This window comes from Akebia trifoliata, unplaced genomic scaffold, assembly GCF_017979445.1.
Source record: "Akebia trifoliata isolate Shusen 1 unplaced genomic scaffold, ASM1797944v1 Contig00246, whole genome shotgun sequence".
NCBI lineage: Eukaryota > Viridiplantae > Streptophyta > Magnoliopsida > Ranunculales > Lardizabalaceae > Akebia > Akebia trifoliata.
The window spans coordinates 301-72,389 of NW_028236896.1; the positions used below are offsets into that span (position 1 = coordinate 301).

General features: G+C 33.5%; 4 protein-coding genes and 1 pseudogene across 7 annotated transcripts in view; 2 read left to right on the forward strand and 3 right to left on the reverse strand.

The window, feature by feature from the left end:
- Positions 1–1,012: 1,012 nt before the first annotated feature.
- LOC147381804 (putative LRR receptor-like serine/threonine-protein kinase At1g53440) lies at positions 1,013–14,418 on the reverse strand (the record flags this gene model as incomplete). The annotated part of the gene is made up of 21 exons (XM_086429948.1): positions 1,013–1,550; positions 1,978–2,128; positions 3,244–3,481; positions 3,619–3,829; positions 3,993–4,114; positions 5,806–5,943; positions 6,016–6,211; positions 10,023–10,372; positions 10,444–10,493; positions 10,582–10,620; positions 10,713–10,772; positions 10,891–10,956; positions 11,223–11,294; positions 11,854–11,928; positions 12,016–12,087; positions 12,212–12,283; positions 12,428–12,499; positions 12,589–12,660; positions 14,031–14,102; positions 14,187–14,258; positions 14,375–14,418. Coding segments are annotated over 21 exons (2,673 nt in total), but the record flags the coding sequence as incomplete, so codon positions are not given.
- A 645-nt stretch (positions 14,419–15,063) lies between these two features.
- Positions 15,064–15,582, forward strand: LOC147381805 (uncharacterized). The gene has a single exon (XM_086429953.1). It carries the CDS (start codon positions 15,064–15,066, stop codon positions 15,580–15,582), a length of 519 nt encoding a protein of 172 aa, XP_086286079.1.
- A 2,881-nt stretch (positions 15,583–18,463) lies between these two features.
- LOC147381806 (putative LRR receptor-like serine/threonine-protein kinase At1g53440) lies at positions 18,464–20,019 on the reverse strand. The gene is made up of 7 exons (XM_086429954.1): positions 19,879–20,019; positions 19,698–19,763; positions 19,559–19,618; positions 19,431–19,469; positions 19,298–19,347; positions 18,799–19,154; positions 18,464–18,601 (listed from the first exon to the last, which is right to left on the reverse strand). Coding segments are annotated over exons 1-7 (711 nt in total). The 5' UTR covers positions 19,881–20,019.
- Positions 20,020–25,220: 5,201 nt separating this feature from the next.
- Positions 25,221–46,416, reverse strand: LOC147381807 (putative LRR receptor-like serine/threonine-protein kinase At1g53440). Of its 3 annotated transcripts, none has more exons than XM_086429949.1 (24): positions 46,095–46,416; positions 40,662–40,836; positions 39,516–39,587; positions 38,692–38,760; positions 38,512–38,583; positions 38,355–38,426; positions 36,553–36,624; positions 36,392–36,463; positions 36,176–36,247; positions 35,980–36,051; positions 35,819–35,893; positions 35,035–35,106; positions 34,703–34,768; positions 34,547–34,606; positions 34,391–34,429; positions 34,257–34,306; positions 33,829–34,178; positions 30,231–30,426; positions 30,022–30,159; positions 28,199–28,320; positions 27,824–28,034; positions 27,452–27,707; positions 26,186–26,336; positions 25,221–25,758 (listed from the first exon to the last, which is right to left on the reverse strand). In XM_086429949.1, exons 1-24 carry the CDS (start codon positions 46,219–46,221, stop codon positions 25,330–25,332), a joined length of 3,090 nt encoding a protein of 1,029 aa, XP_086286075.1. In that variant the 5' UTR covers positions 46,222–46,416; the 3' UTR covers positions 25,221–25,329. The 3 variants fall into 3 exon arrangements, with proteins under 3 accessions (XP_086286075.1, XP_086286076.1, XP_086286077.1); XM_086429950.1 differs by having other exon boundaries at positions 27,452–27,689; positions 46,095–46,412; XM_086429951.1 differs by lacking the exon at positions 40,662–40,836 and having other exon boundaries at positions 46,095–46,233.
- Positions 46,417–61,161: 14,745 nt separating this feature from the next.
- The window catches only part of LOC147381808 (putative LRR receptor-like serine/threonine-protein kinase At1g07650), a 23,545-nt pseudogene continuing 12,617 nt past the window's right edge, over positions 61,162–72,089 (forward strand). Inside the window, exons 1-11 of the transcript XR_015174357.1 lie at positions 61,162–61,378; positions 61,629–61,803; positions 65,650–65,721; positions 65,813–65,881; positions 65,983–66,054; positions 66,140–66,208; positions 66,335–66,406; positions 66,963–67,034; positions 67,134–67,205; positions 67,308–67,373; positions 67,459–67,530. The product of XR_015174357.1 is annotated as a putative LRR receptor-like serine/threonine-protein kinase At1g07650 (transcript). The remainder of the gene's footprint in view (positions 61,379–61,628; positions 61,804–65,649; positions 65,722–65,812; positions 65,882–65,982; positions 66,055–66,139; positions 66,209–66,334; positions 66,407–66,962; positions 67,035–67,133; positions 67,206–67,307; positions 67,374–67,458; positions 67,531–72,089) is intronic.

Genomic DNA, 72,089 nt, shown 5'->3' on the forward strand with positions numbered 1-72,089 from the left:
CAAATTTCTTAGTGAGGATGATCTCCTCACCATAGAGATCATCCTTACAAAAAATCAGCTGAATCCAAAACTTTTAAGCCAGATAGGACAAACGTGTTGGCTCCCTAACGTTGGTTGCCGAACGCCACCCTATACATATACATATATATATATATATATATATATATATATACTGACATTTCAGGAAGATACTCAGATCAAGATAGAAGACAGCATCAAAAGCTACAAACCAGAGCTGGTACACATTTTTGTATTGTAGTCGGATTTTATTACATTTTTTGTAATCAATTTTTCTAAGGACGAACTTTGCAGTTATTACCTATACAAAGAAAAAATATATTTTTTAAACTTAAAAATCCAACAAAACAACGGCCATAGTCATTCGTTTATGGCTTCTACATCAACAGCGCTTCTAATATATCGTTGCTAAACACAATTAACAACAATTGTTTCTTCCGATCAGTTGTTGATTCCAACACTTTCCTATGGATTGCATCTATCGCAAATAAAAAACTACCTAATCTAGAACAACTGCTCCTACGATGATCGGGGCAGTCATTTTTTGCGCATTTTGACATAGTGGCTGCCTGCATTGGGAAAAATAATTGTTACTTTTTCTGAATGATTTCAGTTTGCTAAAATTTGTTCCGTCTGATTTTCCAACATGGAAAATCTTATGAAAGACACTAATATTGTTTTTCATTTGTGTTTGATATTTTCCAAGCAATGAGCAAGAGGGTTTTAGCTGCTATTATCCGACATTTGGACTATAAAAATGTTGCACATGATCTCCAAATTAAAGAGCTGAAGTAGGGACAATCTAAATGATATCAGATTTAAATGTGACCAAGCCACACACTTGATTTATTAAGAGGAACACTCACTACAGGCAAGAGGACTTGCAGAGGAAATATTTTTCTCATCAAAATGTATTTCATTCTTTCATTCCCAGATAATGAATATAATAAGTCTAGTCAAGATTCATAAATACAAAACACAAACCAAAACATCATCTTTCAATGTCTTATTTTACTCAAAGATCTAGGAAATGTTTTTCCCTGCAAAGCCAAAGACCATACCGCTCGCGCGTGCAGGGCCCACTAGTATTTTTATAATGCCAATCAAATTAAATTAACTTCATAGAAATCAGGGAGAAGCTTGTTTGTTGAGGAATGTTCCTTTGTTTCTTCTATACTATAGAAAGTCACCGAAGAAGAATCGATCCAGGTACCATCTGTTGACATACTCTGCATCCAACTGTCATGCGAAAAGCTCGAGATTTGTGTTTGGCTATCCTGTGAAATGTTCTCAAAAGCCTTAAACATTATGTCATCGGTCATTGAGCCGTGTTTGGCAAGTGGTGCTTGGATTGGAGCTTGGCCGTCGAGCATACTCACAACGGCAGACATGGTTGGCCTAAGAGTAGGAGATAGGTTGGTGCATAAGAGTCCCACGTTCAACATTCTCAATGCCTCTTCTTTGGAATACATTGCCCCGAGGCTCGGGTCAACAAGTTCTAGGAGATTTCCCTGTTCTTGTAAGACGTAGGCCTGTGCTTACACATAAACAAGAAAGAAACTTTTAATATCGCATCATTCATCCTTATAGTTCCAAAATCCATATCTCATTCCCATACAGTATGAGGTGTAGTTTTGAGTACACCATCCCGACAAGCTATTAGCGTGTACTTACACCAAGACCTAACCATGCATGGAACTTAAAAATCTCAATTCTGAAATTGGAAATGATCCCAAAAAAAACTTTAATAAGTGGAGAGAAGTGTGCAATTGAAAATCCAAGGGATAAGGTTCCAAAAGATCCACTAAAAATACAAGGGAACTTACTCTATCAAAAGTTGCAACTCTCCTAAATAAGCAAATAATTAGTGAATTGTGTAAAGGTCTGATCAAAGGGAATGTGCAGAAAATGATTTCATCATGTTTTGTATAATATTAACTGCAAAAGGGCTTAGATTACCCAATCAAGAAGATAAACAATTTTCTCTATTGGCCTGAAATTAGTATTGCTCTTTCCACTGACAATCTCTAACGCAACGACACCAAAGCTGTAAACGTCTGCTTTGTCTGTCAAGTAACCCCTCATTGCGTACTCCGGAGCCATATATCCTCTACGAAGATCACAAATCATATTCAACACCAGGAAACATTATTATCATTCTATGCACATTAATGAAGTGAATCATCACCATAAACATTGAGAACATGTAAATATTTCATGGGATGCGTATACAAAATGCCACCTAGAAAATTAAGACCATACAAGAGAGAAGATTTTCTAAATAAATGGGAAATAATTTCGCGTACTCAAACGAACCTTTCTAATCATAAAAAGAGAAGTAACTGTATCATAAAAAGATTACTTTATTAACTTAAACACACATGATAATGTTGTCGTGTCCTGGTTCATGATGAAAAATGCTCCAACCCAATGTCTTGATATCATCAATCAGGTTGATTTTTTGCCGTGTAACTCTACCTAAGTGTGGGCAGAAAATTCAATGAGGTCTCTGGCCCTCAAGAGTGTGCCACATGGCATGTTTACCCTACCTCAGTCCAACATAACTTAGACTCTTCATCATTTGCAGTTATGATATCTTACTGTCTGTTAGTTAAACTTTATGTGACAGAGGTCAGCACATTACATAAGAACTTGCCACAAGGTATACCATGTTTTACTCTATTTCAGATGCATAGTGGCGCACTTTTTCAAACAAACCTAAATTTATTCAAACATTTTGTTCATATTATTATCTTTTTTTTAATGTGTAAGCTGGACTTGAACCCACGACCTCAAAGTTGTTTTGCAATGTATGTCAAAGTAAAACCAACTGAGCTATGGGTCTAAGCCCTTGTTCTTATTATTATCTTTATAATGTTTATATGACTCTAGGTTAACCTAAAAAATGTGTTTACAGATCACTTATAGCAAGTACCACCACATCTTAATGAATAATGAGGTCTTTTCATTCTCTCAAAATGAAAATATAAACAATCTGATTCGTATTTCTTCACTTCTTTTTATTTGATATAGGTACACAGATATATCAATAATCTAATTAATTAAACTTTTTACTACTAAGTTAATTATCTATCAGAATGCTTCAGAGTCCATGCATTCTGTGAATTAGAGGATAGCAAGATAGCTTTTGTCTTGATTTAATAACTAATAGTAGCTACGATGTTTAAGTAACTTAGGATTGCGGAAAACAGAAAACTGACTCACATAGTTCCAGCTACTCGGGTGCTGATACGAGAGTTCTCCTCTTCAACGAGTTTAGCCAAGCCAAAATCAGATATCTTAGCATTGAGATCTCTATCAAGAAGCACATTTGTCGCCTTTATGTCTCTGTGAACATTTTTCAGCCTCGATTCTTCATGAAGATATGCTAAACCCCTTGCAATCCCCATGCAAATCTTAAGCCTTGTTGGCCAGTCCAAGTTCAGTTTTTCCTCTTCACGACCTAAATGTGACCCCAATTCTGATCATTTTTATGATAAAAGTTCTTGGTTTGAACAAATGCATATTAATATTGACAGTTTCAGATAATTTATTCTCAAAAGCTAAATATGCTATAAAAAATGGCAGTTAGGTGTTTACCAAATAGTGCGCGTGCAAGACTGTTATTTTCCATATACTCATAAATGAGCAATAACTGGTTTCCTTCAATACAACATCCAAATAGTTTGACGAGATTCGGGTGTTGTAAAGCAGATATCATGCCTATCTCATTCACAAATTCACGGTTCCCTTGCTTTGACTTGGAAGAGAGCTGCTTTACTGCAATTATTGAACCATCTGATAATACACCCTAAGATGGTGAATGGAGAATTTGGAATCAAACTTCCATGTGTATAAGAAAATGAAACTCATAAAGCAGATTGAGCTATGAGCTTAATTCACAAATGGGATATGGCTTAGGTGTTGAGAATCGAGAAAAAAAAACATGAAAAAGAATACAAATCTATAGTTACCTTATAAACCGTTCCAAATCCTCCTTCACCTATCTTATTTGCATTGTCAAAGTTCCCCGTTGCAGCTTTAATCTGTCTTAAAGTGAAGTAACCAGTATGAAGTTCTAGGCCGGGTCTAAGTTCTGCCAAAACAGGGAAATAAGTACGAAATAATTTTAAACTGAAATCATAATAAAGCCATAAACACATTCCCATCCATGTTTCCAATCGTCTCTATACAAGTTATCTCAAATGGCATTACAAAAACAGACGTGAGGAGGTAGAACATGCATGACGCATAGAAAAATTCTTATGCATCACGTAAAAGGATGCCACATGGTGAAATTGGTTATTAACCTAGACTTTCCAGGTTAGGGCCTCTAGTAACCTAATCTGTGCCATTGATTTATGTAGATTGTCTGTTCAAGAGAATAATTTTTGAATGTGCACTGGATCCAAACCATTGAGGCAAAAAAAAAAAAAAAAAAACCTTCCAATCATGGATTCATAATGTCTAACTTAGACATTTCCAAGGACACAAATGGTCACAACCTGTTGAGTTGATCTAATTGGCATTCCTTAGGTTTACTAATTAAGGTGCATGTGGGCAGGAACACGTGAGTGCATGACAGTGTGTGTGTCAGAAGACCCATTCTCCCTCCTTTCCATGTAAGGGTTTTGTTAACATGTTGATCAAAACGATGAGAAAACAAAATGAAATTTGGGGGTTAGGGAATTTGGTTTAAGATTGAGTAATCCCAAAAGTTAAAATGATTTTTTTGTTTTTTTACAATTATTGTAAGGTAGAGAAAAGGGTTAAAGGTTATAGTTTGTAGTGTAAGGAAATGATTAAATGTTAAGGTTTATAGGATAATGATTAAAGGTTAAGAGAATGGAGAAAGGGTTGAAGTTTGTAGGTTTCAAGAATCAAGAATTCAAGATTTCTTGAAAAAAAATCATGAAAACAAAGTTTATGAGTTAGGTTCTTTAAGGGATTATAGGGTTCTTAATCTCTCCCAAATAAACAAAAGAAGATAGAGGATAGGAAGAAGATTAAAGAAAAAAAAAACGATTTTTAATTGGAATCACGCCAATGATTTCCATGGCATCAACCATGTTGAATGCACCAACATCCAAACAATAAAAAAAATAGAAACATTTTTTATTCCATTTATTAATTATTAATCTCACCCTAATATAATCCATAAATAAAGAAAATCAATCAAAAGTCCTAACAAAACTAGGATATCAAATAAAATAACATAAATTTCTCTCTCCTAATTTTTTAACCCTAATAAACTTAAATAAAAGACAAATTAAATTTACCAAACCACCCCTAAACACTATACTAAGACCATGTGCAAATAAAACATAAAAATGAAAATAAATACCTAAAACAAAAAACTAAATAAAAAAATAAAATTTACTCATCAAGCTTTGATGTTCCCATCACATGTGCCCTAAGGGCACACGTTAAGGTGTATTAAAAACATCTTGAAAATGTATTTTCCTCCAAAAAATGCCCTCGAAAAATAAATTTGTTACCAAAAATACCCTGAAATGCTGATACTCCCACTTGGTTACTCATCTCTATTGAATTAAAATATTATTAAACAATTTATGGGTAGTAATTATGGGTAGCACGGCTGGATTGCATGTCCCACGAATACCTATGATTGCTACCCACAGTACCAAAAAGTCTCATTTATGGGTATGGGTAGAGGGTGTTGCGTTGAAGTTGCTCTTAGAGCATATGTTAATACAACCCTCTATGTAAAGACCCCTCTATACATGAGAATTACTAAAAGCACAAGTTTTCTCTCATTTATCTTACCTTTGTCCTCGTTATCTTTTCCTCCCAAGTAACCTTTTTTCCAAAGTATTACCAAAACCAATACAACAACCACACAAGAAGCAGCTACAATGCCAACAATAATTCCAACAGATAGCCCCCCGCTGTGAGGATCGAAGTCTACAAAAAGAAAAAAATATCAAATATCACTACGAGGTAATTGATAGAAAACCAAATTTCTGGGTAACTTACTTGGGGTCACAGTAATAGCTGATATTAGAGGTCCATATACACTTCTATATGGAATGGCAGTTGTCCCTTTCCCGGACCAGTATAAGTGGATCTCCAGTGTGCTATCAGTAACATTAGCAATATAGGTCTCAACTATGCTCTTACCAACCCCACCAGCTTTCTCTGCAATATTATAATCCTTCCAAATTCTTTTGCCCTATGTAGGAAAAATCAGATCATTAAAATAAAAAGAAAAAATCAATTTACTGTTGTATAGGGTACCAAAAAAAATGAAATATTAATCATCACCGTTATGAACTTACTTATCCCAAAATGAAATATTGGTGTAAAAACTCATATAATTATTATTTATTTTATTTTTTGGTTGAATGATATAGGGTGTATGTGATCAATGAGCCCATGGGTTCATGCTAATAGGCATAGTCCTATCTAGATATGAGGGTAGAATTAATCTATTGAATTAAGTGTCTTAAAAATAATTAATGTAGAAATTGATGAGCCTTTATGATGGGTAAGAGGGGTAAATTATGTCACGATTCAATTAGAGGAGTGATTAATAAAAATGTGTTTCAATCATTTTGGCAAGATGATTGTTGACACCAAAGCTCAATATCATTATTTTATTCTAATTTTCCTCCCATTTTTTAAAATTTAAATTAGTGTTAAGTGTCTCTTTATTAATGGTGGAGAAATCTATCAATCGGTGTTGATATACATTTTTTCCATGGAAAGCGGATCCTCTATAGCTTAAGCTCCATGTAGCACCGTTTAGACGATTTAAAAAACACCACATCAACAATACAATAACATCCCACTCTTAAAAAATTAGGAGTTTGATAGTTATTTATATTTGAAGACGTGAATTTGGAGCAAATAGCTTCTTTTTTTTACTATTTTTTTCAAATCAAATCTAAACCATGATCAGATTAGGGCTGTGATATTATTTTTAAATACCATGTCTCTTTCTGATCCATGGAGAGAGTGCTACATGGAGCCACAAGAATATTGTACTATAGAGGACCTACTTCCCTTGCCATGTGGCGCCTTATATTTTCTTTTGATCAGGAAAAAAAAATGGCACCATTGGTAATAGAATTATTTCAAAAAGATTAGTGTTAGAATCAATGTATTTTCTATATATTTTAGGGAGTGGGCTCAAGAGGGATTGGTACGTACCTACCATTGGAGGAGCTCCAACTTTTGTCTTTAGTGGTCTTTATCTTACCCTTTTGCCCATCTCTTTTTTCTTCTCTCATCTTTTAATCTCTTAATCTCATCTCCTCATCTCCTTATCTCACTCTCAAATTCCTTTTTTCTTTTGTGATTTATTTTATATTATATGTAGTGAATTAACTTTACTCTTAGAATATTGTAGAACATATTGAAGGTGTAATCGATTAAAGAAGAAGATTCTAGATTATTTAAGATTTTTTATCAAATCAAACATAATTCTATAAATAATTTTTTTAGTATATACAAATAAAAGACAAATTAATAAATATTAGGTATTTGTTTTCTTGATCTATGAGATGATATTAGTTATGATTCACATGATCGTAATTACATGATAACTATGAGATGAATGTACAACATGAAATTATTTTGAGCATGATGGTAAAAATGTTATGAAATGAGCAAGTTTGGCGTAGGCCCTTTGGTGTAAGACCTAAAAATCCTCGAGGAAGGTCCCCGAGTGAAATGAAGAGTCCAATCGAGTTATTGTGAAATCAATGATGATGGTCATGATTGAGCTGGTATGAAATTCAATCACCATTACATGTTTTTTGATATATGAAAACATTCATGTAAACGCCTATGTTTTTGCTCATGTGTCTTTAATTTGTATGTGCAAAAATATGAATTGTTTTTCCTACGAGCTTTGGCTCACCGATATTATCAGATTTCATATCAAATATGACGATAATCCTGACAACTTAGATGATTTGGAGTGAAGATTGATGAGTATTTAATGTTTTATTCTATTTATTATCTTATGTCATTAGGGTTTTATTTGTGTTGTTATGGTCGAAGTTGTTATCAAATGATGAATTTTAAGTAATAAATACATGTTTAGTTGTTTATTTTGATATATTATAGTAAATAATGAGATCTACAAATTATTAGGATCGTCTTCAAAGAGTGAGACGACGACTCGACGATTTACATCCTTGTAACAAAATCATAAGTAGCAACTAGGGGTGCACATTGGATTAAGTAAATCCGAGAACCGAACCAATATGAAGCCTTTTGGATTGAATTGATTCGGATTGAGCATGGTTTGGTTCGGGTGCGGATTATATATAAAAAAATCCGATTGATTTAGTTTGGTTCTGGATTAGATGTATAATAGAACCGAACCAATCCGAGAACCGGACTAATCCGAAGTATCTATTATAATATATATATGTTTATTTATTTAAAAATAAAACTCTTTCTTAATTTCGTTATTCTATTATCTATTTCTCTCTTCTTCAACTTCATCTCCTCTATTTTTTTTCTAACAAAAACTCATAAAAAAAATGTACACAAATCTTTCTCTCAACTCTCAAATGGATCAATCCATTTATAAAAAAACTTTTTCAAAAAGTTTGATTCCTTATTTTTTTACGAGAACCTTTATGCCGTATTTGTTAGATAAAATATATTAGATGAACATATACTTGGATTCGTTAATCTACCATTTATGGATTAGTTTCTTCACTAATCCATCCAAAATACCAATTTTAAAATTGTAATTTAAAAAAAAAATCTCATTGAGCTTCCTCTAATTTTCAATTTGTACAGATTTTAGTTAAAATTTAATCATAAAATCATTTTCATATTAAAAATAGGCATTATTTATGATCTGATTCAATAGGTTCCTCTTTTGAAAGAAAAAAATACTAGTTTTTCTATTTTGAAAGTATGAGAACTAAGAACCGATCCAAACAAATCCGAAATAAGGTTGGTTTGCATTGATTCGGGTCTATAGGATAATTGGATTGGTTCGATTTCAAATTTGTAGAACCGATCATGTTTGGTTATGTTCCAATTTTGCAAAAATCAAAACCAATCCGAACCATGTGTACCCCTAGTACCAATAGTAGCAAATAAATCATAAATAATTATATAAATATAAAGAAATTACGAAATTTTGTGAAAAATTCCCTAACAACTATTATATATTACAATAGAATTTCAAAGTTAGAAAAAATCATTTAGTTGACCGAACTTAGACTTATCTAGACATTTTTACACATGATTGTAGAATTTCGTACATAAATTTTTGCCTTCAAATCCCCAGTTCTCAAATTAATTATATACCAAGTATGATGTATTATATTTTCTGGAAAAAGTTTTAGAAGTTATTTATTATCATGAAAAAATGAGACCTTATGCTATTTTCATAAATTTTTAATAATTTTTTTAAAAAAGAAAATAGGAAAGAACAATTGTTTTCTGTTTTCATAAGTATACACCAATATTATTCCGAAATTTTGAAGGTTTTCTGTTTCAATTCAATTTTTCACTAAAACAGAGAAGTTTTAGACAAATTTTATTTCATAAATGTTTCTGATTTCATTATCCGATTTTGAATTAGTTTAGGGGTTGCTGATTCCCATCTTAGGGAAATAATTGATTTTCATCTCAATACATTAAAGTGATATATTTTTAAGTTGATTTTTTCATAATAACCAAGAACGTAGAATTAAAATTTAATCTAACTAAATAGAAATTGTAGATTAAGTAAAGGTCGACTTGTCTCCAAACTGCGACACTTCTATGTTTACCAAAGTCAAAGGGTGAAGACTCTGGGTTTTCTTCCAAGTTAATTATTCAAACTTTGAGGGTGAGGATCATGGATCGGGTCACGAGTCAAGATTTTGGGACGAGACAAGTAGTCTATCTAGAAGTTAAAATCAAAATTAGTAATGAATGGTGACTGTTGCTATTCTGAATGAGATTTGATAATTAGGGATGAATTTGGTCATGAAAGGAATATTAATGAAACCATCCAACTCACTCACTTGGATTGATATATCGAAGAAACGCCTTGCAGATGTTTGATCATCTGTAATAATTATTTCTGCAAAGTGGAGCTTTACTGTATAACTGCCTTTTCGTAAGCAGAGGCCGAAATACCTGAGTGAGTTAGGTGCGAGGCGAGCTGTTGAGTACAATTCTCCACCTGAAATGTTCGTAGTTGCTCTAGCTATGTAGTCCGTTTTTGAATGTAACACGAAAGCTCCTGTACTACTACAAGCCCATTTGTCGGTAGAAATGAATGATGTTGCACTCATCTTATCTACATTCTGCTCATAATCCTTCCCTTCAAAGAACAACCTCGGCCCTCCGCAATTAACGAACAAGTTATGGTCTGCCCACGTAATGGAAATCAGATGAAAAAAAAAAAAAAAAAAAATCTGAATTATAAGTTACTAAACTTACACTTGGGTTTCCCAGGGCAGGGAAGATCCTTCTTCAAGCACCAATCAATTCTATAAAAGATAATTTTTTACTTCATTATTTTATTGATGTAGCTCTAATAATTAAGGAAATATATATCACAAGGTCTGAGGAACTTACGACTTATCTTCCAAAGATGAATAAATGGAGATTCTGTTCCTGTTAGCAGGCAATTAGAAAAAAATGGGATGGAGCTAGGTTGGTTCATAGAAGAAATTAAACTAAACACATGGAATTAGAAAGCAACTTACAAGTTATTTTCACGGCTACTGGATTTAGAGGAGCCAGTAAAATTGTTGTAAGATATGTCACTGTAAGACATATTAGGATAGTATTATATATCGTAATGTGTTTCAGAAAGTTAAGCCATGCTGCAACTGCAGCTGTGTCGTAGCGTAGTTGAAGTGAAAGCAAAATTAAAATACATACAAGTTGTATCCGGTGCTTGATATCCAAGTCGGTACTTTTCCAGTCAATGAGTTGTTGTTGAGATACCTATGTTCATCATTACGATAATTATCATTTTTCGTTAATGATTCAAAAACTCCATTAGAGACACCAAATACCAAAATCTTAAGCATCTTCACAGAGATCTAGATAGAGAGTTTAATATAAGAATCATGATTTTTCGTGTATCCTGAGACGTACAGATCTATTGTTCACGAACTTGTCATGTCAAGAGAGTCAATTGAGTATGCCACGTGGGATAGTCAGATTATCATGACTCTTTATATAAATATTTTACTCTAGTGATCACTTACATGAATCGTAGAGATTTCGACTGCTCAAGGGATTCAGGAATATTACCACTCAATCTGTTGTAACTCAGGTCTCTACAGGGAAGAACATAAGAATAAAATTTAGTCAAGATTTCCATAATCTAATTAACTGAGAGCTAAAAATACATTCTGGGTACTTTGACCTTCTAAACTAACTAGACTATTAAACATTCATAAAAGGCTAATGATTTTTGGACTCGGTTCTTTTCACTTGGATTGTACTCGGCTAACGTGGCAATGGCACAGAACCATAGATCATTTTCCTTGTGGATCCTGAAGAAAATGATCTATGGTTCTGTGCCCTTGACACAAAGCTAATAATCATCATTAAATTAGAATTTTTTGCAACCACTATGAAATGCTCACAGAAACTTTATTGCACTTTTTTAGGTGGCTTTGGGATCATCAATAATTGGAATGAATTAAATTCGGTTCATTTGATTTGTAGGTTCATGCTCTCCTATTCTTATTCTGGATTTAATCAATTAAATTTAGTGAAAGTGAATGTATATTTAAGAATTTGTTCCACTTAGAATTCAATCAGCTCCTATTCAAAGAAATTTAAAGACCCAAAGTGTCTCCAAAAAAAAAATAGTCATCCAAAGCAACTTACAGTCTAGCTAGGTTTGGCATTACTTCACCAATGTATGATGGGATTGAACCATTAATCGAGCAATTTCTTAGAATCCTGTGGCACACGGAAAAAACTAAGTACTTCATGACCAATGAAGCCACAGAATGGTCTGCTGAGGACTATATTCACAATGTAACTCACAATTCTTCCATTTGTGTCTGAGCTTGCAAACCAGGGAATGTCATACTTGATATATTCAAGTCGCTCACCTTCCTGAAGAAAAATGCATCAAATCATATAAGTTAGAACATATTTCTGAATTCCTGTCCAGTTGTTACCAAATTAAGAGCACAAGAATAAATATATCAGTTATAAAAGTATGGAAGAATGGCCTGACAGTGTCCTTAAGTTTATCAAGAGGGAGATGTTAGCAGGAATAGGCCCCTCCATTGATGTGCCTTGCATATCTCTGCAATAGGTTGAATTGAAACCACAACCATATATATAAGATGCATGTCTTCAGCATATCAGTAATAGTCTCAAGAATACGTTTAAACTCAATAAAATTGCAAATATGGCATATAATGAAGAGTCGAGTCAGTACAGTACTCACAGCCTCTCCATTTGTGTCCAGTTTCCAATGAAACTGGGTATTCTTCCAGAGATACTAGTCCCATCTATCCTACTGAAAAATGGCAAATAGTAACTGAATTCAGGAATTTGCAATTTCAAATTACAGAAATCTAATTAAGTTATTAAGTGGCTTCAACTTACAAAGTTGTTAAGTTCTTCAGATCACCAAATGTTTCTGGCAACGTCCCATAGAAGTTGTTCCCAGAAGCAAGGCTGCACGAGTAAGAAAGCAATCTACATTGAACTTTTTCCAAACAATAATAGCTATAACAATGTTCCTATGACTAACGAAAATATGTGTTGAATTTGTTAGAAGAAACTAGAAAAATGGGTGTAAAATAAACTGACACTCCTGCTGAGGGTAGGGGTAAGCTTGACTTGGATGGTGAAGTGTCTAGTTGGGACACATGCAATAAGTTTGGTTAGTCCTGAGATGCTCCTCGCCTTAACCACATGGATTTGGTCAACAGGAAATTACAGTAATTGAAAGGCTCACCAGGAAGATATATATGGATGAAAGACAATGGAACGATCATATCTCAGCATATACTGATGCAGATTGCGCAGGATATCCAATTGATCGTAGATCCACAACAAGGTACCATACTTTTTTGGGTGATAACTTAATTACTTGAAAAAGTAAGAAACAAAATGTTGTTACTCATTTGAGTGCTGAAGAAGAATACCGAGCAATGCCATCCAATACCAGTGAAATTATTTGGCTTCGGGCTCTTATGCAAGATCTGAGTTTTAGCTCTTCTCAACCCAAGAAATTGTTTTGTGATAATCAAGCTGCAATTCATATTGCGTCAAACCCTATGTTCCATGAACGGACCAAGCACATTGACGTATACTCACTTTGTTTGAGATATTGTTCAAGCAATCAAGCCAATACTATTTGTACCCCGTGTGCTCGCAGTTATCAGCAATTAGCATTCATTTTCACTTAAAGTCTTCCCTTAGTGAAATTTTGGGAGATCTTATCTAAGTTGGGGTCCATTGATATCTACGCACCAACTTGAGGGGGAGTGTTAGCGTGAAGAGAGTTGTTAGGATGATGGACTCTTAAACGAGGGTGCCTAGTTGACCACACATAGAAATTACCCTTTTTTGAGTCTCTTGTTTTTAGTAGTTTCTTAAAAATAGGGAACTGAATATTGGCTTCCAATTTGGTGTAACCTCTATTAATTTTCTGTTTGTGTCCTTTGTTAGAACATGATGAATAAGAATCATCTGCTCTCTTCCCCACGCACGTAGGTATCTTGCCAAAGCACGTAAATTTTGTCTGTTTTACGAGTAAGATGACCTAAATAATGGAATGATATGTTATGCATTAATGAATGCTTATCCTTCATTCCCTAAACGAATATGGTTCAACTACCCACTCAACACAAGGAGTGGATCCTCTGTAGCACTTTGAAGTGCTCTTTTAAAAATTGAGAGAAAGTGCCATGTTAAAAAGCTAACACCCATCAGATTAGAGGGGAAAAAAAGAGGAAAAACTTATTTAAACATGGATGGGCAAACAAGTCTCTCCAATTAGGAACTGATCAAAAAGGGAAATTGAGAATAGAAAATCTTACAATCTGCTCAATCTGCTCAATTTGCCAAGCTCTCGTGGAAGGGGTCCATCAAACCGATTATCTTCCAAGATCCTGAAAATCCAACTTGGGTCGATAAAATGGTTCAAATTTTATTAATATCCAAATTTATTAAGAGATCCAAATATTGCATCTTACAGCGCCTCCAAAGTAGCGATGTCACCAATTTCTATTGGAATCTGTCCACTGACGATGTTTCCCAAAACAGACCTGTAATGCACAAAAAAGCTCGATCAAGCCATCCATCATAAGGGTTATATAGCTATCTAACATGGAAGCTTTTACAGATACAAGTGTAATTGAAGCGAAGAAGATGAAGAACTTACAAGTTGACGAGAGGGAGAGTAGTCCAGCTCCTAGGGATGGTATGTTAAAATTCAACACCAGCCCAAATTGGGAAAAGTCCACATTTATTGCCCAAGCCCAATGGCTATTTAGAGCCCAATTTCTAGTATTTTCTTAGAGAAAACTCTAGATGATTTTTGATAAAAGAAAAATAGAAGATTCTAGAATTATAGATATTTTGGTAGAAAACTCTAGACTAATAGATATTTTTAGAAAGTTCTAGATGACAAAATTGTAACCACTAGATTAAGAATGTGTTGGCACAATCCTAACCATTAGTTAAGGAGGTGCCACTAGTATAAATAGGGGTGAAACCTCTCATTTTGTAATCAAGAAGTAAGAAACAAGTTGTGAGTAAGAGGTCTTGAGAGGTTGTAAAAAATGTGAGTGTTTGTAAAAGTGTGTTTTTCTTAATAGAGTATTATTTTCTTCTTCAACTTGTGAGTGATATTTTTATTGAGGGTATAGTACAAGTAAATTGTTTACTTGTTTATATCCAATATTTGTGCATTTAGAGTCAAGTACTCTAGATTTTTTCCTCAACAATTGGTATCAGAGCCAGGTTGCCAAGGACCGTTTTTGGTGGAGCTATCTTGAATCGTGAGGAGTTTACTACTCTACAAGATCGTTAGTCAAGTTTGTTCTGTTTAGTCGAAACTCTATTGGCACGATGGGTGACCTTCAAGTAGTTGGAGGAATCAAGAAGCTCAACAACCAAAACTACAACACGTGGGCAACATGCATGGAGTCTTACCTACAGGGTCAAGACCTTTGGGAGATTGTCGGTGGTAGTGAAGTTACACAACCGACAACAGAAGATGCCAATGGCATCTTGAGAAAATGGAAGATTAAAGCAGGCAAAGCGATGTTTGCTTTAAAGACCACAATTGAAGAAGAAATGTTAGAGCACATTCGAGATGCCAAAGCACCGAAAGAAGCATGGGATACCTTCGCTACACTCTTTTCAAAGAAGAACGATATAAAGTTACAACTTCTCGAGAACGAGCTGCTATCAATGGCGCAACGTGATATGACGATCGCCCAATACTTTCATAAGGTGAAGTCAATATGCCGTGAAATTTCAGAGTTAGATCCGAATGCTGCTATTGGTGAAACCAGGATAAAAAGAATAATTATCCATGGTTTGCGACCTGAATACCGAGGCTTTGTTGCTGCAGTACAAGGATGACCGACACAACCATCACTTGTTGAGTTCGAAAATTTGCTTGTTGGTCAAGAAGCTTTGGCTAAGCAAATGGAAGGAGTCTCGTTGAAGGATAAGAAAGAAGCACTTTACACAAGCAAAAGTAAAGGTAGCTTCAAGCAGTACGTCAGAGGTGGATCTAAAACGAATGGTGATAAGATAAGAGGTCATCAAAGAGAGGGAGGCTCTCGTCCAGGGGGAGCTTCAAAGAATCACGGTAATAGTAGAAGGTTCGAAGGCGATTGCTACAACTGCGGGAAGAAGGGCCACATGGTGAAAGACTGCTGGTCTAAGAAAAAGCATGCTGAAAGTAATGCTGCTACTTCCAGTTCTAAAGAGAAAATTGAAGATGAATGGGATGCTGAAGCATCGTTTGTAAAGGAAGAAGAAGAAGTAGCTCTTACAGCTACATCTGAACGGATTGACTACGAGAATGACTGGATCGTAGACTCGGGGTGCTCAAATCACATGACAGGTGATAGACAGAAGTTGCAAAACTTGTCTGAGTACAAGGGAAGTCGTGTGGTGGTGACGGCTGACAACTCAAGGTTACCGATAGCTCACATCGGTAAGACGATAGTCACACCTCGTTATAATTCTAACCAGGTGCCACTTCAAGATGTCTACCATGTTCCAGGAATGAAGAAAAATTTGTTATTCGTAGCTCAATTAACATCATCAGGCTACTATGTCTTGTTCGGTCCCCAAGATGTGAAGGTATATCGTGACATCAAAATCTCAGAAAAGCCAACGATGGAGGGACGACGATTGGAGTCAGTTTACGTAATGTCAGCAGAGTCTGCATATGTAGACAAGACAAGAAGGAACGAGACAGCAGATTTGTGACACATGCGGTTGAGTCATGTTAGCTATTCCAAGTTAAGTGTGATGGTAAAGAAGTCGATGCTTAAGGGACTTCCTCAGCTTGACGTGAGAACAGACACGGTCTGTGCAGGATGCCAGTATGGTAAAGCACATCAATTACCATACGAGAAATCGAAGTTTAAAGCAAAGGAACCATTAGAGTTAGTTCACTCTGATGTGTTCGGGCCAGTCAAGCAACCATCAGTCGGTGGAATGCGGTACATGGTAACCTTCATTGATGACTTCTCTAGGTATGTGTGGGTTTTCTTTATGAAAGAAAAATCTGAAACTTTTTCAAAGTTTAAAGAGTTCAAAGAGATAGTTGAAGGAGAAGTAGGAAAGAAGATCCGTTGCTTGCGCACAGACAACAGAGGAGAATATAGCTCGAACGAGTTCTCTCTATACCTACGAGAATGCAAAATACGTCGTCAGTATACATGTGCCAATACACTACAACAGAATGGTGTAGCAGAAAGAAAGAACCGGCATCTTGCAGAAACTTGTCGGAGTATGCTACATGCAAAGAATGTACCGGGAAGATTTTGGGCCGAAGCTATGAGAACAGCAGCCCATGTGATCAACAAACTTCCTCAACCAAGGTTAGAGTTTGTTTCACCCTTTGAGAAACTGTGGGACATAAAGCCTACAGTTAGCTACTTTCAAGTATTCGGATGTGTATGCTATGTATTTGTTCCTGATCATTTACGTAGCAAGTTCGATAAGAAAGCAGTCAGATGTATCTTTGTTGGATACGATAATCAGAGAAAGGGGTGGAGATGTTGTGATTCTACAACTGGAAGGTGTTATACATCGCGAGATGTGGTATTCGACGAAGCATTTTCTTGGTGGTCATCAGGAAAAGAGGTGTTGCCAGACTCAAGAGAATTCGAAGACAAACTACAACAAAAGATGGAGGAGCACACTGTCAAAATTCAACCAAGTTCAGATGAAGCTGGAGATCTGCATGACAGTGATGTTGATCAAGAGTTGGCCCAGAATCCTTGGGAAACTGGTATATATCAACAAGAAGATCATCCTGAAGAAACGGAAGTATCAACTCCACAGTCACAACTAAGAAGGTCAAACCGAATTCGTAAACCAAATCCCAAATATGCCAATGCAGCCATAGTTGAAGAAGCAACTACTAAAGAAACTGAGATATTTGAAGAAGTCACAGCATTAAAGCAAAATCAGACCTGGGATCTGGTGTCAAAGCCAAAAGATGTGAAACCCATAAAACGTTGTCCAGATAGATCGATAGAGAGGTACAAGGCTAGATTGGTGGCTCGAGGGTTTTCTCAACAACATGATGAAACATATAGTCAGGTGGAAAACTCACAAAAGGATTGAGTACTGGCAAGTTTGAAAACTTTCGCCGTCAACTCAATATGGTGCAAAGAGTAAGAGCTGGTGTTGAGGGGGAGTGTTAAAATTCAACACCAGCTCAAATTGGGAAAAGTCCACATTTATTGCCCAAGCCCAATGGCTATTTAGAGCCCAATTTCTAGAATCTTCTTAGAGAAAACTCTAGATGATTTTTGATAAAAGAAAAATAGAAGATTCTAGAATTATAGATATTTTGGTAGAAAACTCTAGACTAATAGATATTTTTAGAAAGTTCTAGATGACAAAATTGTAACCACTAGATTAAGAATGTGTTGGCACAATCCTAATCATTAGTTAAGGAGGTGCCACTAGTATAAATAGGGGTGAGACCTCTCATTTTGTAATCAAGAAGTAAGAAACAAGTTGTGAGTAAGAGGTCTTGAGAGGTTGTAAAAAGTGTGAGTGTTTGTAAAAGTGTGTTTTTCTTAATAGAGTATTATTTTCTTCTTCAACTTGTGAGTGATATTTTTATTGAGGGTATAGTACAAGTAAATTGTTTACTTGTTTATATCCAATATTTGTGCATTTAGAGTCAAGTACTCTAGATTTTTTCCTCTACATGGTACCATTCAGATAATTGCGAGCGAGGTCTCTATTTAACAAAAGAAACATTGCATTAGAGATCCAAATATTCAATGGTGAAAAATATAAATTGTAGATAATCAGTAACATTAACAGTAAAGGTCTCAACTTTGCTCTTACCAACCCCTCCAGCTTTCTCTGCAATATTATAATCCTTCAAAACTCTTTTGCCCTATGTAGGAAAAATCAGATCATTAACAAAAATCAATTTAATCATCCCAAAATAAAACATTAGTCTAGAAGTTAAGTCAAAATTACTAATGAATGGAAACGGCAGCTATTCTGCATCAGATATGATAATCAGAGGATTATGCTTAGTGATGAATTTGGTCATGAAAGGAATATTAATGAAACCATCCAATCACTCACTTGGATTGATACATCGAAAAAACGACTTCCAGGGCTGCTAAAGGTTTGATCATCTGTAATCATTATTTCTGCAAAGTGAAGCTTTACTGTATAACTGCCCTGCCGTAAGCAGCAACCGAAATACTTGAGTGAATTAGGTGCGAGGTGAGCTGTTGAGTACAAATCTCCATCTGAAAAGTTCCTAGTTGAGTGAGCTATGTAGTTAGTATCTGAACTTATAAAACCCCCTGTACTGCTACAACCCCATTTCTCGGTAGAGAAGAATGATGCTGGGCCCATCGCATCTACATCCTGTTCGTAATCCTCCCCTTCAAAGGGTAACCTCGGGCCTCCGCAATTAATGAATAAGTTATGGTCTGCCGATGTAATGGAAATCAGATGTGGTCATACATAAGTAAACAAAATAAAAAATAAAAAACTTCAGGACCCCAACGTAAATCCTGAATCAAAGATAAAAGAAATTAATTGATCTCACACGTTTATAAGTTTCTAAACTTACAATTGGGTTTTGTAGGGCAGGGAAGATCCTTCTTCAAGCACCAAGATATTCTATAAAAGAAAATTTTTGGTTCATTATTTTATTGATGCAGCTCTAATAAGGAAATATACATCCCAAGGTCTGAGGAACTTACGAGTTATCTTCCAAAGATGAATAAATGGAGATTCTGTTCCTGTTAGGCAATTAGAAAAAGGTAGGTTCATAGAAGAAAACAAAAAAGATATTAAACCCAAAGAAATAAACACATGGAAAACAACTTACAAGTTACTTTCACGGCAGCTGGATTGAGCAGACCCAGTAAAATTGTTGTAAGATATGTCACTGTAAGACAGATTAGGATAGCATCATCGTAATGTGTTTCAGAAAGTTAAGCCATGAGTGGATGAAAACAAATACATACAATTTGAATTTGGTGTCCAATATCCAAGACGGAACAGATCCAGTCAATAAGTTGTTGGTGAGATACCTACATTCATAGACAACATCATTTTTAGTTTGTGATTCAAAAGTTAGCTTTGAAGAAAAGAATTATAGCCCATTAGGGACACCAAGTACCAAAATGATAGCTGTTGATCACTTACATAAATTGCAGAAATCTCAACCCCCCAAGGGTTCCAGGAATAAAACCACTCAATCTGTTGAAGCTCAGGTCTCCACAGGGAAGAACATAAGAATACAATTTAGCCAAGATTTCTGCAATCTATTAACTGAGAGCTAAAACTATATTCTGGTCTGTACTGTGGCCTTCTAAACTTACTATTAAACATTCATAAAAAGTACGTATCGAGAGGTTCTTGAATCGCTCATGGATGATAGCAATGAGAATCCAATACAAAACTATCTGCAGTAAAACTGACTACCACCTTTCACAGACACATCAACACATATAATTGCAGTTTCACAGATCTGTGACTTAATGATGGATTCATAATAACCTCTGCATGTCCAGACCTCTAGAATTATCCATTAGAGGATGATAACAGAAGTATTTATTTTCTAGTTCAGTACTTTCTATTTATAGTCAAGTTTACCACTTTTTAAATAAAATGGTGAATTTGACGTTGGAAAAATTCATCCATTTTTTATTTTTGAGTTTTTTCAACTAAAATATATGGAAAGATCGACTTCAAACTATATTTTGAATATTCAAGTCAAGGTTTTAAATTAAGCCACTGTCCCTTCTTAATTATCTATCATTTTATGTCTCAATCTAAATTGAATTTTTAAATATCAAAGATGCATGCCTTTAGAACATATTTGTAAAATCAAACATAATAGTGGGCCTCACTTTCTTTGACTCAAGATTTATACCTCATAAATAACTATCTAGAGGATAGGTTTTACATTTTCTCTTCTTTCTCGTTCTATAAATACTTTAACTTTATTATCTTTCTTCTTCTTCTCATTTTTAATATTACCCTTCCAATTTTATTGTCTTTCCTGCTCTCCTATTTTTTTAATGATATTTCTCAAAGTTTATTATTTTTTCTTCTTTTAACTCTTTAACTATAAAGATTTTTTTTTAACAACTTTATCATTTTTTCTCTTTTACCACTTCAACCCCAATAATAAGAAACTATGTAGTTGGCACTCTACGATATGTGCCAACCTACTTCAAGGTAGTCTTTTAATTTTGGAACAAGCTATACCACCATTGGATACTTACCATCTAACCTTGAATTAAAAAAAATGGTATTGTTTTGTTTTTAATTATATTTAATATTTTAATAATGTGGATATTTTATATCCGACATTGTAGAATATAATACAACTAATTTTTTAATAATGTTTTTTTATCAATCTTTGAAAAGAAGGGATAATCTTGTCATTTAAATATAAATGCTTTTATGAATGGAGAATTTGTAACAAAGTTGAAAAAACAAGGTCCGTGGGGGAGCTATTTCAAATATAGGAGAGTGGCTGGAAATAGTAGATAAGTTTGAGGTGTGCCCAATAAAATATTCAAAGATAATTTGGTCTCACAAGGACTTCCAAGCATTGTTAAATACATTTTTGAGAAAATTACTTATAGGACCTTGATGGAGGGATTTTTTTTTTTTAAATAATTCCTAAGTTTTGGCCTGTGGCTTGATAAGGCCTTTAGTAAAAAAAAAAATTATTTTTTATGATTGTTCATTATTGGCACTTTTTATTTATTGTCAAGTTCACAATTTTTATTGTCTAACTCACCACTATTTATTGTCGCGAGTTCATCACTTTTTATTTATTGTCGAGTTTACCATTTTATTTATTGTCGAACTCGACAATAAATAAAATGGTAAATTCAACACTGGTAAAACCCACTTATTTTTGAGTTTTTTCGACTAAAATACATGGAAGGATCAATTAAAAACTTGAGATAACATGTTTAGATGATTTCAAATAAAAAAAAAATTCATTCTCGATCAATTTTCATAAAAGAAAATTAAGAAAAAAAAAAGTAAAAAAATCCCTAATTTTTTACATACATTGTCAAAATATTTAAAAAAAAATCCCTTGAAAATAATTTCTTCTTCCTTCTTAAATCCTTTCTGTCGGAATGAAGTCTCTAAAACTTGATTAAGATGTCAAAGATATATTTTTTTTAGATGAAAATGATGAATTCAAATAGTTATGGCATTCAATAGTAAGAAATGTCGGAGACGAGGTCCAGGGATTGTTAGGAAAAGAAAAATTTATTAAATGAACTATCAAGAAACTGTCCAAAATTTAGGGATTATTTAGAAAAAAAAAAAAAATCCCGACATCAAAGTCTGTTTAGTAATTTTCCTTACATTTATTCCATTTTCCTATCTTGGGCAGCTACTGAGTACTGCCATGGGCAGTTTTACCATTCCAGTCTCACCAGTCCCGCGGTTTCTTTCTACGTAATCTCTACAACTGTCAGTCCAAAAACCCGGCCAGCTTTTAATAAATGAGAACATTGATGTTGCTGGGGACTTCTTGTCGTCACGGTGTAACTGGATCTAATGGGGAACCCAAATTCTTACAAATGAACTGGATTTGTTTTTCAAAAACAGACCATTTAACTGAATTAACCTTTATACCCTTATTCCAACGTCAAATAAATTCTAAAGTTTTAATAATTTACTGTTCCATGTAGTTTCAAGTTTCAGGAATTTTGGATAGGCCTGGCCCAATAATTGTTATACATCCATCTTGGTATTTATTTATTTTTATCAAAAGGGGTACAAACTTTTGAGACATTAAGCTGAATTTACCAACCATCTCACATTTCGTGGTTTGAAGTCGCCACCATTCATTTTTAGAAAATAAGTGTGAATGGTCACTTGCAATTATATACTTTTAAAATTTTAATTTTTGTATTATAGTGACTTTCATACGAATATGTCATCAATTTTACCATTCTAGGTATTGTAGCCTCACAAGTCACGCGATTTCTACCTAATCTCTACAATTGTCGGTCCAAAAATCCGGCCCCTTTTAATAAATGGGAACATTAAAGTTGCTGTGGACTTGTAGTTGTTAAGGTATAACTGGATCTAATCGGAAATACCAGATAGACCTGATCCAACAAGGGTTATATAGTCATTTTGGCATTTATGTAACTTTCCAAAATGGGTATCAACTATGTATACATTTAACTGAATTTACCCAAATTCTTACAAATGAGCTGGATTTGTTTTTCAAAAATAGATCATTTAACTGAATTTACCTTTATACCCTTATTTCAACGACAAACTAATTCTAAAGTTTTAATAATTTACCACTCCACGTAGTTTCTAGTTTTAGGTATTCCGAACTGGCCCAATAATTGGTATACACCCATTTTGGTTTTTATTTATTTTTACCAAAATGGGTACAAATTTTGGAGACATTAAGCTGAATTTACCAATCATATACGCTTTTCTTTAAATTCATACTATAGCTATACGATTTTCGAGTTTGAAAAATTGTCACTGCGTGATTTGAAGTCGCCACCATTCATTTTCATAAAATAAGTATGAATGGCCACTTGAAATTATATAATTTTTAATTTTTAATTTTTGTATTGTAGTGATTCTTGTATGAATATGTCATTAGTCTAACTATTTAAAGTTTAGGTAAGGGGTCCGATTAGAAAGTGGTGAAGGTGTTAATCACCCTACTTTCTCTACTTTAGGTTGTTTCCATGAATTATGACCATTTTTAGAAAATAAGAAAGAAAAATAAAGTTAAAAAAACATGATTTGTACCCTTGTTTGCAAGGATATTGATTTGGGCTTTAGATCATGGGGACTTCCTTATTGAAAAGTGAATCCTTACCATGTCTCTTGCTTCAAGGTCACACAATTTTGAAAAAAATAAAAATGAGTTAAAGCGTCTATGTAAAGTTAGAGGGGTGAGGATGAAGGATAAAAAAGTGTGGCGGAAATTAAATAGATAGTGGAGGTGAAGAATAAATGAAATAAAGTGGGTCCCATGACAATATAGTTTGATTGGAGGTTTAACACACAAAATTGTAGATAATGAGAGGTTTGTCTTTATTAGATTTGTCTTCCATAATATTGTAGATGATGGGAGGTTTGTTTATGATGAGGAGATCATCCTCACAAAAAATCAACATATTTCAAAACTTCTAATCTCATCTAAAGTGGTTTACAAAAATCCGATGGTCCACGATTCTTTAACTTGTAAATTAGGATTAGAAGTTTTGGAATGAGGATAATGCTTCGAACCCTTCACACACACACACACACACACAGATATATATGTGGGTCAGGTTCAACAGCCAACATGTTTGTCCTGTGTGACTTCAAAGTTTTAGATGAGCTGATTATTTGTGAGGATGATCTCTATGGTGAAGAAATCATCCTCACCAAAAACCAGCTGAATCTGAAACTTCTAAATCCATCAAAACTGATTTATAATTGGGAATTGTTGATTTTTTACCGAAAATTTGTAAACCACTTTTAATGGACTTAGAAAAGTCGACAGTTCAAATTTCTTGGTGAGGATGATCTCCTCACCATAGAGATCATCCTCACAAAAAATCATTTCAATCCAAAAGTTTTTAGCAGGACAAACGTATTGGCTCCCTAACGTTCGAGGCCGAACGCCACCCTATACATATACATATATATACTGACATTCCAGGAAGATACTCAGATCAAGATAGAAGACAACATCAAAAGCTACAAACCAGAGCTGGTACACATTTTTGTATTGTAGTCGGATTTTATTACATTTTTTGTAATCAATTTTTCTAAGGACGAACTTTGCAGTTATTACCTATACAAAGAAAAAATATATTTTTTAAACTTAAAAATCCAACAAAACAACGGCCATAGTCATTCGTTTATGGCTTCTACATCAACAGCGCTTCTAATATATCGTTGCTAAACACAATTAACAACAATTGTTTCTTCCGATCAGTTGTTGATTCCAACACTTTCCTATGGATTGCATCTGTCGCAAATAAAAAACTACCTAATCTAGAACAACTGCTCCTGCGATGATCGGGGCAGTCATTTTTTGTGCATTTTGACATAGTGGCTGCATGCATTGGGAAAAATAATTGTTACTTTTTCTGAATGATTTCAGTTTGCTAAAATTTGTTCGTTCTGATTTTCCAACATGGAAAATCTTACGAAAGACACTAATATTATTTTTCATTTGTGTTTGATATTTTCCAAGAAATGAGCGAGTGGTTTTAGCTGCTATTATCCGACATTTGGACTATAAAATGTTGCACATGATCCCCAAATTAAAGAGCTGAAGTAGGGACAATCTAAATGATATCAGATTTAAATGTGACCAAGCCACACACTTGATATATTAAGAGGAACACTCACTCCAGGCAAGAGGACTTGCAGAGGAAATATTTTTCTCATCAAAATGTATTTCATTCTTTCATTCCCAGATAATGAATATAATAAGTCTAGTCAAGATTCATAAATACAAAACACAAACCAAAACATCATCTTTCAATGTCTTATTTTACTCAAAGATCTAGGAAATGTTTTTCCCTGCAAAGCCAAAGACCATACCGCTCGCGCGTGCAGGGCCCACTAGTATTTTTATAATGCCAATCAAATTAAATTAACTTCATAGAAATCAGGGAGAAGCTTGTTTGTTGAGGAATGTTCCTTTGTTTCTTCTATACTATAGAAAGTCACCGAAGAAGAATCGATCCAGGTACCATCTGTTGACATACTCTGCATCCAACTGTCATGCGAAAAGCTCGAGATTTGTGTTTGGCTATCCTGTGAAATGTTCTCAAAAGCCTTAAACATTATGTCATCGGTCATTGAGCCGTGTTTGGCAAGTGGTGCTTGGATTGGAGCTTGGCCGTCGAGCATACTCACAACGGCAGACATGGTTGGCCTAAGAGTAGGAGATAGGTTGGTGCATAAGAGTCCCACGTTCAACATTCTCAATGCCTCTTCTTTGGAATACATTGCCCCGAGGCTCGGGTCAACAAGTTCTAGGAGATTTCCCTGTTCTTGTAAGACGTAGGCCTGTGCTTACACATAAACAAGAAAGAAACTTTTAATATCGCATCATTCATCCTTATAGTTCCAAAATCCATATCTCATTCCCATACAGTATGAGGTGTAGTTTTGAGTACACCATCCCGACAAGCTATTAGCGTGTACTTACACCAAGACCTAACCATGCATGGAACTTAAAAATCTCAATTCTGAAATTGGAAATGATCCCAAAAAAAACTTTAATAAGTGGAGAGAAGTGTGCAATTGAAAATCCAAGGGATAAGGTTCCAAAAGATCCACTAAAAATACAAGGGAACTTACTCTATCAAAAGTTGCAACTCTCCTAAATAAGCAAATAATTAGTGAATTGTGTAAAGGTCTGATCAAAGGGAATGTGCAGAAAATGATTTCATCATGTTTTGTATAATATTAACTGCAAAAGGGCTTAGATTACCCAATCAAGAAGATAAACAATTTTCTCTATTGGCCTGAAATTAGTATTGCTCTTTCCACTGACAATCTCTAACGCAACGACACCAAAGCTGTAAACGTCTGCTTTGTCTGTCAAGTAACCCCTCATTGCGTACTCCGGAGCCATATATCCTCTACGAAGATCACAAATCATATTCAACACCAGGAAACATTATTATCATTCTATGCACATTAATGAAGTGAATCATCACCATAAACATTGAGAACATGTAAATATTTCATGGGATGCGTATACAAAATGCCACCTAGAAAATTAAGACCATACAAGAGAGAAGATTTTCTAAATAAATGGGAAATAATTTCGCGTACTCAAACGAACCTTTCTAATCATAAAAAGAGAAGTAACTGTATCATAAAAAGATTACTTTATTAACTTAAACACACATGATAATGTTGTCGTGTCCTGGTTCATGATGAAAAATGCTCCAACCCAATGTCTTGATATCATCAATCAGGTTGATTTTTTGCCGTGTAACTCTACCTAAGTGTGGGCAGAAAATTCAATGAGGTCTCTGGCCCTCAAGAGTGTGCCACATGGCATGTTTACCCTACCTCAGTCCAACATAACTTAGACTCTTCATCATTTGCAGTTATGATATCTTACTGTCTGTTAGTTAAACTTTATGTGACAGAGGTCAGCACATTACATAAGAACTTGCCACAAGGTATACCATGTTTTACTCTATTTCAGATGCATAGTGGCGCACTTTTTCAAACAAACCTAAATTTATTCAAACATTTTGTTCATATTATTATCTTTTTTTTAATGTGTAAGCTGGACTTGAACCCACGACCTCAAAGTTGTTTTGCAATGTATGTCAAAGTAAAACCAACTGAGCTATGGGTCTAAGCCCTTGTTCTTATTATTATCTTTATAATGTTTATATGACTCTAGGTTAACCTAAAAAATGTGTTTACAGATCACTTATAGCAAGTACCACCACATCTTAATGAATAATGAGGTCTTTTCATTCTCTCAAAATGAAAATATAAACAATCTGATTCGTATTTCTTCACTTCTTTTTATTTGATATAGGTACACAGATATATCAATAATCTAATTAATTAAACTTTTTACTACTAAGTTAATTATCTATCAGAATGCTTCAGAGTCCATGCATTCTGTGAATTAGAGGATAGCAAGATAGCTTTTGTCTTGATTTAATAACTAATAGTAGCTACGATGTTTAAGTAACTTAGGATTGCGGAAAACAGAAAACTGACTCACATAGTTCCAGCTACTCGGGTGCTGATACGAGAGTTCTCCTCTTCAACGAGTTTAGCCAAGCCAAAATCAGATATCTTAGCATTGAGATCTCTATCAAGAAGCACATTTGTCGCCTTTATGTCTCTGTGAACAATTTTCAGCCTCGATTCTTCATGAAGATATGCTAAACCCCTTGCAATCCCCATGCAAATCTTAAGCCTTGTTGGCCAGTCCAAGTTCAGTTTTTCCTCTTCACGACCTAAATGTGACCCCAATTCTGATCATTTTTATGATAAAAGTTCTTGGTTTGAACAAATGCATATTAATATTGACAGTTTCAGATAATTTATTCTCAAAAGCTAAATATAAAAAAAATGGCAGTTAGGTGTTTACCAAATAGTGCGCGTGCAAGACTGTTATTTTCCATATACTCATAAATTAGCAATAACTGGTTTCCTTCAATACAACATCCAAATAGTCTGACGAGATTCGGGTGTTGTAAAGCAGATATCATGCCTATCTCATTTACAAATTCACGGTTCCCTTGCTTTGACTTGGAAGAGAGTTGCTTTACTGCAATTATTGAACCATCTGATAGTACTCCCTAAGATGGTGAATGGAGAATTTGGAATCAAACTTCCATGTGTATAAGAATATGAAACTCATAAAGCATATTGAGCTATGGCCTTAATTCACAAATGGGATATGGCTTAGGTGTTGAGAATCGAGAAAAAAAAAACATGAAAAAGAATACAAATCTATAGTTACCTTATAAACCGCTCCAAATCCTCCTTCACCTATCTTATTTGCATGGTCAAAGTTCCCCGTTGCAGCTTTAATCTGCCTTAAACTGAAGTAACCAGTATGAAGTTCTAGGCCAGCTCTAAGTTCTGCCAAAACAGGGAAATAAGTAAGAAATAATTTTAATCTGAAATCATAATAAAGCCATAAATACATTCCCATCCATGTTTCCAATTGTCTCTATACAAGTTATCTCAAATGGCATTACAGAAACAGATGTGAGGAGGTAGAACATGCATGACGCATAGAAAAATTCTTATGCATAACGCCACATGGTGAAATTGGTTATTAACCTAGACTTTCCAGGTTGGGGCCTCTAGTAACCTAATCTGTGCCATTGATTTGTGTAGATTGTCTGTTCAAGAGAATAATTTTTGAATGTGCACTGGATCCAAACCATTGAGGCAAAAAAAAAAAAAAAAAAACCTTCAAATCATGGATTCATAATGTCTAACTTGGACATTTCCAAGGACACAAATGGTCACAACCTGCAGAGCTGAACTAATTGGCATTCCTTAGGTTTACTCATTAAGGTGCATGTGGGCGGGAACGTGTGAGTGCATGTCAGTGTGTGTGTCAGAAGACTCATTCTCCCTCCTTTCCATGTCAGGGTTTTGTTAACATGTTGATGCTGAACGATGAGAAAACAAGGTGAAATTTGGGGGGTTAGGGAATTTGGTTTAAGGATTGAGTAATCCCAAAAGTAAAAAAAATGATTTTTTTTGTTTTTTTACAATTATTGTAGGGTAGAGAAAAGGGTTAAAGGTTATGGTTTATAGTGTAAGAAAATGATTAAATGTTAAGGTTTATAGGATAATGATTAAAGGTTAAGAGAATGGATAAAGGGTTGAAGTTTGTAGGTTTCAAGAATCAAGAATTCAAGATTTCTTGAAAAAAATCATGAAAACAAAGTTTATGAGTTAGGTTCTTCAAAGGATTATAGGGTTCTTGATCTCTCACAAATAAACAAAAGAAGATAGAGGATAGGAAGAAGATTAAAGGAAAAAAAAAGGATTTTTACTTGGAATCACGCCAATGATTTCCATGGCATCAACTATGTTGAATGCATCAACATCCAAACAATAAAAAAAATAGAAACATTTTTTATTCCATTTATTAATTATTAATCTAACCCTAATATAATCCATAAATAAAAAAAATCAACCAAAAGTCCTAATAAATCTAGAATATCAAATAAAATAACGTAACTTTCTCTCTCTTAATTTTTTAACCCTAGTAAACTTAAATAAAAAAGAAATTAAATTTATCAAACCACCTCTAAACACTACACTAAGACCATATGCAAATAAAACATGAAAATAAACCCTAAAAACATGAAAATAAATACCTAAAACAAAAAACTAAATAAAAAAATAAAATTTACTCATCAAGCTTTGATGTTCCCAACACATGTGCGCTAAGGGCACACGTTAAGGTGTATTAAATAATCTTGAAAATGTTTTTCCTCCAAAAAATACCATCAGAAAAATAATTTTGTTACCAAAAATACCCTGAAATGCTGATACTCCCACTTGGTTACTCATCTCTATTGAATTAAAATATTATTAAACAATTTATGGGTAGTAATTATGGGTAGCACGGCTGGATTGCATATCCCACAAATACCTATAATTGCTACCCACAGTACCAAAAAGACTCATTTATGGGTATGGGTAGAGGGTGTTGCGTTGAAGTTGCTCTTAGAGCATATGTTAATACAACCCTCTATGTAAAGACCCCTCTATACATGAGAATTACTAAAAGCACAAGTTTTCTCTCATTTATCTTACCTTTGTCCTCGTTATCTTTTCCTCCCAAGTAACCTTTTTTCCAAAGTATTACCAAAACCAATACAACAACCACACAAGAAGCAGCTACAATGCCAACAATAATTCCAACAGAGAGCCCCCCGCTGTGAGGATCGAAGTCTACAAAAAGAAAAAATATCAAATATCACTGCGAGGTAATTGATAGAAAACCAAATTTCTGGGTAACTTACTTGGGGTCACAGTAATAGCTGATATTAGAGGTCCATATACACTTCTATATGGAATGGCAGTTGTCCCTTTCCCGGACCAGTATAAGTGGATTTCCAGTGTGCTACCAGTAACATTAGCAATATAGGTCTCAACTTTGCTCTTACCAACCCCTCCAGCTCTCTCTGCAATGTTATAATCCTTCAAAATTCTTTTGCCCTATGTAGGAAAAATCAGATCATTAAAAAAAAAAAAAAAATCAATTTACTGTTGTATAGGGTAGAAAAAAATGAAATATTAATCATCACCATTATTAAATTACTTATCCCAAAATGAAATATTAGTGTAGAAACTCATATAATTATTATTTATTTTATTTTTTGGTTGAATGATATAGGGTATATGTGATCAATGAGCCTATGGGTTCATGCTAATGGGCATAGCCCTATCTAGATATGAGGATAGAATTAATCTATTGAACTAAGTGTTTTAAAAATAATTAATGTAGAAATTGATGAGCCTTAATGATGGGTAAGAGGGGTAAATTATATCATGATCCAATTAGAGGAGTGATTAAGAAAAATGTGTTTCAATCATTTTGGTAAGATGGTTGTCGACACCAAGGGATCATCATTTTATTCTAATTTTCCTCCCATTTTTCAAAATTTATATCAGTGTCAAGTGTCTCTGTTGGATTAAAACCAATCCACACGTGAGAATTCAGTCAAAACAGAACCACACAAGTAAATAAAACAAGAACATACAACACAACAAGGTTTTTCGAGGTTCCGATCCAGAACTAGAATCCTACGTCCCCAGGAGGCTTAACACCACCAATCCACTATCAAAAACCAAAGTAATACTCCCTCAAGCAGTACAATTCTCTTTTCTCTTCTCTATTACAGGCTTTCTCAATGGCCAAATAGGACTCTTGGAGCAAAAACCTTGAAACACACTTAGAAAACCCCGCTTCCCTAAACCCTTTTGCACCCAAAGCTCTTCTATGGATTAGATTCTCACAATGATACATATAAGACCCTTTTATAGATCAAGGGAATTGAGAATAGAACAAAGAAAACAGCTTGTCCTTAACCGATCAAGGACAAGAAAAGAAACTAACTAATTAACTATCAATTCAACTACCTTATAAAACTAACTTAACCGTTAGTCACATGTGACAGTTGTTAGTTTGTAAACCACCAAACTAACAGTCTCTTTATTAATGGTGGAGAAATCTATCAATTGGTGTTGATATACATTTTTTCCATGGAAAGTGGATCCAATATAGCATAAGCTCCATGTAGCACTGTTTAGATGATTGAAAAAAACACCACATCAACAATACAATAACATCCCACTCTTAAAAAATTGGGAGTTTGATAGTTGTTTATATTCAAAGATGTGGATTTGGTGCAAATAACTTCTTTTTTTGATTATTTATTTTTCAAATCATTTGGTCCAAATCTATCCCTTCTAAGATATCTTTTTTTGTTTGGTTGGCTTCCCTCTGTAGAATACTCACGATGGACAATTTGATTGTTCGGGATTAGATCACTCCCAATTATTGTCCCCTTTGTTTGAGGGACGAGGAATCTGTGGATCATATTTTAATTCATTGTTCATCTTCTCAATATATTTGGTCTACTTTCCTGGGTCTATTCCGTATTACTTGGGTCCTTCCTCGTAAGTTTTCCTCGTTGCTAGTTGAGTGGGACAATAATGCTTTCCATTCTAGAAAAAGACTCCTGTGGGATATGCTTCCTTTGGCTATTGCTTGAGGGGTTTGGAACGAGAGAAACAACAGGGTGTTCAATAGTAAGATCAGAAACTCTCATGCAGGTTTCTTGGAGATCTTGGGCTCTTTATACCTTTGGTCAAAACAACACATAGAGTTTGCAGGGATTACCTTTAATGATTTTGTTTTTAGATGGGACTCTCTTTGTAATCTTTGATGTTTTAATTTCTTTTGCTTTATTGTTTTAATGAGGCTACCTCGGCCTCCTTGTATTTTGTTCTTCCACTTTCCAATATATTATACTTTTTCAAAAAAAAAAAAAAAGATGAGGGCTCTGATATTATTTTTAAATACTATGTCTCTTTCTCATCCATGAAGAGAGTGCTACATGGAGCCACAAGAATATTGTACTATAGAGGACCTGCTTCCTTTGCCATGTGGCACCATATATTTTCTTTTGGTCGGGAAAAAAAAATGGCACCACATGATTGGTAATAGAATTATTTAAAAAAGATTAGTACTAGAATCAATGGAATTTCTATATATTTTAGGGAGTGGGCTCAAGAGGGATTGGTACGTACCTACCATTGGAGGAGCTCCAACTTTTGTCTTTATCTTACCCCTCCCATCTCTTTTCTCTTTTCTCATCTTCTAATCTCTTAATCTCATCTTCTCATCTCACTCTCAAATTCCTTTCTCTTTTGTGATTTATTTTATATTATATGTAGTGAATTAACTTTACTCTTTGAATATTGTAGAACATATTGAAGGTGTCATCAGTTGAAGAAGAAGATTCTAGATTATTTAAGATTTTTTATCAAATCAAAGGTAGTTCTACAAATAATTTTTTTAGTATATACAAATAAAAGACAAATTAATAAATATTAGGTATTTATTTTCTTGATCTATGAGATGATATTAGTTATGATTCACACGATCGTAATTGCATGATAACTATGAGATGAATGTACAACATGAAATTATTTTAAGCATGATGGTAAAAATGTTATGAAAGGAGCAAGTATGGCGTAGGCCCTTTGGTGTAAGACCCAAAAATCCTCGAGGAAGGTCCCCAAATGAAATGAAGAGTCCGATCGAGCTATTGTGAAATCAGTGATGATGGTCATGATTGAGCTGGTATGAAATTCAATCACCATTACATGTTTTTTGATATATGAAAACATTCATGTAAACGCCTATGTTTTTGCTCATGTGTCTTTAATTTGTATGTGCAAAAATATGAATTGTTTTTGTAGAGTTGTTTCTCTTACGAGCTTTGGCTCACCAACATTATCTGATTCCATTTTGGATATGACGATAATCCTGACAACTTAGATGATTTGGAGTGAAGATTGATGAGTATTTAATGTTTTATTTTATTTGTTATCTCATGTCATTAGGGCTCTTATGTTAGATTAAACTTTGAAAAATATTTATTTATGAGATTTGAACATGTTAGGTTTTATTTATGTTGTCATGGTTGAAGTTGTTAAATTACAAATGATGGATTTTAAGTAGTAAATACATGTTTAGTTGTTTATTTTGATATATTATAGTAAATAATGAGATCTACAAATTATTAGGATCGTCCTCAAAGAGTGAGACGACTACTCGACAATTTACACCTTTGTAACAAAATCATAAGTAGCAACAGTAGTAACTAAATCATAAATAGTTATATAAATATAAAGAAATTATGAAATTATTCAAACTTTGAGGGTGAGGATCATGGATCAGGTCACGATTTTGGGACGAGGCAAGTAGTCTAGAAGTTAAAATCAAAATTAGTAATGAATGGTGACTGTTGCTATTCTGAATGAGATTTGATCATTAGGGATGAATTTGGTCATGAAACAAATATTAATGAAACCATCCAAATCACTCACTTGGATTGATACATCGAAGAAACGCCTTGCAGATGTTTGATCATCTGTAATCATTATTTCTGCAAAGTGGAGCTTTACTGTATAACTGCCTTTTCGTAAGCAGAGGCCGAAATACCTGAGTGAGTTAGGTGCGAGGCGAGCTGTTGAGTACAAATCTCCACCTGAAATGTTCGTAGTTGCTCTAGCTATGTAGTCTGTATTTTGATCTCCCACGAAAGTTCCTGTACTACTACAAGCCCATTTGTCGGTAGAAATGAATGATGTTGCACCCATCTTATCAATATTCTGCTCATAATACTCCCCTTCAAAGAACAACCTCGGCCCTCCACAATTAATGAACAAGTTATGGTCTGCCATGTAATGGAAATCAGATGAAAATATAAAAAAAAATCTGAATCAAAAGAAATTGTATAAGTTTCTAAGCTTACACTTGGGTTTCCTAGGGCAGGGAAGATCCTTCTTCAAGCACCAATCAATTCTATTAAAGATAATTTTTTAATTCATTATTTTATTGATGCAGCTCTAATAAGGAAATATATATCACAAGGTCTGAGGAACTTACGACTTATCTTCCAAAGATGAATAAATGGAGATTCTGTTCCTGTTAGCAGGCAATTAGAAAAAAAATGGGATGGAGCTAAGTTGGTTCATGGAAGAAATTTATCTAAAAATATATTAAACCCAAAGAAATAACACATGGAATTGCAAAGCAACTTACAAGTTATTTTCACGGCACGTGGATTTAGAGGAGCCAGTGAAATTGTTGTAAGATATGTCACTGTAAGACATATTAGGATAGTATTATATATCGTAAGTTAAGCCATGCTGCAGCCACGTAGCGTAGGTGAAGTGAAAACAAAATTAAAATACATACAAATTGTATCCGGTGCTCAATATCCAAGTTGGTACTGTTCCAGTCAATGAGTTGTTGTTAAGATACCTACGTTCATCATCCACGATAATCATCATTTTTCGTTAATGATTCAAAAAGTTGTCTGTGAATCATAGCCCCCATTGGAGACGCCAAATACCAAAATCTTAAGCATCTTCACAGAGATATAGATAGAGAGTTAATATAAGAATCATGATGTACAGATCTATGGTTCATGAACTTGTCAGGTCAAGAGAGTCAATTGAGTATGCCACATGGGGTAGTCAGATTATTATGACTCTTAATATAAATATTTTACTCTAGTGATCACTTACATGTATCGTAGAGAGCTCGACTGCTCAAGGGATCCAGGAATATTACCACTCAATCTGTTGTAACTCAGGTCTCTACAGGGAAGAACATATAAGAACAAAACTTAGTCAAGATTTCCGTAATCTAATTAACTGAGTGCTAAAACTACATTCTGGGCACTTTGACCTTCTAAACTAACTAGACTATTAAACATTCATAAAAGGCTAATGATTTTCGGACTCGGTTTTCTTCCCTCGATCTGTACTCGGCTGACATGGCAAGGGCACAGAACCATAGATCATTTTCCTTGTGTGTCCTGAAGAAAATGATCTATGGTTTTGTGCCCTTGACACAAAGCTAATAATCATCATTAAAATTAGAATTTTGAAAAATGCTGGAATGACACAAATGGAGATGCAAAAGTGACAAAAATGATGTGGTGGCGTGCACATAACCGTAGATGCTTTTTACTCATATTAGAAAAGCATCTACAGTTATGTGCATGTCACCACATCATTTTTGTCACCTTTGTGTCTCTGTTTGTGTCACCCCAGCACGACTCTAGACTTTTTTGCAACCACTATGAAACGCCCACAGAAACTTTATTGCACTTTTTTAAGTGGCTTTGGGATCATCAATAATTGGAATGAATTAAATTCGGTTCATTTGATTTGTAGGTTCATGCTCTCCTATTCTTATTCGGGATCTAATCAATTAAATTTAGTGAAAGTGAATGTATATTTAAGAATTTGTTCCAATTAGAATTCAATCAGCTCCTATTCAAAGAAATTTAAAGACCCAACTTACAGTCTAGCTAGTTTTGGCATTACTTCATCAATGTCTGATGGGATTGAACCATTAATCGAGCAATTTCTTAGAATCCTGTGGCACACAGAAAAAACTAAGTACTTCATGACCGAATGAAGCCACAGCATGGTCTGCTGAGGAATATTCAGAATGTAACTCACAATTCTTCCATTTGTGTTTGAGCTTGCAAACCAGGGAATGTCATACTTGATATATTCAAGTCACTCACTTTCCTGAAGAAAAATGCATCAACTCAAATAAGTTAGAACATCTTTCTGAATTCCTGTTCAGTTGTTACCAAATTAAGAGCACAAGAATAAATATATCAGTTATGAAAGTATGGAAGAATGGCCTGACAGTGTCCTTAAGTTTATCAAGAGGGAGATGTTAGCAGGAATAGGCCCCTCCATTGATGTGCCTTGCATGTCTCTGCAATAGGTTGAATTGAAACCACAACCATACATATAAGATGCATGTCTTTAGTATATCAGTAATAGTCTCAAGAATACGTTTAAACTCAATAAAATTGCAAATATGGCATATAATGAAGAGTCGAGTCAGCACAGTACTCACAGCCTCTCCATTTGTGTCCAGTTTCCAATGAAACTGGGTATTCTTCCAGAGATACTAGTCCCATCTATCCTACTAAAAAATGGAAAATAGTAACTGAATTCAGGAATTTGTAATTTCAAATTACAGATATCTAATTAAGTTATTAAGTGGCTTCAACTTACAAAGTTGTTAAGTTCTTCAGATCACCAAATGTTTCTGGCAACGTCCCATTGAAGTTGTTCCCAGAAGCAAGGCTGCACGAGTTAGAAAGCAATCTACATTGAACTTTTTCCAAACAATAGCTATAACAATGTTCCTATGACTAACGAAAATATGTGTCGAATTTGTCACAAGAAACTAGAAAAATGGGTGTAAAACAAACTGACACTCCTACTGATGGTAGGGGTAAGCTTGACTTGGATGGTGAAGTGTCTAGATGGGAGATTAATATATTTCATAATTAGTCGTCCTGATATTTCCTATGCAGTAAGTTTGGTTAGTCCTGACATGTTCCTCGCCTTAACCACATGAATGTGGTCAACAAGAAATTACAGTAATTGAAAGGCTCACCAGGAAGATGTATATGGATGAAAGACAATGGAACAATCATATCTCAGCATATACTGATGCAGATTGTGCAGGATATCCAATTGATTGTAGATCCACAACAAGGTACTATACTTTTGTGGGAGGTAACTTAGTTACTTGAAAAAGTAAAAAAACAAAATGTTGTTACTCATTCGAGTGCTGAAGCAGAATACAGAGCAATACCATCCAATACAAGTGAAATTATTTGGCTTCGGGCTCTTATGCAAGATCTGGGTTTTAGCTCTTCTCAACCCAATAATTTTTTTTGTGACAATCAAGCTGCAATTCATATTGCGTCAAACCCTATGTTCCATGAACCGACTGAGCACATTGAGGTAGACAGTCACTTTGTTTGAGATATTGTTCAAGCAATCAAGCCAATGATATTTGTACCCCGTATGTTTGCAGTGATCAGCAATTAGCAGTCATTTTCACTTAGAGTCTTCCTTTGGTGAAATTTCGGGAGATCTTATCTAAGTTGGGCTCCATTGATATCTTTGCAACAACTTTAGGGGGATTGTTAGCATGAAGAGAGTTATTAGGATGATGGACTCTTAAACGAGGGTGCCTTGTTGACCACACATAGAAATTACCCTTTTTTGAGTCTCTTGTTTTTAGTAGTTTCTTAAAAATAGGGAAGCGAATATTGGCTTTCGATTTGGTGTAACCTCTATTTATTTTTTGTGTGTGTTCTTCGTTAGAACATATTGAATAAGAATGATCTGCTCTGTTCCCCTTGCACATAGGTATTGATAAATTTGGGGGTCTAACTCAAAACCAATTGGCAATGAGTAGAGGCCCAAGAGCTTATAAGGAGAGAAACAAGGCATTTTGTGTCCGATGTGGGACTACACTCAACACGCTCCTGCACGTGTGGGCCAGACTTGGCCAAAACACATGGAAACATGAACTAGGTGACGTGGAGGAGAGAAAGGCCTGCTCTGATACCATGATAAATTTGGGGGTCCAACTCAAAATCAATTGGCAATGAGTGTAGAGGCCCAAGAGCTTATAAGGAGAGAAACAAGGCAATTTGTGTCGGATGTGGGACTAAACTCAACAGGTATCTTGCCAAAGCACGTAAATTTTGTCTGTTTTACGTGTAACATGACCTAAATAATGGAATGATATGTTATGTATTAATGAATGCTTATCCTTCATTCCCTAAACGAATATGGTTCAACTACCCACTCAACACAGGGAGTGGATCCTTTGTAGCACTTTGAAGTGCTCTTTTCAAAATCGAGAGAAAGTGCCACGTTAAAAGCTAACACCTCAAACATCAAATTAGAAAGAAAAAAAAAACAAGTAAAAACTTATTTAAACATGGATGGGCAAACAAGTCTCTCCAAGTAGGAACTGATCAAAAAGGGAAATTTAGAATAGAAAATCTTACAATCTGCTCAATCTGCTCAATTTGCCAAGCTCTCGTGGAAGGGGTCCTTCAAACAAATTATCTTCCAAAATCCTGAAAAATCCAACTTGGGTCAATAAAATGGATCAAATTTTATTAATATCCAAATTTATTAAGAGATCCAAATATTGCATCTTACAGCTCCTCCAAAGTAGCAATGTCACCAATTTCTATTGGAATCTGTCCACTGACGATGTTTCCCAAAACAGACCTGTAATGCACAAAAAAGCTTGATCAAGCCATCCATCATAAGGGTTATCTAACATGGAAGCATTTACAGATACAAGTGTTATTGAAGCGAAGAAGATGAAGAACTTACAATTTGACGAGAGGGAGAGTAGTCCAGCTCCTAGGGAAGGTTCCATTCAGATAATTGCGAGCGAGGTCTCTGTTTAACAAAAGAAACCTTGCATTAGAGGTGTTTCACAATTTCAAAAGTTGGTTAGAGAAAAATGGCGCCAATCTCTTCCACTAACAGTAGTTGGAAAATTATGCCAAACCAACAAAATTTTCTGTCAAATTATTTTGTTTACGTTTATTTTTATTAGTATTGGAAACGAACGGTCCAAATTCTTCAAATTCAAGTCAACTTTGTAAATAAAGCATGCCGGAATGGATTAAAATTTTGCGAGGGTTTTAAAAATAATCTTTACCATTATAATGATGAGAGAAGAAGTGGTTCTACACCAAAATTTGGATCTCACAAATGCCCCCATTTTTTCATTTAAACTTAATATAATCAAAGTCATTTTGGTCAAAAACAAGGAAAATTTCCATCCCATGACCCTATGATCATGTTGGTTAATTTTCAAAATTACAAAAATATTCTTTTTACTATTTAATCTCCAATAATTCTTTAATTAATATTTTAAATTACAAATAAATCATTTTGATACATTTAGTATACCCTTAATAAATGCATTTATTATGTTGGCATGGATTACCAAAACATTGACTAAAAAATAAGTATTTAAATTAAAATATCAAAATACCCTTAACATTTATTATGTGAAAGACTAATATATCCTTATCTCTTTCCTTAAAAGACAAAATGGGGAGGAGTGTTATTGGACAATGAATATGTTGGACAATGCTAATGTCTCCAATGTGTGTTATATAAATAACAAATTTTCCATCACTTACATTTGTTGCAGATGAGTAAGGTTGGCGAATTCATCTGGTAGAACTCCAGTTAGATTCATACCTCTGAGTTGACTGAAATTGAAAGAAATTAAAGCACATAAAAATATATATATATATATATATAAAAGAATAATGCCCACAAAAGTAGGCTTAATAGAACAACATAATTGAATACGAGAAATTCTATTGGCACCTCAACTTTTATTTATTACACCGCAATTACTTAAATTATTTATCACTCCCTAACTAAAAATTAACACATAGCCAATTAAAATAGGTATTAACATTTTCACACCAAAAGTTTCTTCATAATACTTACACAAGATTAAAAAAAAGAGTCACAAATTGCTACTATCGACAACAATCCATAAAAAATAAAAATAAAAACAAGTTGACATCAACGACAATGGTCTAGTCCACCCTCTTCATGATGATCTCTTGCTCTTTGATATGTCTCCATCAAAGAGAAGAAAATATCCAAACCTACCGTAATTCCCAAGTGAGGGAATGCTATTCTCATCCTATTAATTTCTTATATTTTAAATTTAGATGGGATGTAAATAGTAAAAGTTGAGTGAGCTTATAAGGAGAGAGACTAAGCAATGAGTGTCCAATGTGGGACTAAACTCAGGATGTAATTAGTAAAAGTTGAGTGAGCTTATAAGGAGAGAGACTAAGCAATGAGTGTCCAATGTGGGACTAAACTCAACATGCCGTGGAGATATGAATTGGGTAACGTGGAAAAGAAAAAGACCCGCTCTAATACCATAATAAGTTTGGGGGTTCAACTCAAAACCATTTGACAATGAGTGGAGAGACTCAGGGGCAATGAATGTCCGATGTGGGACTAAATTCAACATGGAGGAAAGAAAGGCCCTCTCTGATACCACAATAAGTTTGGAGTCAAACTCAAAACGAATTGGCAATGAGTGGAGAGGCCTAGGAGTTTATAAGGAGAAAAACAAGGTACTTTGTGTCCGATGTGGGTCTAAACTCAACAGAAAAGTTCTCTAGAATAGTAGTTTGAATGGATCAGATAACATATTAATCTGGAATAACACGTTATATCGGTTCAGATCAGCTAGCTCATTGAATCGGGTCTTAACAGGTCCGATCCTCATGAGCGAGAGAGAGAGAGAGTCATACATGCTTGTGACGTGGCAAATGGTGGATGCGTTATAAGTACAGTCGCATGTTACATTATTGAGGGTATTGGAGTCTTTACTGCTACTAAAGCTCTTTGTTTTGCTGCAATAATTTGGGTCCACGTTCCCCCACATTTTAATATTTAACTTCGTTTGTATTTGTTGAAGCGTTCTCACTGCGCGCACAAAGTTATACATCACTAGTCAACAAAGATCAACAAACGAGTGACACATTTTTAAGCAAATAAAAGTCTATAGCATTATTCAATGATATCACTCGATAGTTGAGAAGTCAAATCCGACCAACCGTATTATCTAAATTTTTTGAATATGGGATTTAAATTCAGATAAATTTAAGGATATTTAGCAAAAAAAATGTCAGAGCTATGTGGCAATGGGAAAAAAGGACCACATTTTTTTAGGAAGTGGATCCTTTATAGCACCCATTTCCTGTAGCACCCTATAGCATAGATCCAATGAACAAGAGAGAGTAATCCTAAACAAAAAATTAATATCTTAACATCTTGTAATCATGATTTAGATCATATTTAAATAAAAACAAATTTTTTAATATATATTTATAATATGAAAATGTAGGTTAGATAAATCGGTTTCGGGTACCCATCAATTAGAACCAATCGGTCATGCTTCTTATTCGGTTCAATTCAATTCCTTTTGGACCTGACTCTAGTAAGATATTAAAAATAAGGATCTAAAATTAGGGTTTTCGATTTCAATTTCAGTTAATTGGGTATCCATTGACACCCCTGATATAATATTAAATATATTTTAAACAATTGAAGGTCCAAGCCAATAAATGTGTGACAATAGAGATTCATATGAAATTAAAGATATAATTGGATTTGGCAATTATTGGATATTTGACAAGTTAATCGATTTTGAATATAAATATCATCTAAAAAAATTGGTCACATTTCAAATTGAGTTCGTACGGGATATATTTTTATATTCAAATATCAAATATTTTTTGAACAATGCAGAAGTGACCTCAAGCTAGAATCTCATATCGCACTTCTTGAAGTGAAAGTGCATGAGAACCATGCTTTTCATCGAGATACAAGTAAGAAAGCATCTATGGTTCCTATCTACTTTCACATCAAGAAGTGCGATATGAGGTTCTAGCTTGAGGCCACTCTAGAACGACTCATATTTTTTTCCAAATTCAAATATGCTTGTACTTGATTTGATTTGTATAGCACCCTTATAAACAACTAGCCAATATAGGTAGATATCCTCTACCTTCTTAAAAAGCAAATTGATTTTTCTTACATTTTTATTAAAAAATAATTATTAAATTAAATATAAATATTTTTTTATTAATAAGTAGATTTTTTCCATCAATTATTTAATTTAAAAATAAATAAATAAATAATGAGTACTTCTGCTCCTAACTTTTTGCCTCTCTTTCTCTCTCTCCATGACATCTCTCTTGATCGAGGTGCTTTAATTAGATGCTAGCCTGATGAACCTAATAAGATTTTAAATCTTTCTAAGGGTAGTCGGGCCTATGTGGATTACGACATTGGCAATCCAATACCCCAGCCATCTAGATTTCATTAAAATCTCAAATTCAAATAAAAATTCTTTTTAGGGCTTGATCAAAGGTTTTGAAAATAGATGGTCCCCAAACTCTTAAATTTAGAATTACAATCCAACAGTGAAAAATAAGTTTATTTAAAAAAAATTCAAAATTCTTAGAACTTGGTCCTCTATGTTATAATCTAAATATAAAGGTCGACTAGAAGATAGGTTCAAGAACAAGAAAATCAACTTGCGTCAAAAAATCTCATAAGAGACCCAAGACAGATATAGGTGTTGGTTCAAGGGATAATAATTGTGACAAAATCTATGACAATTGTTTTTGTCTTATATGGGTTAGAAATTTCGAAATGGGCTGATTTTTGGTGAGGATGATCTCTATAATCATTTTGAAACTTCTAACCCCGTTAAAAGTGATTCACAAAAAAATTGACGGTCCACGATTCTTCAACTTGTAAATTAGGGTTAGAAGTTTTAGAATGGATTGATTTTTTGTGAGAATAATCTCCTCACCATAGAGATCATTCTCACTATCAAAAGTGATTTACAAAAAATCATTGTCATAGATTTTGGAATCGGCTGATTTTTTTTATGAGGATGATCTCTATAGTGAAGAGATCATCTTCACCGAAAATCAACTCATTCCGAAGCTTCTAACCTTAGTTTACAAGTTGAAGAGTCGTGGATTGTCCGATTTTTGTAAACCATTTTTGACAAAGAGATCACTCTCACAAAAAATCAGCCCATTCCAAAACTTCTAACTCATACATTGAAAAAATATTTGACTCTCTTTAGGGCTTCCGAAGGCCACCCATATATATATATATATATATATATGGACCCCTAATTACTCCTTCAAAACTGTATAAATTTTTATCAATTATTGTGTTGTTTTCATCACATTCTTCTGCATGACCGTCTACCACAACAAAAATGGAAGAAGAACTGCAAATATCAATGTAAACACATTTGGTCTTCTTGCCTTCCCTTGTTAAAATTAAAGAAGCTTTTCTTACCATGTCACTATTCATCATGTTTTGGCTTAGTTCACTCGGCACAACCCAACTTATTCTTTTTCTTATTTTGGTTTTTGAACTTTGAAATGGAATATATTTTGGGTAAATTATACTTTCACCCCCTTTAGCTTGCCATAATTCTGTCTTCCCTTGTTAAAATTTAAAAAGATTTTCTTAGAGTGTCAATATTCATCATGTTTTGACTTATTTCACTCGGCACAACCCAACTTATTCCTTCTCTTATTTATGTTAAGTGGAATTTATAGTGGGTAAATTATATTCTCACCCCTATAGTTTGGCATAATTCTATGTGAACCCCTTAATATTTTGATAATTGCACTTATCTCTCTTATTATTTTCCAGTGGATTCACTTTCCCTCCTTCCGTCTACTTGTGGTCCACAAAGCACAAATAGGTGAAAAACAATTTTTAATATTTTATAAAGACCATATTATCCTTTTCAAAATATTTTTCTTCCTACAAACAAAAGTATCCTTATGAAAAATATGGATCACAAATAAGAGTGAATACTTAGACAGGAGGCATTTTCAGAATGGGCTGATCTCTATGACGAGGAGATCATCCTCACCAAAAATCAATCCATTCCAAAACTTCTAATCCCATTAAAAGTGATTTACAAAATTGAATGATGCACGATTCTTCAACTTGTAAATTAAGATTAGAAATTTCAAAATGAACTGATTTTTTGTGAGCATGATCTATTAGAAATTTCAAAATGAACTGATTTTTGATGAGGATGATCTCTTCACTATAGAGATCATCCTCACAAAAAATTAGTCAATTCCGAAATCCTATTTTGAAAAATGTTTGGCACAACGTTTGACTCTCTTTAAGGCCTCCAAACGCTTTCCATATATATAAAGAGAGAGAGAGAGAGAGAGAGGGTAAAATAGTAAAATAACACTGAATTTTAACACCATTTGTGTAAGAGGAGATAAATGCAATTATCAAAATGTCCATATATATAAAGAGAGAGAGAGAGAGAGGGTAAAATAATAAAATAACACTGAATTTTAACACCATTTGTGAAAAAGGAGATAAATGCAATTATCAAAATGTTAGGGAGTCAATATAAAATTATGCAAAACCATAAAGTGTCAAAGTGTACTTTACCCATATATTTTATGTAATCACCCGTGGATGATTCTTGTAAATGTTTCCATGAATACAAATGAAAAAATAATGACTTTGAACTTATTTTGCATCAAAACCACAGAAAATAAGAGAATGCGTTAGTCTTTGGTGGCATGAGCATGTATTAAAATTCGTAGCCTCCTGGTTTTGATGCATTAAAATGCATTTGTTTCTTGTACTAATTTAGAAATATTTAACCTTGTTAATTTAGGATTTCTTTCAAGTTTATTACCTATACTCACTTTAATTGTGAGAAATTATGATGTCCTTCTGGTGTATTTAAGATGATGCACCTTAGCACCCCCTATCAACAACTAGCCGATATAGGTAGAGTATTAAAAATAGTCCCTTTAATTGTCAGAAATTTTGATGTTCTTGGCACCCTAACTTAGAGCAATTCCATTTCCAACACAGGACCTATCCCACTACCCATGACCTTTCAACTGCCATTTTGGGTAGTGGAGTCCACAATATGGGTCTCCAATGTACTACCTCTGCCACACCATTTTTTGGGTCATGGGATTTTGACTATCCAAAATAGGTCGCTCCACACACAACTTCCCCGTTTTTTCTGGAGGAAAGAATTCAGATAGTTGAAAATATTATAATTTCAGATTGATTTTAATCTAAGTTGAATTTTAAAAAATAATAATAATAAAATATTTATGGATATCAGATTTAAATCAGTTTGAAAATGTAATATTTTCAATTAAATTGTCTATAAATTTTTTTTTCAAAAAAAATAAAATAATAATAATAATAATAATTATTAGTGGCTTGAGAGGAGTACCTATTTTTGGTATTAAAAATACCAAGATTCAAAAGCTACGATGAGATGGATCCTGTGTTGGAGACACTCATTGTAAACTCCACTACCTAAAATGGCAGTTGAGAGGGGATGAGTAGTGGGATAGGTCCTGCTTGGGAGTTGCTCTTAAGGCACTTACCAGACTATACTAAAATAATTGATTTAGGAACAGTGATAATATGCGCTCCCCTATGACAAATGCCTCCCTATGCCCCATCACAAAACCATATATCATTTCCCATGGGATACACGAGAAACAAATTTATAATTTTGTGTATCCCGAGGTAAATGATCTATGATTTTGTTATGGACGTGTTTGTCAGAGGGGATTCATATTATCAAGACTCAATTTTTAGATATGGAAAATCTTGTGAGGACTTTGTTTTTCACTGTGATTCTCACTGTGTTGGTGTGATAACCATAGATGAATTTCCTTGAGATACGAATAAGGAGTATCTACGGTTATGTGCGCACCTCCACTTCAAATTTCTACGATTTAACAACGAATTTTAACTAAAACTGCTTTATTTAACAAACTTGATGGATCTAATACACGACTACTTGAATTCTCTAAAACTTAAAAAATTTATAAATAAAAAAACTGCAATTATATATATTTAAAGTAGCAGATTGAAAGCAACAGAGATGTTTAGGCCATTTCAGTGAAAAACAGAGTTAACATGACGAATATCATAAATTTTAGATTAAAATGATCTTAGAATGTTAAAAAAAAAAATGCCTCTTCTTCAATTTTTTTTTTTTTTTTTTTAAACAAACAAGAAAACAAGATGGATCTAATTCACGAAAATAAAATTATTGCGATTTCTGCAATTTTATCCATTTGAAGTAATAAATTGAAAGAAAATAAAGATGTTTCAGATTAAAATGATCTCACCTTCATCATCTGGTAGAACTTGAGCTTCAGATCTGAAATCATCGAAGAAATTGATCAGAAGAAACAGAAGAATAAGCGCAGGGACACTCTTCTTCGAGATCGGAAGAAGAGGTGATGATGACTCCATCACAAATGCTTCAACTCTTCGAATTGTTCCAGTAAAAGGGTTTCCAAAGTATCCAACGCAACAACCAAAAGGAATTTAGAGAGAAATTCGCAATTGATTTTGATTTTTGATATCTTAGAGTGATTGAGATATTTGATGAAAGGAAATCTGACACGAGGGAAAACTTCAACTAAAAATTAGATAGATTTCGTGGAAAACTTCAGCCGTTTAATTATTCTGGAGGTCAACAATAATTGAAAAACAATTGTTGGCGTCAACAATAAAAGTATTGAACTTAAAAATAAAAATTATCGACCTCGACATTGTAAAATTTATTCGATTTCATTTTTTCAAAATTTTCCAACAAAAATACATGAAAAGATCCACTTGAAATTTGATATATTGACTTTTGTAGATGATTTCAAACCAAAAGAATCAACTTTAATTGAAAAATCCTACCTTCATGGTTATAAATAGTTAGAAAAAAATACATTTAAAAATTAAGAATAAGAAGTATATCATTTTCATTCATCATTCAAGATCAAATATTGTTGAAAATGATTCGAATCGTTGTTGAAAAATCTAAATATGTGAAGAACAAGAAAAAATGATAGTTTTAGTATTTCAAAAATATTATAACTTGAGATGAGGTTGAGGGACTAATTAGAAAATATATAATTACTAAATAGACTAATTAGCTCACCCCTAAAAGTCAAGGATTAATCAAGAAAAAAAGTATGCATCAGAGACCATTAAGTAATTTTCCCTTTGAATTACGTAAATCTGAACGTTCATATAAGTCAATGATCATTATAAAAAGTCATCGATTGCAATCAAAAGCATATAGATAATGGAATGTTTTTGAAAAAAAATTACTTAAAAACCCCTCATGAAAGGGTTTCTTTCTAAATAGTTCCTAAGTTTTTCTCGTTAGCTTGAAAAATGACATTTAGTAAACTTTTTTCTTTCTTAATGGTCCTTCGTACTATTGAGTTCATAATTTTTACTGTCGAACTCGACGCTTTTTTATTTAGTGTCGAGTTCACATTTTTTACTGTTGAACTCACCATTAGTTATTATCAAGTTCACCACTTTTTATTTACTGTTGAACATGACGTTTTTCTAATTACTGTCGAGTTCACCATTTTTTTAAAATAAAAAGTGGTGAACTTGACATTGGTAAAACCACCCATTTTAAATTTTCGAGTTTTTTTTTATTAAACTACATGGAAAGATTGACTAAAAACTCTAGATAACGACTTATTTAAATGATTTCAACCCAAAAGAATGCATTATTGATCAATTTTCATTCAAAAATTAAGAAGAAGAAAAAAACAGTGAAAAATCCTAATTTTTTATATAAATCTTCAAAATGTTTGAAAACCCCTTTAAAATAACTTCTTCTTCTTCTTCTTTCTTAAATCCTTTCTGACATAATGGAGTCTCTGAAACTCGATTGAGAGGCCAAAAATCCAATTTTTGAATGAAAATAATAAATTTGAACTGGTAGGGCATTCAATCGTGAGAGATGAGGTCCAAGGACCATTTAGAAAGAAAAATTTACTAAATGTCATGCCAAACAACTATTGAAAACTTAGGGACTATTTAGAAAGAAGTCCTTCCGTGAGGCTCTTTTAAGTGATTTTCCCTAATTTTTACCTATTCTTTACCTTAACATCCACTCATTTGTCACATATTATATTATTTCAAAAACAAATACATGGCATGTACCATTATTTTCTATGATTTTATTTTCAATTGCTTAAAGAATTCAATGTTGATTCTAACTTCCAATTGAGGAATTACAAGTTAAATTATTATATTTATAAATAATTTTCTATTTTATTGAATTCTTATTTTTTTCTCATAAAAAAAATAATTATCTATCTTGAAGGTTTTTAGAAGAAGAAGAATTCTTTCTTATTATTTCAAGAGAAACGTTACAAAATAAATAGGACAAAAATTACTAAAATAAAGTAAATCAAATCAGCAACCCTCTAGACTAGAAAATAGAAATTACTAAAATCTGAAATAGTAATTTCAGATTTTATTTGTCAAAAATAGAATTTTCTAATTTATTCCCTAGAAATCTGACATATCTTAATGGGTACACGATGAGTACTTGATGGGTATCGGGTATAGTAGGGTCGACTCTGATTTCAAAGATTTCATATCTAGAATCAAAATCGATAGAAATCGAAATTGAACTTTTATTTAGGTTCCGACTATGGGTATATGTGAAACCAACCAAGGACCCCTACTCTCATTTTCGTTGAACATCATAGCTACTTAATTTCAAATTCCCTCTTGCTTGTGTACGCTACCATCGTACCTCATGAACTACTAAAAATATCGAGGGTTCAACCATTGAATTAAGTAAATTTGACCGTTGATGTAAGTCGATGGTCATAATTAAGAGTCAACGGTTGCAATTAAAAGTATATGGATGATGACATTTTTTTCTTGCATGCAGGTGAGGACTCATTAATTGCATATAAGAAGATAAAAAGTCGTAATTGATGGATGGGCCCACAACCTTCAAGAGGGGGAGATACAGCTGATTGGTCTCTTTCTCCTTTCACTTCAATGGCGCTCTTTATTTTTAGAAATAAAGTACTCACGACAATTAGACATGCGGTAAGAATGACATCAACAAGAGGGGGAGATACAGCTGATTGGTCTCTTTCTCCTTTCACTTCAATGGCGCTCTTTATTTTTAGAAATAAAGTACTCACAACAATTAGACATGCGATAAGAATGACATCAACAATAAAAATCTTTTCTTTCTTGCCCGTTGCTCAAAAATTTAATTTTAAATTGTGTTGGATCTCGAAAAAAATGTATTTACGGGCATGGACGAGCCACCACGTCAAGATGTCTCGCATGTGTTCTCCACTGAAGTCACTCTAGCATTAATCTTTATTTCTTTAGATTTCAAATTTTAAAAAAAGTCGTTGGTCCCACATTCATCATCACATTGAGAATCCAACAACATATTCTGTTAGATTTCATAAAAATAGTTATATTAAAAAAAAAAAATTTGAACTTAATTCAAGGTATTGAAAATGGATGACCAACGAGTACTCAAATTTAAAAATAAAATTCAATGGTGAAAAATAACCATTTTTTTAAAATATAATTTTGTCCTCTACAACTCCATTGCATCAGATCATGTTTTTTAATGTCATAAGGTGATTAGATCAGAAAGTTTTTTTTTTTCACTCCAGATAAGAGACAAAGAAAGGGGCATCAGGAGCTTGCGCCAAAAACATCATATTATCAAAATTCATATTTTTATTCATTTATTTATGCCCAATTTGATTGTTGGCCAGAATAATCATGATATTTTTTTATACTCTTGTAATGAGAGAATGGGTTTCAACACCAACATCTCAATTTCAAAAATGCCCTTACCATACCATTTAAACTTAATATAATCAGATCATTTTGATAAAAAAATCAAGAAAGTTGCAATCTCGCATCTAGAAAATTGCAATTCCACATTTTAAAAAATCACATTAGTTATTTTATAAAATATAAAAATATCTTTTTTAATTATATAATCTTCAAAACCATCCTTTAATTAATATTTTAATTTACAAATAAATCTTTGAGAGACATGAACGAGCCACCTTCTAGTTTACATGAAAAAAACAATATAAATGAAATTTGAATATATGTATGAACATGTGTTTTCATGGAAAAATCATAATTAGTAACATAATCACAAAATTCACCATACTTTTGGAATAAATTGAAAGTTTTTTGTAAAATAAGAGGTAAACCGATTTAACGGTTGAATAATTGATTAAAATGCTAATGCACTGATTAAATTGGTGATTCACCAATTATTTAAAAAAAGACTGAAAAATTCATGTAGAGACTTTCACAAAAAGTGTAATTTTGTAGATCCACTAAGATCACATATTCCTATTGGTCCGCATATATTGAAGGACATTCTAAAATTACAAAAATATCCATATTATTCACATTAGGATGTCCTTCAAAACACGTGGACCAATATTAAGAATGTGTGGTCTCGGTGCAATCTCTAAAATGTCTGTATCCAAAATCTTATTCCCACAAAGTCCGCACCTGGGGCAATTTATAACAAACCGTTCTATTTTCTTACACATTTAAACCTTGTAGGTTTTTATAATTACACGTCTACCTCTAAACTTTGGAAATTATTAAAATATTATAAAGAAATTTTAGAAAATTCCTCAAGAATAAAGTCATATTCTTGTCCATCCAAAATGTGAATTTACAAAGTATATGAATTCTACCTTGACTTGAACAAGTCCATCCTAAATAATTGGTCAAAAGATTCTTGAATCTTAATCATAGAGTGATCAGTTGCCAAAATTTTTGTGAATTTTTTTCTTTTCATTTTATATGAATTAATCGAATCGACCCCTCACCAAATAATCGTTGAATCCGAGCTTTGTTGCTATGATTAACAAAAAGGAAGTTGATAGCCTCAATCGCTGGTTGTGGCTCTCTATGAAATAGATGACTGAGTTGTTAGGCATTCCTGAAAAAATTTAGTAATCGCTATAAGATCGATACTAATCCCTACGAAATATGTGTTTTTTCCCTTTCATCTCAACCGTTTGTTTAATGGGGAGCCTCATTAGTGGGTTAAGGCTAAAAAAGTCCTAATAATTTTTTTTCCCATCATATTGGTAAAAAGTTATCTTTGCATTTCATTCTTCAAGAAAATAATATCTCATTTCGACTTGTTATTTACTCACAAATACCCACAATGTCTCATCTTCACGAGATATTTAATCACAAATATCTCTAGATTCATATTACACAGATCTCAAATAATATTATTCAATGGTCATGATATAGGGATGATGATGCAGAAACGTGGGACATCACCAATGTCTCATACATTTCTATTTTATTTTGCTTGGTGGGAGTAGTGATTAGTTTAAAAAGGGGTTCAAGATTTTTAAACCTAAAACCTTGGAACAACCTCGACAAGGTCTTACCACTCGGATAAGTGGTCCTTCTTTCCCCAGTGTGACATGATATGTGGTAGTAAAAGATGAGATATGTTCTTTCAAGAGTTTGAATGATTTTCATTTGGAAGGGTCAAGATATTTTAAATGTTTGAAAGCGTAGTTAAGTAAGACAAGGTCTTCTCCGCATGGTGTCGTTCATTGGTCGGAATTGACCGCAGAAAGTTGTCTGTGAGGAAAAATTTGCATGGACTTTTCTCCCTAATGATATTGTTTAATAGTTTTTATGTACGAAACTTTTGACTGAAATTCTTGCTTTCTCATATGACATTTGGAGTTCTAAAACAAAGTAAATTATCAAAACGCCCACATCTTCTTTATTATATGCAAAACTCTTTGCTTTTTCTTCTAAAAATTAGGGATACTTAAGAAAAAAGTACTCTACCTTTTGACAAATTTACGTTTCTGACTTACTGTTCATTTTAATTACTAAAACGTAGACAATAAAACGTCAAATTCTTTATCGTTCTGAATATTCACTGTTTAATAATTAAAACGAACAGCTGGAGGCGTAAATAACTCATTTTCAACTCACAAAATGGTAATTCACCCAAAAATTAGTCCTCTTCAACCCAATGTTTTAAAAACTAAATCGATGATTGAACTGTTTTTTTTTTTTTTAAATTAGTCGGACCATGGTTGAATCTTATAGGATCAATTTTTAGTTACAAATATATATATATATAATATAATATAAAATTGGCAAAAGCCTATAAGTCATTAATTGAACTGATTTTATTAAAAAAATCGATTAGATATAATCATGGTCTGATTATAAAACAGTACTTCAACCTTTATGACAAATAGTTTTTAACCGATTTTAATCTCCAGTAAATAATCTTTGATTTTGTTTCAAAAATCTAATTTCTACTTTTCAAAAATCGTATCTTATTCTTTTAAGACTTGAGGTTGGTGGAGAAATATGATCTCAGGATCTATTAGAGGGTAGAAGAAATAATTTATCCTAAAGGACGACCATGATGCGTTTAGGAAGAAAAAATGGAGTGGTTTTCTAGAGATTGAGATGAGGGCATTTATATCATTTTCTACCAATTCTTAAGAAGGCCAAGGTCAAGGGTTATGTAGTGAATTTGAAAACGAGGGAACATTTCCAATAAGAATAAAAAATAAAAAAAATAAAAAATTGTGCATGAAACAATCAATCAATTAAAATAATCAATCGAATCCCTATGAACCAATCACAAGAGGTTCCATATATTAATCTTAATTTATAAAAAAAAAAATACTCATGTTAGGGAAGCTCTCCATACATGCATTGTCTTGCAATCGATCAATCGTGAATTATATGAAATTCAAGAATGACTTTTGTGTACTTAAAATAATTCTTGTTCGTTACCTGTTTGATAACTCAGGGATGGATGTGGAAACCACCTTTGTAAAGTATCATATTAGTTGACGGAAATAATATCTGATTCCATTACATGTCATTGAATAATTTATAGAGCAAAGGCATAAAATTTAAGCTGTCACTAAGCCAAAATGCCATCTACTTTTTCATTTAAATTTAATGAAAAAATTTCTCGGTTCATGAACAAAGTCACTTCCAAAGCCATGTGTCACTAGGGGGCAGATTTCGAGTGGGGGCACTTGCCCTACAAGAATGTTCAAAGTCCATGGATTAGTAGTTATTGCAATAGATTTTAGTGGCCGATAAAAAATCTGCCACGATACTCTCCCACAAATTTTTTTTTTCACTCTTTTGTTGGCCCCATACAATATATATATATATATATTTTTTTCACTCTTAATTATCCTCACAAAAAATTTCTACTCTTAATTACCCCCCATCTGAGCAAAATCCTGACTCCCGCCCTGGTGGCACAACATTGTCATGAAATCAGTACTTTTGACTCCTCTTCTACTTAATTGATTTCAACACCACCATAGGGATTGATGACTATTTATTTGAAATACCCCCACCTGTCATTAAACTGATGGCATGCCCCCTTTAACCATGCTGACCCCCACCCTTCAAATTTTTTGGACGATTGAGGCATCCCTATATTAATTTGATGGATATTTTAGATACCCCTGGATTTTCAAAGTTTGACATGCCCCTTTTGACCTTGTTTTTTTTTTTTTTTTTTTTTTCTCTACCTCATCTAAAGTGAAAAAAAAAAAAAAAAAAATCTTACTAAAACAAATACCTTCGAACTCTCCACCTCTTAGTAAATTAATTTTTATTTATTTAAGTTCATCGTCCATCCATCGTTTTGAACATCGCTTAAATCACTTGCAGAAAATCCTAACTTTTTTCTTTTTTTTATCAAAATTAAAATTCTCATCATCTTTTACTATAAAAAATCTTATCTTATCTAAGATTTGAAAATTAAAGTAGATTAATCTTAAGCTTTTACGATGATGATGAACTTGAAAAATCCTTCTTACAAGGGATGTTATAGATCTTCATTGCACCTAACCAGACCATCTCAACCATATTTCTCTTAGTTCATCGCCTATTAGGACTACTACTACATTTTCATGAATGCATAGATTTCTAATTTTCTTTTTTGATCTTTCCACCCAGCTACACTTTAGACTTCCAACTCTATTTCTATGGGCTACATCCTCAAGTATCTCCATCTTTATGGAACTTTGACCCATTATGCAAAACCATAATTGAATTTTCAATAGATGAAAGCATAATAACTCAGTGTTACTAGCATAGATGTGATAATTTAATTGGTAGAGGCACACATATTACAACTATTATGACTAGGTCTGAACTCATGCACACCAAATGTAATACGTGATAATCTTGATTTTTTCAGTGGATATATGGCACCAGAGTATGTGTTGAGAGGCTACCTAACTGACAAAGTAGATGTCTACAGTTTTGGAGTTGTCACGTTGGAAATTGTTAGTGGGAGGAGCAATACAAGTCATAGGTCACACAATGTAAAAAAAGCCCAAATTTGACAGTCTTGGGCGTTAAATTTCATAAAATTCGATAGAAAAAAGGGTCAAATTGGCGTCGAATTTTTCATTGTCAATTTTTATTTCGACGGGTCGAAACTGTCAAACAAATGAAGGATGAGAGAAATTCGACAGCTCTAGGCCGTCAAATCTGGAAATATCTAGAATTTCGACGGTCCTAGACCATCAAAATTTAGTTTCTAAAATTCGTGGGCCATGGCCCATCAAGTATTTCTGTCGAATTTTCCAGTTTTCACGTAGTGTCAATAGTAGATGGCATTTATCTTCTCGATTGGGTAATTTAGATTTATAATCCTACTGTTGATTTATTATTTTTTTGCTTATAGTTAATGAGCTCTACATGATTGTACTTGATTTCCTTTTTTCTTTTCTTTTTTTCGGATGGCGTTTTAGGCATTGGTTCTTAAGGAGAGAGGAAATTTAATGGAGTTGGTGGATCCAAGTTTGGGATCTGAATTCAACAAGGAAGAGGTCTTGGGGATGATTAATGTGGCTCTCTTATGTACTAATGCATCTTCGATACTTTGGCCTACAATGTCTGCGGTGGTGAGCATGCTCGAGGGTAGAACCATTGTTCAAGAATTAGTTTCTGATATGAGTATCACTTGTGATGATTCGAAATTTGATGCCATCAGAAACTATTTTCAACAAATCCAAAGTCCCAGAATGAAGGAAAGTCAGATCCAGAGTGAAAGTTATATGTTAGATGGTCAGTAGACGTCTTCCCCGTTGACCAAAGAATAGAGCAGTGTGTGTGTGTGTACACTCACATGGATGTAGTTATCCTTTTCATTATAATGATTTTTGCCCAACATGAATGTAAGTTCATGAAAACTAAGCTTTTATTTGAAAGAAAGATACATTGGGTGCTTGCAGGTTTGAACATTTTGATCTCTCCCAATGAAGTTCACACTTATTCTAAAACATGGGCTATTGTGACTTTCTTACCATGGTGTACTTGTTAGTTTTAAAATTTTCCATTTATTATTTATTTAGTCAAAATAGTCTTAAGGATTGTGTTTTATTTTTCCCTGCATTTTTTACTTTTATTTTAGAGTTCCACTCAATTCAAGGAGTGGAATTATGTGTGAGGAGTGTAAATTATGTTTTTCAATTAAAACTGCTAGAAAGAAACGAAATTTTTTATTTTATTTTAATCTTTTAAGTGTTAAAATGATGAAAAGGCTTTCATTATATGCAATGATATATTTGAAATTAATTATTTTCAAGGTTTACTAAAATACCATTATACAAGGACAACGAATTCTTATCTGTAGCGTCATATATTATATATATAAAATTAGAGTAATTTATTAAAACTCCTTGCGAAATGGGGGATATTTGTATTCCCCCTTGACAAATGCAAGATGAGGTCTACTCCCTTGACTTTCGTTGATCCGGTCAAATCATTAACAAAAATAATAATCAGTTAACAGAGATGGTAAAATCTCAAAAATACTCTTATGTGTTGAAATTACGAAAATATCTTTCAATCAAAGCAACCCAATTGTGTTCGATGTAATCATTCTAAAACCAATAACCTTGAAAACCCTTTTTCAACCAATTTCTTATCGATCTAAACTTAAACTTTGTTATTTTGAAGTTTAATGTCATCGTTTCTAACCTTTTCTCATTATTTTCAACTCAATTTCATATTTTTCAACCTAATATCAATGTGTTTATCACAATTTCATCGTTTTCATCTCATCCCAAAGACATGTTTTGACCCAATGCTACATTGAAACCAGAAAATTAGATTAAAATAAAAAATTGTGAAAAAAATATGAAACAATGAAGAAAATAAAATTAGTAATATCCCCTCCTACATATAATATATATATATAATATATATGTGTGTGTGTGTGTGTGTGTGTGTGTGTGTGTGTGTGTGTGTGTGTGTGTTAGTTCTACTGCCGCCCGTGTACGCATAGTAAAAAACATACAAACAATGTTTTTTCATGGAAACTTATTTTTTTTAGGACAAAATGGATGAAAGAACTCACATGAGAGTTAAAACCTCCACCTAGTCCATGAAAAATGAGATTTGTAACTTAATTAATCAAAATCTATCATAAAATCAAAATCGAATTCAAAGATGCTAACAGTAGGATTTCAAAGTAATGAGTTTAACGAATAGAAAGATAATACTCTTGAGAACATTCCAACAATAACAAATATAAATCCAAACTAGTGAGATATGATAAAAATTTAACTTCATCTTCTTCAAAAAGATGGAGTTGGATTGTCTTTTAATCCAATGGTGTGAAATATTCTAATTCAACGGTTGACATTTGATTAGATTTTTCAACTAAAACAATGACATTTTAATAATTTAAATGGTACAAGGGTAGTTTAGCTATTCACACCATAAACCATCACTAGAACAAATGTTGGTAACAATTTAATCGGGTCAACGAAAGTTTTTTGAGTAGACCCCATCTTGCATTTCGAGAGGGGGTGCAACCCTAATTCCACCTATTTCACAGGGGTGTTACTAAAATACCCTAAAAATTACTTCTTTTTTAAAGGAATTTTAGGGAAAAATGATTACTTAGACTTTGTGATATCAAAATTGCAATAAAACATAACTTTTAACCAGTATAAATTGAAAAAAAAGAAAAGAAAATGTTAATGAAATCAAGAAAGATTGAGTCATTATTAAGCAAGATGCCAAATGGGATATAGAGTCCTTGATTAGTAGTAGACCAAAGAGTCATTTGTTAAGTTATCCTCTACTCGATTGTTAGATAAGATTGGTTAGGATCTCTTAAGATAGAGATCATTCCTTTGTAATGTTAATCTACTTTGTATTTAAGTCTATTAATAAGATATCTCAGAACTCATCAATTTACAATAAGATTTTACAAAAATTATGTTATGTTTCATAGAAGGATGTTAGATGATTTTTATGAAGAAAAAAAATGATAAAAGAGTTGTTAACACATATTGATTAGGTTCTATACAAAGGACTTACCTCTCACTTAGGAAAACTAAATAAAAGCAATTCCAACGAGACCCTCCTTAGTTTTTAGGCATTTCATCATGGAGAGTCATTTTGGATATTTAAGAGGTATGCACTCTAACCATACTATTCATAATAGCTCTGCATAAACCTACAACCAATGGTCATCTTCAATTGCCGTTCAAAGGTAGAGAGAGAATCTCACTCTTTTCTTTTGTCTATTGAAAAGTTTCTCTTCAAAAATATTTTAAAATACGTAGAAGCCAAATATTAGATGCAAAGTGCGTTAGAGTCCCCCTCTAACTCTTCTAAATGGAAGTTGGGAGAGGTGCAGGATCGATCCCAAGTGCATTTGGAGTTGCACTAAGGGGTGTGCATTTTACATTTTAATAAAACACATGTTAGAACGATCGTAAAATGTAAAATGTAAAATGATTTAATAGCTTAACATTGTCACTCCTTAACAACAAATTCTCACTTGTTCAAACACGCTACAATCGTACCTCGCAAACTATTAGAACGATCGAAGATTCGAGTTTTGAATAAAGTAGAGAGATTTACCTAAGAGACCCAACTATTGCATTTTTATTACAAAAACTCCAAGAGAGCCTTGATTTATCAAGTTTGTTACCGACCAAACCCCACTTTATCAAGTTTGTTATCGAGCAAACCATGGAGTGGGGATCTGCACATCTTAAAATTCAAATTTATGATGTTAATTTGTTATAACTTGGAGTGGATTCTAACTGCATTTGTGGCATCCAAAAATACAATCTGATGCCACAAGGTTTAAAGGATAAAATTTTAAGAACTTTGAAAAGAAAATATTAGTTTCCATCGTTAAACTTTAATTTAAATTTGGGAGTTCAGTAGTTATCCATTTTCAACACATCAATCAAACTCAAAAATGGTATTTTTTTAGTTTGAGTTTTTCATAAAACTTAAAAGATTGTATTGATGGATTGCTAATTTGATTACCCATGTGGGCATAGTAAATTTTGAAATCTTACTAAGTAAGTCATGGTAGCATGATTAGTACAATAAGATTAGTTCAAATAACAAACTTGATAAAGTAATATAGTTTGTGTAATTAAATTGAATAATGCTTCAATGACTTCAAGTTGGAGTTCAAATAAAGAAGTGCAATATGAGATTCCAGCCACACGTCACTCCACCTGACGTCACTTCTTGAGGTCCATCTTTAAGAGGTGTAACCTCATAAAATTGTCCAATAAATTAATTAATAAAGTAAATTTGTTGAGTTAGTCAATGGTCATAATCAAAAGCAGGTGGGTGATGGAAAAAAAATGATTTGCGAGGTCAGACTTCAATAATTGCGTACAGACGTAAGAAGTCGTGATTGATGGCTGAACCCACATACATTAGAAGAGTTGGAGATTACATCCATCCGTGTCTTTTCCGTTTGACTTCTATGACTCTCTTTATTTTATTATTTAGAGAGATTTACCGGCAAACCTAACTGTTGCACTTTTATTACAGTAATTCGTGGGAGTTCTGACAACTCTAAGAGAATATTATTTTACGAAGTTAGTTACCGACCAAATCTCACTTTATCAAGTTCGTAACCGAGCAAAGTAAGGGTGGGAATCCACGTCATAAATTTTAGATTTATGCGATTAATTTATTACTTAAGAAACCTTATAATTGACTTAAATTACATCAATTTGTGACATCCAAAAATATGATTTGATGCACAAGATTATAAAGGAAAAATTCTAAGAATTTGAAAAAAACAAATTCATTTTTATCGTTGAATTTTAATTTTAAATTTAGGAGTTCGATAACCATCCACTTTCAACATCTACGATCAAACTCAAAAAGTTTTTATTTTTTTTCTTCGAATCTATGTTTTTTGATAAAATCTAGAAGGATGTGTTGTTATATTGCTAATTTGATTATCGATGTAGACCATACAACCTTTAGTAAGATTTGAAATCTTAGCAAGTTGGTCATGGTAGTTGAATTCATATATTAAAGGTTTGTGCATGTAACATACTCATAAAGTGTATAAAGTAAGGGACTTTATATAAATAAAAAAATTTGCAGCAAATAGGTTTACCAAGTAAGTCTATTTTTTATTCATTAATGGCATGTTTGATTATCAATAGAAAGTTGATGAAAAAAAAATATTTTTTTCTATGAAAAATGAGTTTTGAAGGTAAATGAATGTGTATTTTCATGGGAAAATCTAAGGATGCGCCCAAGATAAATGTAACCCTAGAAAAAATTGTACTTATCCAGGTAATGTTAGCATTGATATGTGGTTTTTACCTCTCATCTCAATCATTTGACCAATGGAGAGTCTTATCCATGAGTTGAGGCTAGAAAAGTTTTAGTAATTTTTTTTCAACTCGACGAAAAATATTTTTTTGATCCAATTCTTTTTATAAAAAAAAAATGATTTTTTTTTTCTCATTTCCAAATGTTATTCATTCAGAAATACCCACAATGTCTCATCCCGATGATATTCACTCACAAGTATCTATAAATTCATATTCATAGATCTCAAAATAAAAAGGTATTCTTCAATGGTTATGATTTAGGGATGATGATGTAGATATACGTACGACATTGCTAACATCACATAGATGATATGCGGTACGTAAAGAGTAGATATGTTCTTTCAAGAGTTTTAATGGGTATTTTTTTTGTTGGAACAAGATATCCTTGAGTCTAGCAGGCAAACCATGGTCTATTGGCCTTCACCCAACCCATGGGGCAATCTTATCCATTAGAACTAATTTTTGAGTATCGCACTCTATCTAACACCCTGTCACGTAATACCATTTAAATAGCCACATTGCTGTAGATGGACATATAAAGACTCGAAGTCAAGACTTGGGGAGCATACCCAATCGCTCCTTACCATCTCAGCTAACCCTAATAGGTAGTTTTAATGACTTTTGTTGGAGGGATTTAACTATTTTTAAATGTTTGAAAGCGTAGTTAAATAAGTCAAGGTTTTTTCCACATGACAGCGTTCATTGGTCAGAATCCTAGAAAGTCAAGAGAGGAGTAATAATTAACTTTTAGACTTTTCTCCCTACGGATGTTGTGTAGTGGTTTCTATGTATGAATCTCTAGAATAAGTAGGTGTGCATACTAGTCTATCAAGTTTTCTTTTTATATATATTTTTTATATTGAGGTTCTTACCGTCTCATATGGAAAAATGAAAGTACTGAATGAGTCCATTTGGTAACTTCTTACCAAATCCATTCACAGCAAATCGACAACTTATTGCTAGTTTGTTGTAAATGGATTTTTGTAAGAGAAGAGATAGATAATCGAATGGACTTATTCGATAATTTCATTTATTTTTAGCGGATGTGTTTTTAAAATGACGGGATGGGAGGGGCAACAAGTGTCAATCTTAATTTTCATAGTTTCTCTATTGGGAAAAATATTAAGTATGAATGTTTTAGAGTCATGCTAGAGTAATATTGGAATGTGTATCAAGTGGGAAATTTCTAATGTGGATGTGTATCAAAACCATAGTTGCTTGTCATTGAGATACGAGTGAGAATGATTCATAAGAAAACACATGATCCCAACCATTAAGATGAGATAATTTTCAATATTTCAAAATTCATAATCATTTTTTTTTTTTATGGGTTGGGATCCATTGACTCATAAGAAAACACATGATCTCAACCATTTAGATACAAAATCCAACAGTTGGGATTTATGTGTATCTTGATAACACATCTCGGAGATACTTATCCGGAGGATAAATCTCAAAACCATTGGATTTTGTGTTTTGTTAGGAGTAATTCTTCCCGAGTCAAGGTATCCTGACCGATTTTTTATTTGATAACCCACCTAACTCGGTAGAGTTCTATTTTAGCCGCGTACATTCTGGAGTTTTTTCTTGAATTGGTGAGTTGGGTCAATGTATCATAAATAGAAGCTGACCTGGCAGTGCATGGAGAAGTTGTCATCTCATCCTTTATATTAGCCTAGCGTTTTAGTTTCCTCTCCGCCACTTGTTTCCTCACCTTTCTTCCATTCTCGAATAAATCTCTCTACAAAACAAACCCACTTTGCACCACCCCATAGAATCCGACGGTCTGATTTACATCATAGGAATTCTCTCCAATCAAACGAGGAATCTAAAGATGTACGTTGGGCGAATTTTCTTTTTTTGGATCATTTGGATCAGTTACATCGAGACATTAGCATTCGGAGCGACTCTTGTGTCAAGTGAAGGTAATACAAATTTCTTAAATTATTAGTGACTAAAATCTCCCTGCAGTCTGCAGATAGCCAAACTTATACTCAAAATAGTGTGGGTATTTTCGGTATTTCATAAATTTCTCAGTCTACTGCTGATATATGAAAATAAGACAAATGGAATGACTGAACCTGGTCTTCTCGAGTTCGATCCTTAGGAAGATTTCCTTCTTCGGTTTTGATAAATGAGGGGTGTTATAGTCTTTTTCGTTTATTTTGGTTACAGTAAGGGCTCTAAAAGACATAGCAAAGACGTTGGGGAAGAAGGACTGGAACTTCAACGTAGATCCATGCAGCCGTCAGGCAGGATGGGTGACGCTAAATCCGACTAAAGGATCGGAGAACGCCGTTACATGCAATTGCACGTTCCTTAACGATACCGTTTGCCACGTCATTAGCATGTACGTCAAGCTTGCATAATTTCTTGGGTAAATTAAACTTTGAAAACCCCGTCCTTAGTTTGGAATAATTCCATGTTGACCCACTAATATTTTGATAATTGCACTTACCTTCTCTTTCACTAACGGTGTTAAAATTCACATGTTATTTTACTATTTTACCTTTTTATTTTATATAAAAAACTTTTAAAGCGATAATTAAAACACTCAGTTTTACGTGTAAGTGGGAATAAATGAGCCCTCAAATAATTATAAGGGATGTAAGTGCAATTATCAAAAAGTTAGGGAGTCAACACAAAATTATGTCAAATTATACGAGATCAAAGTGTAATTTACCCTAATTTGTTTAAGTTCAAGAAGGGAAATGTTGAACCGACTTTGTTCCGCAGTGCACTCAACATTGCTGATGTGGCAGTGCATAGAGAACAATAGATTTTTTTTTTCCGTTGTACGCACTAGCACCATGGTTTTTAAACTCAATATCGTGTCTCGTCTTGTTCAGCTTCCATACCGAGTCATCTCGGACGAGTTTTCTGATATGTTTGAGACGTCTCATGAGATGACTCAAAAAATTGAACTGTGAGATGTAAAACTTGGTCAAAAAATGACTTTGTGAGTTGGTCTCATTCAGTTTTGATACCGAGTTAACTCGGGCGATATGTCTTGGTCTTGGACGAGTTTAAAAACCATGACTAGCACGCCAGTGCAGTGCTGAGCCTAATATTAGAGAAAGTCAATTTAGAAAGACTCTCATGTACAACGTTGTAGTGTTGTACGCACAACATTGATCCAATGGATGAGATGACAAGAGATTTGCTAGAGAATTCATGCTAAATTATTCACCAGGATATCGAATATCTCTTTCGTGTTGGGTGATAAAACACGTGTACCCCTACACATTCTGATCAATTTTTGAGATTTCGGCCCTATTGCATCTTCAAATTGATGACATGCCTCTCCCTATCTTCAATCTCTAGCTAACACCTCCTCGATTTTTTTTTCAAAAATAAATCTTTTATCTTCAAATTATTAATGCAAAATTATTTTTAGCCTATTTGATCTTACTTGAATCCATGTCTTTGATTGATTGGGAAAAAAAATCCTTGATTTTTCTACTCAAGCATCCTTTCTTCTCCCTAAAGAATCTATGTTATTCGTGAGGTTTGAAAAGAAATAGAGTATCTTAAGATTCAAGACGAGGGTAATGCCTTAATTTTGAAGATGATTGTTTTTTAGAAGAAAATCAATAGACTTCCAAATCTAAAGCTTGAAGATGAGGGTATTTAGATCATTTAATTATATTAGTTTCTTGGAGAAGGCATATCATTAATTTGAAAATTGGGAAGGGATCCTGTATAATAGTTTTGAGTAGTTGAAATATAGACACATCAACAAAACATTAAATCTACACTCTTTAAATTGTGATTTATTTATTTTATTTTTTGTGAATTTTTCTTTTTTAAATATGGTCTATGCTTGAAAAACTAGAGGACTCAGACTGTCATTGAATTAAAAAGTGATCGAATCAAGATCGCAGAAAAATCACTATAGGGAACTATACAAATAACTACTAAAGGATTCCTCTCTTAAAATATAATGATATCTCATAATAACTTTTTTGTGAGAGTGGATCCTCTATAGTAGTTTTCCTCTCTGGTGCAATTATACGGTTAAGAGAACACCATGTGCTAGAGATATCAAAATCCTTTTGTTGAATATTTGGACTTCATTGATCGTTCATTTTCAATGCCCTTGATTAGGCTTAAAAATGTTTTTTTCTTAATTTTTTTAAATATGATGTAAGACATGATTCTTACATGCTTGAAGGGATAATTTTTCTTATTCCGACTAGCCTTACTAAGGTAGTGAGGAAAAAAAATCTATGGTTCTACGCACTATCATGTTAGGAGCATAATTAAGAGTGTTAATTTTAGAGCATCGGTTTCTCACGACTCTTAGTGAGTCGTGCTACACTACCTGTGTTGGACACTAGATCCTACACTAAGTTGACCTGGTAGTGTACAGATGACTATAGATTTATTTTCTCAAGATACAAATTAAAAAAATCAACGGTTCTTTATGAACTGTTAGTTAGAAAATCAATGTTTTACTGAGTGGGACACTGAGACCAACATTGAGTTGACTTGGCAGTGTATAGAGAATCATTGATCTTCTAACTTATATCTCGAGAAAATAAATCTATGGTTATCTATGCACTACCAAGTCAACTCAGTGTTAGACCCAGTGTAGCATGACTCCTCTTAGTAAATGAGAGTCGAATGAACTTATGCTGATTATCTCTCCTCATGGTAAGGGGAGTCCCACTTTGCTTGAGAAGAAAGATGCAGAGTTTCCTATAGTTGTGGCATTGAAACTAATAAACTTTAACCGATTTGGACCTAAGTTCAATTCCCACGAGCAACGAGTTACTGAACTCATTAAAATAAATTCGTTGATTAAAGAAAAAAAGAGTGCTTTTATTGCCACTCTAACTTTTGCTAACACCACCCCAAATGGGTGTTAATTCTTTGATGATTTACATATGAATTGGAGTGGTGTTAACAAAGTTGGTGTTGCAAGTATACTACAAAAACTCCCTTTATCAAGTTTCTTACTTGAACAAACCTTACTTTAATGAATTAGGCTACCATGATTAACTTAGTAAGTTTTAAAATCCTATTAAAGCTTGTTTGGACCTACATGAATTATCAAATTAGCAAATCCAACAACACAACCTTCTATATTTCATGGAAAAACTCATTTGTGAAAGAAAAAAAAGAAAAGAAAAGTTTTGCGCTTGATCATAGGTGTTGAAAATGGATGGCTATTGAATTTTCAAATTTAAAATTAAAATTCAATGGTGAAGACTAATTTTTTTCGATTTTTTTTATAGTTCTTAGAATTTTTTTTCTTCATAACCCTATGGCATCAGATCATGTTTTTAGATATTACATATTGATACAGTTAGAATCCATTCCAACGTATGTTAAAGAACAAATTAAACCCCATAAATTTGAAATTTATGATGTGGATCCCATCTAGGGCTTACTGGGTAACAAACAATATAAAGTGAGATTTGATGGGTAACATACTTCATAAAGCAAAGTTACCATGGAGTAGTCAGAACCCTAAGGGAGTTTTTGTAATAAAAATGTAATAGTTAAGCCTATCGAATAAATCTCTCTATTTTCTTTTATTGGGTCTGCAAAGTGATTAGTAGTCAATATGAAAGTGAGTTCACTCCACACATTTTTACCAACTTAGCTAAGTTGGCACATTAAAGGAGAATTATTTTTTACTCACAGCCCAACTGTCGCTTGACTTGTGGTGTGAATAACATTAGCAATAGAGATAAAGTTTCTCTTTAGTGCCTACACGTCCTTTGCCCATAAATTTACTTAAGATCTCAAATCTTAAAAATGATCATAAGGTCTACATTGATTATCACATTGACAATCCAACAACACAATCTTCTAGATGTCATTAAAATATTCATATTAAAAATAAAAAAAATAAAAAAAATTTCAAACTTATTCAAGGTGATGAAAATGGATGGCTACCGAGCACATAAATTTAAAAATAAAATTCAATTGAAAAATAACTATTTTTAAAAAAAATTCATATAATTTTATCCTTTACAAACCATGGCTTCGTTTCGTGTGTTCATTTGACGAGTAACTTTTCTTTTCTCACCATAATTTCTATTGCTGATATCATTCGGAACACATGTCAAACAGCTGTTGGGCTGTGAGAAAAAACTACTCCCTTCAAGGGCTTCAAAATATAATCCACAAACAGACCCTATTATTAATTTGGGAAAAATTTTCACAATTTTCTGTTGGAGCTCAGAGTGCTCAAAAGTCGGGATCTACTGGGAGTGCCCCCACCAGAGCTGGTCAAGCTTCAGTACCTCGAAGAAATGTAAGACCTCTTGCATTATTTCCTTAAATTACCCCAAATTTAAAATGAAAGGTTGTTTACTATTCTTCTTCTTCCTCACACTCCTTCACAGTGATCTCACCCGCACAAACCTCAAAGGTACAATACCAAAAGAATGGGGTTCCATGAAATTAATAAATATGTAAGCTTTCCCACTCTCTTAAACCCTTCTCCAATCGGACCAGTCCCCATAATATTTTTTTCTTCTAAAAAGTTAAAATTAACAGAGAATTATGGTTTCAGCTCCCTTTCAGGAAATGGGTTATCGGGTATGATCCCGAACGAACTAGCGAACATCTCTACTCTCAGAAAATTGTAATTTTTTTTTACTTCCTTTCAACTATTTTATTACACCAAAGTGTTTTAAGAGTTTCTTCTAAATGGAAATTCAAAATTTCAGGGTCTTGGAAATGAACCAATTCTCCGGAATTTCTCCAAAGCTTGGAAATCTGGTTGACATAGAGCTAATGTAAGGTTTTTTATATTGTTTTCGTGATTTTTTGAATATGGGTATTTGTTAAATTGGCGTGTTTTCGATGAATTTTGTCAATTTTCAAATTACAATTGATTGATTGTTGAGGTTTTGTTATTGTAGACATCTTAGCTCCAACAATTTTACTGGGGAGTTGCCAAAAACATTTGCTAACCTGACCAACTTGAAGGACTTGTAAGTTTTTTCTTCTTCTTTTCAATCAAAATTTCTTTGAGTATTTGAGTTCAATATTAGGTTGAATTACATTTCGTGAGCTGAAAATGAGTTATTTATGATTCCAGCCAACTGTTCATTTTAATTACCAAAACGTGAATGAACACATTTTTTGTTTTTGTTTTTGTTTTTGTTTTTTTTCTTTTTAATCAAAATTTCTTTGAGTATTTGAGTTCAATATTTGGTTGAATTACCATTTCGTGAGCTGAAAATGAGTTATTTATGATTCCAGCTAACTGTTCATTTTAATTACCAAAACATGAATGAACAAATTTTTTGTGCCCTTGCCATGACAGACGCGTACCCAACCGAATACCAAAACTGCGTGCATTCGTCATTATTCATTTCAAACTAGTCACTTTAAACCAACAAAATTGTCACTTTAAAAACCTTCGATTTCATTATCGTTCACGTTTTGGTAATTAAAATGAACAGTGAGCCGGAATCGTAAATTCGTCAAAATTTGATCACTTTTTTGTAAATATCTTTCAATATTATCTATGTTACTATTATACAGTCGGATAAATGATAATCACTTCACTGGAAGGCTACCTGATTTTATACAGAACTGGACAAAGCTTGATAGATTGTAAGAGTTTTAATCAACATTTTTGTGTGCCTTTCAGTCTTAAAAATCCCATATTTTCAATAACTTGTGAAGCATTTCATTGAATTTCGTTAATGGCAGAGAGATAATGGCAAGCGGTTTTGAAGGTCCCATTCCTTTTGGTATTTCTCTTTTGACAAAATTAACTAACTTGTGAGTAAACCCTCCCTTATTTCATCTTCTTTTAATGTTTTGTGAATTTGTGTTTTTTTTTGGTGATCTTTGATTAAAACTTGGTGGAATATCTATGTGAAGGAGGGTCAGTGACACAAATCTAACAAACTTCCCACCACTAAATACCTTGACACAAATGAGGACACTGTAAGTTAAATGCTTCTTATGTGTCTCATAATATAAAGTGTTAAACAATTTAAATTGACATAAATTGGATTGGGTTGGGTTGCAGAATACTGAGGAATTGTAATATTACTGGAGTGATACCGGATTATCTCGGGGGTATGGCAAACTTGAAAATGTTGTAAGTATAGGCGATCCTTTTTTGCTTCAAATATGATTTTTAAAGAGTTCTTTACTAGATGTTGAGATGCTTATCTATCACAAACTAGATTTTGGAGACCGATACTCATAGTCTAACTCATAATCTGAAAACCTAGGTTATGAAGAATATTGTGGCGCCCCACCGAACACTAACACAAATCCCCATGTCAGATCTCAAGGTACTAGGTGGCACCTCGAAATTTCGGCATGGTCTCCTCTGTTTATGTTAGCATTTCAAGGCGTTCAACCTGTACCTAATAAACGACATACAATCCTGTATATATACATTCAAAATATAATACTAGCGGAAGCCTATATACATCTAATAATGTACGAAATATTAGAGTGCGGAAGAATAACCAGAATACAGGATTATACAAAATTCCTCACTCTAACATAATTCCTAACACTTAATACAGAATTCATAAGACTACCTGGAGGAACTGACACCACTAGGGGGTATAGCCCTAGTACTTACCAGGTGACGAACTCTGGTTGTCTATCTGACCAACCAGATGATCCTCATTCTTGCTCTATACCTGCCTCGTCATGCTTCGGATCTGAAACTAAAAAAATGGAGAAGGAAAGGGTGAGTAACAATGGTTACCTAGTAAGGAATAACATAATTTCTGCCAATAACTTCTTCTAACATGAACGAATAAGCATACTAAATCATTTTAAAATATACAAAATTTTATAGAAAAAATTACGATTAACTGGTACATATAGCCATGTATGAACAACTAAATATTTTAAAACTCACATTACATCGATCAGCAGTACTCACTATAACATTCTCTTTTTATATAAATCTAATTAATCAAATGAAAATAATAAACATGGATTTCATTTTATATATCAAAATAAGCAACATATACATAATACACAATGGTGGAGTATTGGAATTAGAGAGTTGGGATTCACGACTGGATCGCTCCCAGTCGGGACATGATGTTACAATTCTTCTCTAACTTTTAGTTCCTGATTTTGTGGCTGGTCGCTGTTTACCAAGCTTGGTTGACCATTTATCCGGCTCAGGCTGGCCGTTTGACGTGATCGTAAGCAATAGGTCTCTTTTCGATGTGTTAGAACGTTCGACTACTATAGATTGTTAGTGATCACTGACTAATCATCTTCGTCTATGCCTATCAGGCGTACATGTGATTCCCAAATATACAAACCATTCGTATACGACCACCTTTACATTACAAGTTCACTAGTAAAGATAAAGAGGAATATCCCGGATTCCAGTTGTAACTCCACTCTTATACGCGTCCCATACCACGTATGAACTTGGTGGTCCCTACTATACATCCCAGGATAGTACACCACTCCGGATGATATGACGCACTATCCCTTCAAGCATTCACAGACTCTTTAACAGTTCACAAAATAGCTACATATATATATTACTTTCATTTGAAAACAAAAGAGAAATTAACAATACAAGGTTGAGAATAGATATCCAGTTTTCTACCATGCAAGTGTGGCCACCCGGCCTAAAATAAATAACAAAACGAAAACGTAAACAGCGCCTCGCGCTAACAAAAATTTAAATAAACATGCAACCAACAATATTATCCCTGGATATCTGTTCACCAACCTGCACACAACACAACAACGTAAAATGCAGATATCACCCCTCAGGTGTGACTCTGACATTTTATCGTTTCATACCCTTTTTTCGATTTTTACAATTTTCAATCTCTTCAATAAAACATCTATTTTCTGATATTCATTAACTCAATATGAGTTCATTGAATATTAAATCACATTTTCCAACTAAAAAATTTATTTTTATCAATAATATTGAAAAAGAAAACAAATTTTATATCAAAACGGGGTTCGAGCAGTGCACAAGACCCAATTTATGAAAATAACCTGTTAAAATACCCTACCCACGTATAATTTGTTAAAAATACAATTAAACATATCAAACATGCAATTTCTGGCGTGAATTTTTGAAATAACAAAATAATTCTATATTTTGGAAATACATCAAAATTTTTTCGATAAAATCCTAAATACAATTTTCACAATCTACGATTACTAATAGAAATTGAGAGTTCCTTACAATTTCTAGGCAAAAGGATTGAAGCGTGTGCGCGAAAATCGAGGCGATTGGCACGGAATTCGAGATGGATCGAACTTTGAAGTGACTGATTTTTGAATCTGTCCTGGTGGTTTTGAAAATCTCGACGTCGTCGTCCTTTCTCCCTTCTGCGACGGAAGACCGTTTGAACCCGAAACCGATGAAATTCGAGGTCGAAGTTTTCGAAATTCACATATATATGTATGGCTGATTTTTGACGATACAGGTTGAAAAAGACGAGAAAACGGAAGGAATTTGGTTGGGTTATGTAGAGAATGAGGCTGGGAACGTTTCTTCCTTCTACGTCGGAAGACGGTTTGACCTAGAAACGGACGAAATCCGAGGTCAAAGTTTCGAAATTTCCGTATCCAAATACGACTGATTTTTGACGATATTGGATGAAAAAGAAAGTGAAATGAAAAGAGGTTGTGTGGGTTTTGTAGATATTGAGGCTGCGGACGATTCTCTCTTCTGCGTCGATCGTCGACGATGAACCGTTTATGAGAGATCTGAGGTAGAAGATCGGAGAAAAAACAAAATTTTCGTTTATTTATCGCGGCTGTATGACAAGTTGGGGAAGATGAGATATTAAAAAAAAATTAAAATATTATTTATATGAAATTTGGGACGAATTTGGTATTTCGCCTATTGTTTTAATCGACGATAACTTGGCCATTCGGACTCCAAAACTAATGAATGAATACTCTATTTCGCCTAATTTTTCGTTTTGGATCTAATGTTGTAGTCAATTTCTACAAATTTTGTCTCTAACAGAAATTTACATTTTTGGCCTGAGGTGACTCCTAAAGTTGATGTCGTTTTCGTTTTTGACGATAATTCGACTTCCTGATCTCCAAAAATGACAAATAAATAGTTCACATTTAATAATTTTTCGTTACGAATCTAATGGTGTAATCGAATCTTAAAAATTCTTGCTCTAGCAAAAGATTACTATTTTAGTCTGATCCGACTTAATAATCGAGGATTTCCAACTTTTCTATTCGGACTCGCACTTGAGCGTGCTTACAAGCTAAACTACGTTTTTCGATCATTTTGAATCCAATGGTGAAGTCAGATTCCATTAAAAATGACCAGAAATATCCTAAAGTTTTACCCCTAAGTCCCACTTTCAAGATTTTTCTCAAAATTTCACTATTTATTTTTCCTCGAGATACAAATAAAAAATTCGGGGTTTTACAAATATTTAGTCTAATTGGACCCTATGCTTCACGTACCATTTCAAATCTTTGAGATTTTTTCAATCTGATACCTATAGAAGATTCAAGAAGATGATCGTGTTGGTTTGGGAAAATTTTTAATTACCCCAAGGTTTTGAATCATTTATTATCTTATTATTGTTATTATTTTGAAAGATCATTTTCAAATAGGTTTTTTCTTTTTCGAAAAATACTAAGCTTTCATTTGCAAGTGTGGGATGTCCCCACTGTGTGGCCCGAAGAAGAGCAACCACCTAAGGTGTAAAATACTTACATGCCCTTGATTAATTACCCCTCAATCCAAAGGGAATTATACTAGTTCTGTTTTCCTTAGTAATGCCCTCCACATGTTGGCTATGCTGGATCCCTTCAAAATGAAATAATGGATGCCACATACTTATGATAGTTAAAAAGATAACTAACTAAAGAATAGGGTTCACTTGGACCCATAATTTGGGTCAGGGCATTACATTATCCAAGGCCAAGATTCATAGTCTTGCATAAATGACTAGTGCATATTTGTTTCAGTTCATTGTGAGGCATGAGGTTTGCTAACACTATTGAATCGTTGTTGATAGAATTGAAGATGATGTAAATATCTAATACAATTGATCTCTAGTGAGATAGTATTAAATAGAGAAAGTGGGTATCTATAGTTACATAATTACCCTAACTACGTACACCTTAGTACCTTAACTAGGTGATCTAATCCTAATTAACATAAAATATGATTTGGTATGTCTTCATACACCTTAGTACAATGCAAGAAAAACTCATACTCTAATGATGGGGAAACGAAGGGGAAGATCACCATCTTCCTATTATGATAAGAACCTTGAATCTACAAGGAAAAAAATCTACGGTTCTTGCACCTGCCACGTCAGTGAGTTTTTAAGTTACCCTGTCAGGTTGAGTTACAAAATCAGCACTCTTTGACTCCACTTCTACTACAATTGTACGTATCCAAAATATCTAGAAAAACTTAAAGTCGACATAGTAAACTTGCCAAACTAGTAAAAAATTATAATTTGAATAAAATGTCATTTTTAACCTTGAAATACCTAATAATGATCTTCTAAAACAATTTCATACCCAAAATACCCCAAAATATCCCAAAATATGCTAAAATGAAAATTACTAAAACAGAAAGTGTAACCCAAAAAGTCTGTTTTGACCTCTATTATAGTATTTTTTTTTCCGTGATCCTAAAATGTGCCTAACAACACAAGA

Bases quoted from the DNA above. Each gene is read 5' to 3' on its own strand.
- LOC147381805 (XM_086429953.1), top strand. From the start codon at position 15,064: ATGGGTGACCTTCAAGTAGTTGGAGGAATCAAGAAGCTCAACAACCAA.
- LOC147381806 (XM_086429954.1), bottom strand. The intron at 19,619-19,697 runs GTATGTATTTGT...TCTGTCTTACAG, and splicing joins TTGGACACCAAATTCAAATT to TGACATATCTTACAACAATT. The intron at 19,470-19,558 runs GTAAGTTGTTTT...ATTGCCTAACAG, and splicing joins AGCTGCCGTGAAAGTAACTT to GAACAGAATCTCCATTTATT.
- LOC147381807 (XM_086429949.1), bottom strand. From the start codon at position 46,221: ATGGAGTCATCATCACCTCTTCTTCCGATCTCGAAGAAGAGTGTCCCT. The intron at 40,837-46,094 runs GTGAGATCATTT...TTGTGCGCGCAG, and splicing joins AGTTCTACCAGATGATGAAG to TGAGAACGCTTCAACAAATA. The intron at 30,160-30,230 runs GTAAGTTACCCA...TTCTTTTTGTAG, and splicing joins AGCTATTACTGTGACCCCAA to ACTTCGATCCTCACAGCGGG.